This window comes from Sapajus apella, unplaced genomic scaffold, assembly GCF_009761245.1.
Source record: "Sapajus apella isolate SASKATOON/1434 unplaced genomic scaffold, GSC_monkey_1.0 scaffold228, whole genome shotgun sequence".
Classification (NCBI taxonomy): domain Eukaryota; kingdom Metazoa; phylum Chordata; class Mammalia; order Primates; family Cebidae; genus Sapajus; species Sapajus apella.
In genome coordinates, this window is record NW_022437168.1 from 425019 (window position 1) to 497107 (window position 72089).

At 39.8% G+C, this 72089-nt stretch overlaps 1 protein-coding gene, 1 long non-coding RNA gene and 2 pseudogenes across 3 annotated transcripts; 2 read left to right on the plus strand and 2 right to left on the minus strand.

Annotated features, from left to right (window-relative positions):
- Nucleotides 1-8567: 8567 nt before the first annotated feature.
- Nucleotides 8568-49043, minus strand: LOC116544718 (butyrophilin-like protein 8). Its single transcript, XM_032271307.1, has 8 exons — nucleotides 48770-49043; nucleotides 44867-45214; nucleotides 36715-36990; nucleotides 12010-12123; nucleotides 11261-11281; nucleotides 10673-10699; nucleotides 10355-10381; nucleotides 8568-9717 (listed from the first exon to the last, which is right to left on the minus strand). The coding sequence occupies exons 1-8, from the start codon at nucleotides 48816-48818 to the stop codon at nucleotides 9062-9064; spliced, it is 1518 nt and encodes a 505-aa protein (XP_032127198.1). The 5' UTR covers nucleotides 48819-49043; the 3' UTR covers nucleotides 8568-9061.
- On the minus strand, nucleotides 13904-14364 carry LOC116544716 (annotated as a pseudogene).
- Nucleotides 31129-50014, plus strand: LOC116544719. The gene is made up of 3 exons (XR_004266007.1): nucleotides 31129-31139; nucleotides 34824-34827; nucleotides 49875-50014. It is a non-coding gene; the product is annotated as an uncharacterized LOC116544719 (long non-coding RNA).
- A 2968-nt stretch (nucleotides 50015-52982) lies between these two features.
- LOC116544715 lies at nucleotides 52983-54279 on the plus strand (annotated as a pseudogene). The gene has a single exon (XR_004266006.1). The product of XR_004266006.1 is annotated as a 26S proteasome regulatory subunit 8 pseudogene (transcript).
- The last annotated feature ends 17810 nt before the right edge of the window (nucleotides 54280-72089 follow it).

Below are 72089 nucleotides of genomic sequence, written 5' to 3' on the forward strand. Positions count from 1 at the left end.
CTGCAACACTCTGAGGCATGAAAGCTTGAGGTGGCAGCATAGAGAGGGAAGCAAGGCATCCAGTCAGATTAGCTCAGAGCCAGGAGGAACTTCCACTGAAGGAAAAGGCAAGTAAGAGATCCTCAGCGGTCCACATGTCCAGAGTCCTGTACTACTTGCTACAGGAAAGCTCCTCAGCCCTCATAGACCCTGAGTACTATAGGAATTTGCCTGGGGTCCTTATGACTACACTGTTCCACAGAAGGAGTTCACGCAATGTTACATCCCCAAAACCCAATCAACTGCAGCATGACATCATTTTGACAACACGTCTCCAAAAGTGCTGGGATTACAGACATCAGCCAGGCATGGTAGTGCCTGTCTGTAATCTCAGCTACTCAAGAGGCTGAGGCAGGAGAATCACTTGAACCCGAGAGGTGAAGTTTGCAGTGAACCGAGATCACACCATTGCACTCTAGCCTGGGTGACAAGAGTGAAACTCTGTCTCAAAAAAAAAAAAAAGAAAGAAAAGGAAAAAGAAAGTGTTGTATATATACATAAACATTTCTCTAAAGAAAGTATTCAACATTCTTTGTGTGTATGTGTGTGTGTGTGGGGGGGTAGACACTATGTATATATATAGATACACAATGAAGTACTATTAACCTTTAAAAAGAAAAAAATCCTTTCATTTGTGACAACATAAATAAACCTGGAGGACATTATATTAAGAGAAATAAGCCAGGCCCAGAAAAAGAAATATTGTATGATCTTACGTATATGTAGAGTCTAGAAAAGCTGAAGTCTAGAAGTAAAAAATAGTATGGTGGTCAGCAGGGGCTGAGTGTATGGGAAGTTTGGGGAAGTGTTGGTCAAAGGTAAAAAATTTGAGTTAAACAAGAGGAATTCATTAGAGATATCTATTGTACAACTTGGTGACTGTAGTTAATAATAATGTATGGTATTCTTGAAAACTACTGAAAGAATAGATTTCATGTGTTCTCGCCACAAAAAATGGTAAGCATGTGATGTAATACATATGTTGATTAGCTGGATATAGTCATTCCTCACTGTGTACCTATTTCAAAACAACATGTTATACACAATAGATATATACAATTTTTATTTGTCAATTAAGAATAAAACAAAATAGTCAAGCGCAGTAGCTCATGCCTGTAATCCCAGCACTTTGGGAGGGCAAGGCAGTCAGATCACCTGAGGTCAAGAGTTAGAGACCAGCCTGGCCAACATGGTGAAAATCCATCTGTACTAAAAATACAAAAATTAGCCTAGATGGGCATGGTGGCTACTCAGTCCCAACTACTCAGGAGACTACTTGAGTAGCCTACTACTCGAGTAGTCTCTGCTAAATTTCTAACTACTGAGGAAGAATCACTTGAACCCAGGTGGCGAAAGTTGCAGTGAGCCGAGATTGTGCCACCACACTTCAGCTTAGGGAACAGAGTGAGATTCTGCCTCAAAAAAAAATATATATATTATATATAAAATATATAATATATTATAATAAGTATATATAGTTTATATATATATATATAATTTTTATATATATATATATATATATATATATATATAAATACAATGCCCAAAGAAGAAACAAGTAACTTAGCCATTAGGAAAACAACCAAAAAGAGAAGCCATAAAGTTTTCCCTGTGGGGACAACACTGGGGTGTGTTGGAAAGAGATGCAGTAGTAAGGCATTGGGGACTATTGCTTTTTATTACAATGCTTTTAAAAAATCATTATGGTTTTGGTTTTTTTGTTGCGGGAGTTTCTGTTTGTTTTGAGACAGGGTCTCTATCACTCAGGCTGGAGTGCAGTGGCACAATCTCAGCTCACTGCAGCCTCAGCCTCCTGGGCTCAAACAATCCTCCCGTTAGCCTCCCGAGTAGCTGGGACCACAGGCGCGCACCATCCACCTGGCTAATATTTTTGTATTTTTTGTAGAGACAGGGTTTTGCCATGTTTCCCAGGCTGGTCTTGAACCCCTAGGCTTAAGCAATCCACCCTCCTGGTTTCCCAAAGTTCTAGGATTATAGACTTGAGCCACCACACCCGGCCTAAAAACTCCTTTAAATATTAGTTTGCATCACTTTGATAAAAATACATTTTTAACAATCAAATGGGCTTCTACATCCCAGCTTCAACATCCAACCAGATCGGAGTTGTGAAGTCAGGTTTCATGTTTGAGTGACATTGCTCTCCTTTCTGTGTGTGAATTTTTTTGTTTTTTCTTTAGTTTTATTTTCTTTTTCTTCCTATTTTGGCCATATAAGAGAGTGAAAAAAAAAAAACACAGAATAGCTCAAAAATTTTACTTTTACCCACCTTCTTTCCTCCTTTCTCCTTACATCACACACACACACACACACACACACACACACACACACACACACACACCCCTGTATATGGCTTGGCTGCCCAAGGCCTTCCTGGCCCCTTTCCTTTCCTTTCAGAAGTTAATTTTCTGACATCTCCTTCCACAATGTCCTCTGAGCTATTTTGTTCCTAGACAGTCCGCCGCAGCCCAGCCTCATGTCTCTAATTCCTGTCTTCTGGTGGTTTCTGGGCTTGTATTTATTACTCCCTGAAGAACACACGGAACCCACCAGCATCTCTGGCATTCACCATGTGCTCCTAGACCCTCGGCTCCCTCTGGCCCCTGGACTCAACTCATTGATTACAGCCTGCTCTGCTTCCCCTCCCTGAGGTGCCTCAGGAGCCATGCATCCTTCCCCAGGCACAGGAGGGGGACTTGGATCCTGATTTGGGCACCACCATCCTCCATCCCACTGCTGTCCTAATGTGGGAAGCATAGACGGCTGCCCTTGGAGGCAGGCTCCCCAGAGCTTCCAAAAGCACATGTTGTGAAGATTTGACCCCTGACATCAGCCTGGGCCTGAGAAGCAGCCACTAGGCCCGGCGTTCCTGTCTTTGGCTGCTTTAGTTTGTTTTAATCATCTTTATGATGAATACTAACTTTGTGTTTGGAATGTTTTGAAGGGAATTCATTATATTGGCACTTACTGTTTCTAGTCTGACTATCATGTTACATTAATGTTAACTTTATCACCTATTATTCCAAGATTTCTTATTCATGATTTTAGTCCTTATTTACTTTGGATGGCACAGCAAATGGTATCATTCAATTTTTATTTGTTGAAGATAATTGTTCTGATATTTAAAGCTGCAGAAATTTTTTTAAGTCTTCTGTTTCATTGTCATTTGATGTGGGCTGATACCAGTTGAATCTCTGAAACTCTTGTTTCATACACATTTACCTATTTCAACAACCCAACTTCATTTTGAAATAAAAGTTGTTTTTTTATAGTTGCTTTACAAATTTTTGTTTTATTTTGAAACAGTCATATAAACTTCCAGGAAATTGCAAAAATTGTTGAGTCTTGAGTACTCTTCACTAAACTTTCTCCAATGGTAATATTTTTTTTTAAATTAAGGCAATGGTAATTTCTTATGTAGCTTTGTTATAATATCGAAACCAGGAGATTGATATTGATATAAATATGTTAATTAGACTCCAGGCCTAATTTATGTTACCAGTTTTTACATGCACTGATTTGTGTGTGTGTGTGTGTGTGTGTGTGTGTGTGTGTGCACATGTAGTTCTGTGCAATTTTATTAGATATATAGATTCAAATAACCACCATCGCAAACAAGGTACTGTTTCAGACCAGGCATAGTGGCTTATACCTCCAATTCCAGCACTTTGGGAGGCTGAGGCAAGAGGGCAAGAGGATCACTTGAGCCCAGGCATTTGAGACCAGCCTGGGAAACAGAGAGAAACCTCATCTCTACTAAAAATGAAAGTTAAAAAATTAGAAATTAGTAGGGTGTGGTGGCACATGCCTTTGGTCCCAGCTACTCAGGAGGATGAGGTGAGAGGGTCATTCAAGCCTGGGAATTTGAGGCTGCAGTGAGCTGTGATTGAACCACTGCACTGCAGCTTGGGAGATAGAGCGAGACCCTGTCTCAAGAAAAAATAAATACTGTTCCATCACTATTGAAGGCCCCACTCAATGTGCATCTATAAATCATACTGATATGGTGTGGCTCTGTGTCCCCACCCACATCACATGCCAAATTGTAATCCCCATGTGTCAAAAGAGAGACTTGGTAGAAGGTGATTGGGTCATGGGTGTGGTTCCCTCATGCTGTTCTCATGATGGTGAGTGATTTCCATGAGATCTGATGGTTTAAAAGCATGTGGCAGGTTACCCCTTGCTCTGTTTCTCTCCTGCCGCCATGTAAGATGTGCCTTGCTTCCCCTTTGCCTTTTGCCATGATTGTAAGTTTCCTGGGGTCTCCCTAGCCATGCAGAACTAAGTTAATTAAACCTCTTTTCTTTATAAATTACGGAGTCTCAGGTAGTTCTTTACAGCAGTGTGAAAACAGACTAAAACACACAACTTTCCCCTCTTTCCTAATTCCTGAAAACCACTTATTTTTCTCCCTCTCTATAATTTGTGATTTTGAGAATGTTGTATAAATGGGGTTATATACTATGTAACCTTGTGAGATGGACTTTTTTTCACTGAATATATTGCCTCAAGATACATCCAAAATGTTGCATATATCAATAGTTTGTTCTTTCTTTTTAACCAAATAGTATTCCATCTACAACTGCTTTAAAACACACTATTACAGCACTGGGGAGAAGGGATTGTGGAAGACCCCGTGTATTTTCACTTCAATCACCCTCAAGTTCCCTGGGATAAGGCCAGAAGAGATTGAAGACTGGCAGCTTCTGGGGTGGTCACCTCTTCTCACTCAGCAGATGCTGCATTAAGAATCACATCCCTCTTCCCCCCTTGACACTGTCTGCACTCAGGTACCCAACTACCCACAGGCTTGGACATTACATAAAATCAATAAACAAATAGAAGTGTATCAGGCATATCACTGTGGTTTAAAAAATGTGAATGTTAATATTATAAAGTGAAAGAAAACAATTTAAAAAGACCACGTTGTATGATTCCAACTATATGACATTTCAGAAAATGCAAAACTCTGGATATAGTAAAAAGACCAGTGGTTGCCAGAGGTTAGTGATGAAGGAAGTATGAATAGGAGAGCATAAGGATTTTTAGGGCAAAGAAAGCATTCTGTATGATGCAGTGATGATAGATCCATGCATTGTCCATTTGCCAAAACACATAGAATGTACAACACCGAGAGTGAACGCTAATGTCAACTGCAGACTTTGGGTGATAATGAGCTGTTAACATAGGTTTATTGCTAGTTACGTTGTTCCACTCTCGGTGGGATGTAGACAGTACTCAGAGCTATATACATGTGTTGGAAGAGGGTATATGGGGACTCTTTATACTCTCCTTGTGACTTTTCTATGAACCCAGAACTGCTTTTTAAAATAAAGTATGTATTTATAAACGTGGGCATAGGTTTGAGGCCAGGAGCCTTCGCCTTTCTGGTCTTTCATCTTGGCCACGCCTTGGCTGGGCCTCAAGTCTGCTCACCTGGGTCTTCTAAATATTCTCTCTGCCAGCCTTGTGGTCCCTGTATAGTGAGAAAAATTGGTACTGTGGAGGGCCCTGGCTTGTTACAAGGGAGATCCCTGCTGTCAGGACAAGGACTGGCCAAATGAAACACAAGGTCTAAAACACTCTCCTGTAGTATCTCTGAGCCAGTAGCTGTTGGCTATTGTTGGTGTCATTGTTTAATATTTTTAAAAGCAGCTTTATTCAGGTATAATTGACATTAAATAAACTGTACATATATAAAGTATTTAATTTGATTATATTTGATTTATGAATATATCCATAATCCATCACCACCAAAGTGACAAGATAGTGAATATACCTTCACTACCAAAAGCATCCTTTCTCCCACCACCCCCTCCAAGCAACTGCTGATGTGCTTTCTGTTACTGTAGATTAGTTTGTATTCTCTAGAGTTTCATACACATGGAATCACACAGATTGTATTCTTTTTTTGTCTACCTTGTTTCACTGGTTGTAATTATTTTTGAGCTCCATCAATATTCTGCACATGAATAGTTCCATTTGTTGGGGGTGGGGAGCAAATTAGATTTCATTTAGTTTTAAAACCAAACCACTAGGAAAATATATCACAGCCTGGAAACAGCAAACAGACAGGCTATATTATCATTTCAAGTAATAAGCTGGTAAAAATATAATGAGTCTGCTATCAAAACAGTAAGATGCCATGGCTGGGGCAGGAACACTGCACGTAGCAAAGCTCCAGGCGAAAATGGTATTTGGTAATAGGGGGCTGCCCCTCCTTTTCTCTAAGGGAGTCACAGCTCATCCTAGCCCAAGTTGCTTATTTTTCTCCCTCCCTTACTTCCTGTTTTCAGGGGTTTGTCTCAATTGTTAATTCAGGGAGCTAAGTAAGCAATGCTGGGTTTAGGCTTTCCTTGTGTTCTGTTCTATGAAAACCAGGTTTTCCCAAATTCAGTGCATTACACTCTCTTATAAGCAAGTAGCCAATAGCTCCTCTTTTACTGTTCAGTCCTGGATACTAGCATATATCACAATCAAAACCCTCTTCTCTTTGAGGGGAAAGTGCTATTGTAAGATTGTCTTGTCATTTTGCTCCAGGCAGCTTCAGGGCCTATTAGCCAGTAAGAGGAAAGCCCTGGTTCCCATAATTAGTGTGACATTGCCTCTTGTGTTTTTTGCATGGTCTCCAGGCTGAAAGATGCAGTGTATAATAATTTGCAGTGGATAATAATCTACAAAAGAAATACACATTCACATCTTGATGGGCAGAAAATGTATCCACAAGGAACCTTTCAAAGTTCATATTCAAACTACTCTCCCTCCCAATTCCACATCTTAAAATCAACTTTTATTCCATGTATACATTTCACAAAACCAAGAAAACGAAGACCCAGAAAACTTTTTTCCCAAGTTGGTGACCTCACGGATTTCGTTTCACAACTTATGGAAAATGGTGTGGCGACACTTCTGGGAACAGGCTGTTGGCAACAAACAGAAACACCTCTCCTCAAACACAATCAGATCTAACCTGCCAGCCTGGTGGTTCCTGTGTAGCAAGAATAATTTGGTAGCGTGGAGGGCTCTGGCTTGTTACAAGGAAGATCCCTGCTGCCAGAACAAGCACTGGCCACATGAGACACAAGGTCTAAAACACTCTCCTGGAATATCACTGACCCAATTTATAAAGCACCAGTTTTTTCATTTCACTTTTCAGGACTGAAACATAAAAGACCCAGTATCCAGAGGCGGGTGACATATGCCTTACACGTATTGCCATCCTTAATTTCATTTATAATCTTTGCTTAAAAGACTAAAATTCTCATTCTTTTTAAAAAATATATTTTTGCTCTCGGCCCTGATGGCCACTGGCAAAGACTTTTATTTCTCGGTGGATAAGAGAGACTCTTTCATTTCCTTATTCATAGTCGGGATTAGGTGTATGTGGTTATCCACACAGTTGGTGCCTCAGCCATCCAGTGGTTCCTTCACCTGAAGCTCCTTACTCCTTTGTTGAATCTTTGGCTTTGTCGTGGCAATGCATAGCGTACCAGTCCAGGCGGTCTTGGAACTTCTTCAACTTGCTGGTCACCAAGGCCTAGGTTTGAACTGGCGGCGCATGGTAATGCTCAATGCACTGCTGCCCCTGCTGTGTGGATGCTTGGCTGTCCTCACAACAGCAGACACTGCACTGGAGCATGAGGCCATCAGGGAGGCCAGGAACCTTCGCCTTTCTGGTCTTTCGCCTTGGCCATGCTTTGGCAGGGCCTCGGGCTGCTCATCTGGGTCATCTGGATATTCTCTCTGTCCAGACTCTTCACCACGGAGTCCACAACCTCCTGTGCCCACAGCTGATATATGATGACCCTTCACTGTCTGCCTGAATAGTTTGTTTTTGACTGTGGAGGAGCATCTGATGCATGGATGTGCCACGATTTGTTTATCTGCTCATCTGTTGTAAGTATCTGGGCCATCTCCACCTTTCAACTATTATGAATGAGGCTTCTATGAATATTGATGTTCAAAGCTTTGTCAAGACATGCAGTTCCTTTCCTCTTGGCAAATACTGTTTACTTTAAAGAAACTGCCAAGCAGTTTTGCAAAACAGTTTTTACATTACACCCTTTCACATTCCTATCAGCGTGGTGGGAATTTCAGTTTCTGGAGATTCTGGCCAACATTGGGTATGATCATTCTTTGCAACTTTATTACCACTCCAATAAGTAGGAATAGTATCTCATTGTTGTTAACTTGAATTTTCTTAATTACTATGATGTTGAGTATCTTTTCTTGTGCCTGTCACCTGTATAGCTTCTTTGTTCACAGATGTAATTTTTTCCTGCATTTGTTGAAACGATCATATAGTTTTCTTTTTCATTTTGTTAATGTGGCTAATTATACTGGTTGATTTTTGAATATTAAGCCACATATGAAAAAACCACATTTAGTAGTGATACATTATACTTTGAATGTATTGTTGGATTCAGTTTGCTAAAATTTTAATTAGAAAATTTGTGTTTAAGTTCATGGGGGATATGGACATGTAGTATTCTTTCTTTTCTTGTAGTGTCCTTGTCTGTTTTTGGTATCAAAGTGATGCTGGCTCTACAGAATGCACCAGAAGTGCCTCCTTCCCTGCAATTACTTGGCTCTGGCACAAAGTAGATGCCTGTTTCATGGGTGATTTTAAATAGGGAACAATAAATTCATGTGAAATAAGCAAGCAAAGACCATATTGAATGTGTAATATAATGAACAAACCATTAGGATACACTCTGTCATCAACAAGATCTAAGCATGATTCACATTCATTGTCTACTTAATCTACACCATGGCCTGTGAGGGGAATTCCTGACTGTTCCTCGCCTGAGAGGTAGTGACTATTTCAAGATCACTTAGCAGGATGGAGTGAGAGCAAACTAAATCTAATGTTAGCCTTCTTCCCTCCCCACTCTGGGCAGCCATGAGTCCTGACACCCATATGGACAGGCCAATCCCCCTTCATCTGGAAGCCACCACAGCTGGCCGCTGCAGGACTTTGGATCTGGGAGAGAAACCTTAGTATTCAAAAGAAGAATGTGAGGTGTGATTCATCCTGCTCATCACTCCTGGGCAGGAAGGGCGTGGCTAACTGCGAGAAGGACTCACTGTTGTATGCCTCTAGGGTTGTAAAGGCACTTTGTGAAGAGGCCTCTCTCTCTGATTCCTGGGACAATGGGCAGATGACTATAAGAGTCCCATTATTGCGCTTATGCTCAACGTAGGGCCTCAATAAGCCTTCAAACCGACATGTCAGGGTATAAATGAGGGTCTGGTCGTTTATGTTGAAGAAGGAGATGGTCCCACCCTCATAGTCCAGGAAGATCCCTATTCGTGTAGGAGGGATCCTGGGGAAGAGGTTGATAAGATGGGGATTGAATGTGAAATGTAGTTTCTTCAGTCCGAGGACCCAGTATCCATTGTTGGGAGACAAAGTCACATACTTCTGCTTCCTGTCCACATCATCCCTGCACACTCCGACGTACCACCATGTACTGTAACCCACGTCCACCTCCCAGTAATGTTTCTCTGCCTGGAAACTCTGAGAAGCCACCACACTCTTCCTTGTAAATCTCTTCTCAGAGTAAGGCACCTCCTGAAGAGCCGTTCTGTGGGTTACAGTTTTCAGATAAGAAACACAGAGCTGTGGGTGAGCCGTCTCTGGGTCCAGAGTCACCTCCACTGTGGTGCAGTGTGGGAGAGAGGAAGCATGAGTTACTGAAGAGGAAATCTCAGCTAGAACAAGAGGTCAACCCTCCCACTGTAGACTGGCTCCAGGTGGGATAGGTGAGGCCCCGGACCTGAGCCTCCCTCAGACACTGCCCTTCAGGTCCTTCCATTACCAGTGCAGCCCAGAGGGCCTATTGATGTCTAAAAATGTGCCAATATGAGGTCCCAATCTTGGCATATCACTCAACCCTGCCACTGTCCCTTTACATAGGAAACTATTTGATTCATGAAAGCTGGAGGGACCCCACTATCTAACTTACACCCACTCAGAATTTTCTCCCTGACTTCACTTCCTTCCCCTCAGCCCAACACCTGACTAGCCACTAGTGCCCTCAATTTCCTGAAACTGTGCCAAAGACACCCTATCTCCCATTTACTGAGCCCCTGTCCTCTCCCCTCCCAGACCCAGGGGAAGACGTGTGTTTGGGGGCACTGCATCCTTGGGGGCTATAAAGCATCCAAGTTTCTCCATCTGCAGGCAGGATGGGTCTCAGCATCACTCTGTGTTCCCATATCTGTCCTTGTTCAGCTCACTCTCTCATGGGCACCTAAAATTCCATCCCACCATCAGCCACTCAGGCATTGGTACCTGCATGTTTCCGGGCCTCTCTCAATTCTGAAAGCATGCAGACAGAGCAGGCAGTTCAGTGCTCCCGTGGGGAACCAGACACAGGGAGAGAGGAGAGACCAAGGATTAGGACCCTTTTTGAGTGTCATGGGCCCTCCAGAGATTGGAAGAAGATTATAAGGCTTCTCTGCAAAAATGCGCCTCCCCAAAATCTACAATTTCAGAGTCCCATCACAAGCTTGGCTCTGCCATGACCCATGGGCCTATGGATATAAAAATCCATAAAAGAGAGATTTGGAAAGGAGTCATAAATGGGTGAAGAGGAATATTTTCTTTTACCTGCCTGTCTGCACTTTCTTCTCCGGTCTGAAAAGCAAAAACAAAAATCACAGAAGTGGCTGACATCACAGAGTGGGGGCCCAGGGAGGGCGTGGGAGGGAAGCCCTGCATGTGACAACACTCTCACCCAGTTTATCCTGGTGTTTCCATGAAAGAAAAAGCAGACTATTTGGTGGTTGATACAGGACTGAATAAAGTCTCAAAGTGTCAGGCCAGGGGAGGTCGAGGCTCACCTACAAATTTTTCTCAGGTTCCTCACTGTGGTCCACACACCCTCAGAGCTCATGATCAATGCCTCCCTCCCACCCCCGACTCCCCCACCACCACCACACACAGAGCAGACCAACAGGCAACAGGCACAGACAATTTGTGGGGACTTCCAGGCCCTGATGCCTATCCTAAGCCCTCTAGATACCTGAGGGACAACTCATTAGCAGTGGATGGAGAGATCAAGGCAGCTGCTGTCCTTCACTTGTGGGTGCTTCCTGTCCAGCCTGGAGCCAGGGTCCTCTAGAGGCTCAAACTGTGGATCAGGAAGGGACCCAGGAGGATCATGCGTGGGAGGCTCAGGACGTGACACATACTTACCCAGTTCTGCCTGGATTTTCCCTGAAACAGAAACAGTATGTTCAGTGGTGGACACAGGAGTGTGCAAGGTACAAACACTACCCTGGCTCCTTGCACAGGTGGGATGAGCTGCAGGTGTGAAGGGCAGGGCCTCTCCTAGAACACTTATATGTGCTTGTCTACCCAGTCTCTGCATGGAGTGTAGCTGTCTGGGGTGGAGCAAGAGATCAGGAAGGTTCATGCTAAGGAGAGGGACAACAGCTGGGATGCTGTGGAGGTGGGGATGGAGATGGAAGAAGGTGGCTGGGAGGGCAGATGGAGGTGGCCTCATCCTCAAGGGGAAGTGTCCCACCCAAGGAGGAGGAAATTGGTTTTGGTGGTGAAAAGTCTTATTGAGACTGAATATAACTTTATCTTATTGTCAGTCACTTTTATTTCCTCCTTTATGAATTTGTTCACCCCATTAAAACTTTTAAAAAGTGTCTTGGTGTTGTTCATAGAAAATCATCCAAGCTCTATAGGTTCTGAAAATCATTTACTCCCTTATTATTTAACCTAAATGAAGTAGCAAGAGCCTGTCATGGTTGGTATTTCCAGAGGGAGAAATATTAGTATACCATAGAGAAGGATGATAACTTTTTGGGCCTAGCTGGACCTCTGGAGGCGGGGACTAGAGGAAGAGAACCAGCTGGGATGTGGGAGCATCTCTGATCTTGTCCCTGCTGGAACCATGAATAAGGTACCAGCCCATGCTTCTCTCTCTCACTTACCCTGGAATTTGGAGAAGAAAATCTTCAGTCCAACAATACCAAAAAATAGGCCAGAGCAGAGTATTCCCAGTACTTTGACAGCCAGGGCCCATGATACAGGCTGGAAAAAGGTATCTGGAAAACAATCCCACAGACATTTTAGTTACTGGTGAACAGAGGACACAATTCAATTCTTCTTTAAGGACGCAACTTGTTCTCCAAGATAAAAGAAACAGGTTTCTATAAATTCTCCTATAGGTTTAACACTTTGATTTTATTTTTGTTATAAAATGAGATAGTGGTTCTATTTATTTTTCTTCTCAACAGATAACGACTGTGCCAACATCATTTATTGAACGGACCTTCTTTTACACACTGATACATGCAATGTCACCTCTGACCCAATAAACTTTCTGTTTAGGTTTGGATTTGTTTCTGGGCTTTCTGCTCTGTGCCATTTATCTACTTGTTCACTTTTGTGCTAGTAATTTTGAATGGTTTAATCACCACAGTTCTGGGATATGTCTTGGTATAAACTAGACTAAGTCTCCTAACTTCTTATTCAGTTGTGCCTTGGCAATCATGGCCATTTGCTCTGTGACATAATTTTTTTTTTATGAGATGTAGTCTCACTCTGTCACCCAGGCTGGAGTGCAGTGGCACAATCTTGGCTCACTGCAACCTCCACTTTCCAGGTTAAAGTCATTCTCCTGCCTCAGCCTCCTGAGTAGCTGGAACTACAGGTGTGCGCCACCACACCCAGCTAATTTTTGTATTTTTTAGTAGAAATGGAGTTTCACCACATTGGATAGGCTGGTCTCAAACTCCTGACCTCGTGATCCACCTGCCTCGGTCTCCCAAGTGCTGGGATTACAAGCATACGCCACTGCGCCCGGCCTGTGACATAAATTTTTATATTGACTTGTCAAGTTCTAAGAAAATTCTGCTGAGATTTTGAATGGAATTGTATCGAATCTATAGATCAATTCAGAGAGAACTGCTATCTTAAAATATTTTCATCTTCTTGTCTGAAAAAATATCTCTTCCCTTCTTTTATTACTATTATTTAAATTGACAAATCACATACATATTAATGGGGTACAATGTGACTCTTTGATACATTCCTACAATGTGGAATGATTAAATCAAGCCAATTAACACATCCATCACCTCCTTTATTTATCATTTTTATGATGAGATATTTATGTATTTTTCTTTTCGTTATTCTGAAATATGCAATATGTTATTATTGACTACAGTTAACCTGTTGTTTAATAGGCTTAAAAATATATTCCTGTTGTCTATTTCAATCTTTGCACCCTTTGACCAACAACTCCCCAGTCTCCCGTGCCCTCTGCCCCAGCCTCTGGTTATATTCTACACTCTATTGTTATGAGTTCAACTTTTTTAGCATTGACATATGTCAGATCATGAGATTCATCTTTCTGAGCTTGGCTTATTCACTTAGCATGATGTCCTTTAGGTTTATCTTTGGAGTTACAAACTACCAAATTTCCATTTTTTTAAAGGCTAAATATTGTTTTCCATTGTATAAATAAATCACATTTTCTTTATTCATTCATCTGATTGGACACTTAGATTGAACTTAGCAATTATGAGTAATACAACTATCCCTTCAACATATTGATTTCAATTCATTTGCATATATTCCCATAAGTAGGATTGCTGAATCATAGAGTAGTTCTATTTTCAGTTTTTTGAGAAAACTCCATACTGTTTTATGTAATGGCCATACTAATTTACATTCCCACCAATAATGTACAAGAGCTCCTTTTCTCAGCATCTTTGCAAACACTTATCTTTAATCTTTTTGATAATAGCTATTCAAAGAGATGTAAGGTGATATCTTATTGTGGTTTCATTTGCATTTCTGCAATGATTAGAGATGCTGAGCATTTCTTCATGTACTTGGTATCCATTTATTTATTTATGTTTATTTTATCTACAAAGAGCTATCATGGTTTTCATTGGGTAGATGCCTTGGATAATCCATTCAAGGAAGATCACTTAGTTCAACTTAATGAAACCTATATCCTTTGCGTACTGACGGAAACATTGCCGGCACATTTTGAGGCCATATTTCCAGATCAGACCATGCCAGTTTGAGCAGACTCAACAAGAGCAAGAACCGTGACTGAATTTTCACGGGTGGCTCCAGTATAGCTGCTGGTGACACATCTTTCTCTCAGGAGTGCAACTAGGTGAAAGGAAAGAGTTAGTGCCAGCATGCACTCTCCCTGTTTTCCACTTAAATATAATTTTGAGAAATGTTTGTTTAGGTCCTTTGCCCATTTTTAAGATCAGATTTTTTTTTCTTGCTATTGAGCTGTTTGAATTTCTTATATATTTTAGTTATTAACCCCCATCAGCTGTTTGGCTTGCAAATATTTTCTCTCACTCTATGGGTTGTCCTTTGCCTTGTTAACTGTTTTCTTTGCTGTACAGAAGCTTTTTAGTTTGACATAATCCCATTTGTCTATTTTTGCTTCTGTTGCTTATGCTTTTTATGTCATATTCAAAAAAATTATTGCCAAGATCAAAGTCATGGAGATTTGCCCATATGTTTTCTTCTAGTAGTTTTATAATTGCAGGCCTTACATTTAAGTTTTTAATCTAATTTGAGTTCATTTTTGTACATGGTGTGAGATAAGTGTTCAATTTCATACGTGTGCATGTGGATATCCACTTGCTTCAACATCATTTATTGAAGAGACTGTCCTTTCTTCATCTTGTATTCTTGACAACTTTGTCAAAAATCTATTGTTCATAAACACATGAGTGTATTTCTGAACTTTCCATCTTGTTCCATTGAATGATGTGTCTGTTTTTGTGCCAGCCCCAGGATGTTGTAATTATAATCACTTTATATTTTGAAATCAGAGAATAGTGACTCCAACTTAATTATTTTTGCTCAAGATTGCTTTAGCTATTTGAGATCTTTCATGGTTCCATATGGAAAATGTAAAATGCAATAAAATAAATAAATGGGAAAAAAAAATAAAGATTGCTTTTTTCTATATCTGTGAAAAATGACATCAGAACCTTGAGAGAAACTGTGTTGAGTCTGTAGATAGCTTTGGGTAATATGGACATTTTAACAATGCAAATTATTTTAATTCATAAACATGGAATACATTTTATTTTTGTGTTCAATTTTTAAAGTTTTATTTTACTTAGTATTGACATAATTGTTCATATTTGCAGGGTAGAAAATGGTGTTTTGATATATGTATACAATATGTAATGATAAAATTAAGGTAATGAATATATCCATCACCTCAAACATTAATCATTTCTTTAAGGTGAGAACACTCAAAATCCTCTTTTCTAGCTATTTTGAAATATGTAATATGTTGTTGTTAATTAGAATTATCCTACTGTGGAATGGAAGGCTGGAACTCATTGCCAATATTTAAATGTAATGTACCTGATCAACCTCTCCTCATCCCCTACAATCCCTCTACACTTACCAGCCGGTAGTAACCACTATTCCATTTTCTACTTCTATGAGATCAGCTTTTTTTTTTTTTTTTTTTGAGACGGAGTTTCGCTCTTGTTATCCAGGCTGGAGTGCAATAGCTCGATCTTGGCTCACCGCAACCTCCGTCTCCTGGGTTCAAGCAATTCTCCCGCCTCAGCCTCCCGAGTAGCTGGGACTACAGGTGTGTGCCACCATGCCAAGCTAATTTTTGTATTTTTAGTAGAGACGGGGTTTCACCATGTTGACCAAGATGGTCTTGGAGATCAGCTTTTTATTTATGTGATACAATGTAAAGTTGTGATACATGTATAAATTGTGTAATGACCATTTCCATCACCCTAAACACTTGTCATGTCTTTGTGGTGAGAGCATTCACAATTCTCACTTCTAGCTATTCTGAAATATGTAATACATTCTTGTTAACTCTAGTCACTCTGCTAATAGGACACCAGAGCATTTTCCTCCTATCTAATTGTAACTTTGTATGCACTGGTCAATATTTCTCCATTCCTCCCACTACCCTATTCTCCAGCTCTACCAGTCTCTGGTAACCCTTACTTTTTTACTTCTATGAGATAAACTTTTTGGATTTCATATATGGGTGAGATCATATGGTATTGTCTTTCTGTGTCTGGCTTAATTTACTTAACATAATGTCTTCTAGGTTCTCTACCTCTATGAGATACATTTACTGGATTCTACATTTGGGTGAGATCATGTATGGTTTAATTTACTTAGCATAGTGTCTTCTAAGTTCATCCATGTTGTTGCAAATAATAGGATTTCACTCTTTTATGGCTGAATAATTTTCCATTTTGTATATACATTATATTTGTTTTTCATTAATTTGTTAATAAATGCTTTGGTTGATTCCATATCTTAGCTATTGTGAATAGTGCTGAAGTAAACATAGGAGTGCAGATCTCTTTGATATTTCTTTCTTTTGGTTATATAACCAGCAGTTTGATTGCTGGATCTATAGTAGTTTTATTTTGAATTTTTTGAGAAATCATACTGTTTTCCATAATGAACATACTAATTTAAAATCCCACCAATGGAGTGTAAGTGTTCCTCTTCTCTACATCCTTAATAATTATCTTTTGTTGTTTCGATAATAGCAATTCTAACTTGAGTAATGTTTTATCTCATTGTGGTTTTGATTTGCATTTCCCTGATGACTAGCTATATTGAACAGTTTTTAATATATCTGTTGCTCATTTGTATGTTTTCTTTTGAGAAATATTATAAGGTCTAACATCCCTTTTGTGATTGGATTATTTGGGTTTTTTCACTCTTGCATTGAATCCTGGATATGAATACCTAGTCAGATATATAGTTTGCAAATATTGTCTCCAATTCTGTAAGTTACCTCTTCACTATGTTAATTATTTCCTTTGCTGTGCAAAAGCTTTTCAGTTTGATGTAATCGCATTTGTCTGTTTCTGCTTTTGTTGTCTGTGGTTTTGGAATAATATAAAAAAATTCTTGCCCAGTCCAATGTCCTAAAGCATTTTTCCTATGTTTGCTTCTAGTAGCTTTATAGTTTTAGGTTTTACATTTTAACATTTAATTCATTCAGTTTATTTTTTGTGTATGGTGAGAGAAAGAAGTTTAGTTCATTCTTCTGAATATGGATACTAGCAAATGCAGCACTATTTTTTGAAGAGCTTGTCTAATATATATTCTTGGCACCTTTCTCAAAAGTGAGTTGACTGTAAATATGTGGATTTATATCTGGGTTTTGTATTCTGTCTCATTCTTCTATGTGTCTGTTTTTATGCCAGTACCATGCTATCTTGGCTACTACGTTTTTGTAATGTATTGAAGCTTCATAGTATGATGCCTCTAGCTTTGTTCTTTTATTCAGGAATGCTTTGGCTGTTTGGAGTCTTTTGCAGCTCCATATGAATTTTAGGATTTAGGTTTTTATTTATTTGAATTATGTCACTGGTATTTTGATAAGGATTGTATTGACTCTGTAGATCACTTTAGGTAGCATGGTCATTTTACCAATCTTAATTCTTTCAGGAACATGGGGTATCTTTTCATTTGTTTGTGTTCCCTTCAGTTCCCGTCATCAACGTTTTGTAGTTTTTATTGTGAAGACCTTCACCTCCTTGGTTAAACTTATTCCTTGGTATTTTATTTTGTTGTAGCTATTGTAAATAATATTGCTTTCTTGATTCTTTTTTAACTAGTTTGTTATTGATGTGTAGAAACACTACTGAATTTACATGTTGATTTTGTATCCCGCAACATTACTGAATTTGCTTATCAGTTCTAAGAGGTTTATTTTGCCCAGGAATCTCTAGGGGATTTTATATGTTGATTTTGTATCCTGCAACATTACTGAATTTGCTTATCAGTTCTAAGAGGGTTTTTTTGCCCAGGAATCTTTAGGGAATTTTTTTTATATAAAGATCATGTTGTCTGCAAACAGGAACAATTTGACTTTCTCCTTTCCAATTTAGATGCCCTTTATTTTTTTTCTTGCCTAATTGCTCTGGTTAGGACTTCAGTACTTTGTTGAATAAGAGTGATAAAAGTGGGAATCCTTGTCTTGCTCCAGTTCTTACTGAAAAGCTTTCCACTTTTCCCCATTCTGTAAGATGTTAGCTGTGAGTTTGTCATATGCAACCTTGATTGTGTTGAGGTACATTTCTGCTACATCTAACCTGTTGAGAGTTTAGATCATGTAGAAATGTTGAATTTCATCAAATATTTTTTATGTCTATTGAGATGATCATAAGTTTTTTGGTCTTCACTCTGTGGATGTGATATATCACATTTATTGATTTCCATATGTTGAACCATCTTTGCCTCCCTGTAATTAATCCCACTTAATCATGGTGTATATTCTTCTTGATGTGCCATTGGATTTAGATTGCTAGTATTTTGTTGAAGATTCTTGCATGTATGTTCACAAAGGATATTATTGTCCTGTAGTATTCTCCTTTTTGTTGTATTCTTTTCTGATTTTGGCATCTGGGTAATACTGTCCTCAAGGAATGAGTTTGAAAGAATTCCCACCCCTTCAACTTTTTGTAATGCTTTAAGAAGAGATGGTGTTAGTTCTTTAAATGTTTAGTAGAATCCAGCAGTGAAGTCATCTTGTTTTGATCTTTTGTTTGTTTGGAGACTTTCTACTGCTGATTCACTCTTGTTATTTATGATTAGTCTGATTAGGTTTTCTATTTTTTTCCTGACTCAGTTTTGGTATGTTCCATGTGTTTAGGAGTTTATCTGCTTCTTTTAAGCTTTCCAGTTTGTTGGCATATAGTAATTTTCTTTCTTTCTTTCCTTTCCTTTTTTTTTTTTTTTTTTTTTTGAGATAGAATCTTGCTGTGTCTCCCAGGCTGGAGTTCAGTGTCACAATCTTGGCTCCCTGCAGCCTCTTCCTCCTGGGTTCCAGCGATTCTCATGCTTCAGCCTCCCGAGTAGCTGGGGCTACAGGCATGTGCCACCAAGCCTGGCTAATTTTTGTGTTTTTTGTTTTTTAGTACAGATGGGGTTTCACCATGTTGGCCAGGTTGTGCTCGAACTCCTGACTTCAAGTGATTTACCAGCCTTGGCTTCCCAAAGTGCTGGGATTACAGGCATGAGCCACTGTGCCCCATGGCGTATAGTAGTTCTTAATAGTCTCCAATGATCCCTTGTATTTTCTCTGGTATCAGTTGTAATGCTCCTTTTGGTTTCTGATTTTCTTTATTTGGGTCTTCTCTTTTTTTTTTTCATAGTTAGTCTAGCTAAGGGTTTGTCTTTTCAAAACACAAACTCTTAGTTTTGTTGATCTTTTGTATTATAATTTTGGTCTCTGTTTCATAATTTCTCCTCTGATATTTATTATTTCTTTCCTTATACTATATTTGGGCCTAGTTTTTTCTTGCTCTTCTAGTTTCTTAAGGCTAAATGTTAGGGGTTTTTTACTTGAAATATTTATACTTTTTATGATGTAGGCATTTATTGCTATAAACTTACCTATAAATTTTTACCATATCCCATATATTTTGGTATGTTGTGTTTATTTTGTTTGTTTGGTTTTTTTCCTCTGAGACAAAGTCTTGCTCTGTTGTCCAGGCTGGAGTGCAGCAGCATGATCTCGGCCCACTGCAACCTCCACCTCCCGGTTCAAGAGATTCTCCTGCCTCAGCCTCCTGAGTAGCTGGGTTAGAGGAATGCACCACCACACCCAGCTAATTTTTGTATTTTTAGTAGAGACAGTGTTTCACCATGTTGACCAGGCTGGTCTTGTAGTCCTGACCTCATGATCCGCTCACCTCAGTCTCCCAAAGTGCTGGGATTACAGGTGTGAGCCACTGTACCCAGCCAGTATGTTGTGTTTCTATTTTCATTTATTTTAAGAAGTTTTTTAACTTTCTTTTTAATTTCTGCATGAGCCAATGGTGGTAGAAAAGCATGCTGTTTAATTTCCATGTATTTATACAATTTCCAGTGTTCTTGTTATTGATTTCTTGTCTTATTCTATTGTGCTCTGAAAATATACATGATATAGTTTTGATTTTAAAGAAATTTTTGAGGTTGTTTTGTGGCCTAACATAAAATGTATCCTGGAGAATGTTCCATGTGCTGATGAGAAGAATGTGTATTCTGCAGTTTATGGATAAAATGTTATGTAAATATCTGCTGTGTTCATTTGGTGTATAGTGTACAATAAATCCAATGTTACTTTGTTGATTTTCTGTCTAGATGATCTGTCCAATATTGAAGCCCCCAGCTTCAACAGCTAGAGAGTCCAGCTAGACATTATGTTAATTAATGTATTGGGATCTACCTTTCCCTTTAGATCTAGCAATATTTGCTTTATGAATCTTAATGCTCCTTTATTGGGTTCATATATATTTACAACTGCTATATTGGCCCCTTTAACATTAAATAATAGTCTTCTTTGCCCCTTTTTACAATTTTTGACTAAAAATCTATTTTAGCTGATATAAGTATAGCTATTCTTGCTTGTTTTTTGTTTCCTTTTGTGTGGAATATCATTCTTCATCCCTCAATTTCAGTCTATGCGTGTCTTTACAGGTGAAGTGAGTTTCTTGTAGGTGGCGTATAATGAGATCTTTTTTTCATTCTTTCATTCAGCCAATCTATATATTTTAATTAGGGAATTTAAACTATTTACATTCAAGAGTATTGTTGATGAGTGAGGACTTACTGCTGTCATTTTGTTAACTTTTTATTCATTATTTTGTATATCCCAGTTTGATTCTTCCTCTCTTATCATTTATCTTTGTCATTTGATGGATTACTATAGTGATAAAATTTGATTTCTTTCTCTTTTTCATATCTGTTCTTCCAGTGAGTTTTCTACTTTCAGGTGTTTTCATATGGTAGTTATTGACCTTTCCCTTCCAGATGTAGGATTCCTTTGAGCATTTCTTGTAAGGCTGATCTAGTGGTCATAAATTTCCCCAGTTTTGCTTATCTAAGAAAATATCTTTTCCTTCTTTATTTCTGAAGGATAGCTTTGCTGGATATCATATCTTAGTTGCCTTTTTTTTTCTTTCCAGCACTTTGAACATAGTATCCCATTATTTCTTGGCCTGTAAGATTTCTGTTAAGAAGTCTGCTGTTAGTCTGATGGGAATTCTCTTATATACAGCCTGACACTTTTTTCTGGCTCTTTTTAGAATTCTCTTTTTGTTCTTAACTTTTGACAATCTGACTATAATGTCCCATGGAGAGGATCTTTTTGTGTTGAATATATTTGGAAACTTTTAAGCTTCCTGGAACTAGATGTCTACATCTCTTCCAGGACTTGGGAAGTTTTCAGATATTATTTTGTTAAATAGGTTATTTATACCATCTATCATCTCTTCTTCTGAAACTCACACAATATGAAATTTTTTTCACTTAATGGTATTCCATAAGTCCTGTATACTTTTTTCATTTTTTTCTCTTTTTTTTTCATCTGACAGAGTTATTTCAAAATATCTGTCTTCGAGTTCAGAAATTTTTTATTCCAATTGATCTCTTGTATTGTTGAAGCTCTTGATTATGTTTTTTATTTCATTCATTGAATTCCTTAGCTCTAAGATTTCTGTTAAACTCTTTTGTAATATCTGTCTCTCTGTTGAACATTTCTTTTTTTTTTAATGGGGAAGGGGCTTTTAAAAAATATTTCATTTAGATCATGAATTGTTTCCTGATTTTGTTAGATTTTCTATTTCTAGTCTCTCATATCTCACTAAGTGTTCTTAAAAAATCATTATTTTTATTTTGAACTCCATTTCAGGCATTCATAGATTTTATTTTCCTTGGGGTCTTTTACTGAAGAATTATTGTGCTCCTTTGGAAGTGTCATATTTCTTTGGATTTTCATGTTTCTTGTGTTCCTACACTGATATCTGAAAATTTGGTGGAACAGTCACCTCTTCCAATTTTATGGAATAACATTATATATATACCAACTGTTAGCTTTGTTGATTTTTTCTTTTGTTTTTCTACTATTTCTGTTCTAATTTTTGTTATTTTAAACATTTTGAATTTGGGGCTTAATTTTTTTTCTTTTTCTAGTTCCCTGAAGTGGAAACTTTTATAGGCAGAGATGTTTTCCCGTAGATGAGTCCTATGGTGTTGGTTGGATAGGTTCTAGGTGGGCACTGTATTATATTAATACTTTCCATGTAATCAACATTGGCAGTGACTTCAAGTGTGTCAATAATGTAGGCTGTGTGTGTTTTTGGAGGCAATGGCACAGCTTTGCTGGAGGCTGGGGCGACCAGGTGGGCTGGTTTTTAGGCAAGGGCAGTGCACATCAAACATGACGACTTCACTGGTCACTTGTTCCAGTTGAGGAGGCAAAGTTACTAGTGTTGCCAAGTGCTAAGTGGGCCAGTAACTGGAGTCCTAGGGGATGTACATAGCATGCAGCAGCTCTGCAAGTAAAGGAGATGTGGCTACCATCAGTGATGGACACCAAATAGACTGTTCCTGAGACTCCTGGGGGGCTGCGTGCAGCATGCAGTCACTCTGCCAATCGAGGGGGTGAAGTCACTGGCAGCAGATGCTGAGTGTACCAGTCCTTGGAATCCTGGGGGATGCAGGCAGTGTGGTGCCTCTACTGTTCCATGGGGTGGTATTTCTGGTGTTAGTAGATGCTGGGCAGGCTAACTCCCAATTTCTGGGGAACATGTGTGGTGTACACCAGCTCTGCCAGTTGAAAGTTTTGGGTCACCAGTGGTCTGGTCACATGTGACTCCACCAGTCCTTAGATCACTGGAGTCACATATGGCATGCAGCAGATCCACCAATCAAGTGGTCAGGGTCACTGGTTGAGGAGATGGAGTGGCCAGTAGCAAGCTTCAACTGTGCTTGTCCAAAATTCCTGCAGAGCACACTAGGGCACATGGCAGCTCTGCTAGTCAAGGACATTTAAACAATATTAATTCTTCTAATTATGAACACAAGATAGTTTTCCATTTGCTTGTGTTTTCTTCAATTTCTTTAATTAGTATTTTATAATTTTCTACAATTTTAACCAGATCTTTCATCTCTGATTAAATTTAGGTCTAAATACATTTTTGTTGCTATACTAAATGGAATTATTTTCTTAATCTTTTTCAGATAGTTTTTCATTAGTAGATAGAAATGACACTGGAGTCAATCCAAGATGGCCGTTTAGGAACAGCTCGGGATTGCAGCTCCCAGTGAAAACGCAGAGGGTGAGTGGACGCCACATTTTTATTGCCCACAGACTAGGATATTCCCAAGCGGAGGAACTCCACAGGTCACCAGCGTGGCTGTTTCGGCCAGCGCGGCTGTGCTGCCTGGTGCCACTGCTTTGCCCCGCATGGCTGCTTTGGCAGTGCCCCGGAGCAGCTGTTCTCTGTACAAAATACTCCGTACAAAATTCCCTTTTGGCTGCCGATTGGAGCCACAGGAAGTCGCCCATTAGTCTGTTTAAAAAGGGGGCTGAGCAGGGAACCAGGACAGTAGATTCCAGGGCAAAAAAAAAAAAAAAAAAAAAAAAGTGCCACAAACCTCAGTGCCATGTTTAAGCCAGCGCAGTGAGTGGCTGCAGGGGAAAACAAACAGACCCTGGCGCCTCTTCAACAGGCGACTGGAACACAAACTTAAAAAAGGCTCTGAGGCAGGGAGACAGGCAATCAGGTTCGGCTGGTCCCACCCCCACAGACAACAGCAATCAGAAACTCTGGATTGAGAGTTTCACAGCAAGCACAGCTGAACCCGGGATGGTCCAGCTCTGTGGAGGAGGGGCGTCCGCCATTACCAAGGCAGCCGGACTCGACGGAGGTAGTCGGCCAATGCTGAGGCAGCCCGCAGTTGCCAAGGCAACCCGCCATTGCTGAGTCAGCCCGCCGTTGCCAAGGCAACCCGCCATTGTGGCAGCATAACGGGAACTCATAAATAAAGCCCTAAATCCCTGGGACAGAGCACCTGGGAACAAAAAGCAGTTTATGAGTTCTGCTGCAGCAGACCTAAAAGTACCTGCCGAGCAGCTCTGAATGAACAACAACAGAGCTCACAGCTCACCATTTGAGCTCCTAAAAGAAGAGACCGTCTCCTCAAGCAGCTCCCTGACTGCTATATATCCAAAATGACACCTCATAAAAGATTAGATTGACACTAGGCGGGTATGCGTCTGGGAAAAAGATAGCAGAAGAAGAAAACTGGTAACAACCTTTGCTGTTCAGCAGCTGCTGCAGGTGAACCCCAGGCAAGCAGGGCCTGGAGTGAACTTCAGCAGACCTACAGCAGAGGGGCCAGACTGTCAGAAGGAAAAACAAGAAACAGAAATAACCTCATCATCAACAAACAGAACGTCAATCTGAAAGATTTGAGACCCAATCTGAAAGCCAGGTGGATAAATCCTTAAAGATGGGAAGAAACCAGCGAAAAAAGGATGAAAATACCCAAAACCAGAACACCTCTCCTCCTAAAAGGGATCACAACTCCTCACCAGCAAGGGAACAAGATTGGATGGAGAACGAGTGTGTTGAAATGACAGAATCAGAATTCAGAAGGTGGGTAGTAAGAAACTTCTGTGAACTTAAACAACATGTTCTAACCAAATGCAAAGAAACTAAGAACCTTGAAAAAAGATTTGATGAAATGCTAACGAGAACGGACAAAATAGAAAGGAATATAAGTGAATTGATGGAGCTGAAAAACGCAACACAAGAACTTCGTGAAGCATGCACAAGTATCAACAGCCGAACTGACCAAGCAGAAGAAAGGATATCAGAGGTGGAAGATCAACTCAATGAAATAAAACGGGAAGGCAAGACTGGAGAAAAAAGGGTAAAAAGGAATGAACAAAGTCTCCAAGAAATGTGGGACTATGTGAAAAGACCTAATCTACGTTTGATAGGCGTACCCGAATGCGACGAAGAGAATGAATCCAAGCTGGAAAATACTCTTCAGGATATTATCCAGGAAAACTTCCCCATCCTAGCAAGGCAGGCAAACATTCAACTCCAGGAAATACAGAGAACACCACAAAGATATTCATCAAGAAGAGAAACCCCAAGGCACATAATCGTCAGATTCACCAGGGTCGAAATGAAGGAGAAAATACTAAGGGCAGCCAGAGAAAAAGGTCGGGTTACCCATAAAGGGAAGCCCATCAGACTCACAGCAGATCTCTCAGCAGAAACCCTACAAGCCAGAAGAGAATGGGGGCCAATATTCAACATCCTTAAAGAAAAGAACTTTCAACCCAGAATCTCCTATCCAGCCAAACTAAGCTTCATAAGTGAAGGAAAAATAAAATCCTCTGGGAACATGCAAGTACTCAGAGATTTCGTAACCACCAGGCCAGCTCCACAAGAGCTCCTGAAAGAGGCTCTACACATATAAAGGAACAACAAGTACCAGCTCAACTAAAGGGCAAAACACCCAGCTAGCACCAAAATGGCAGTATCAAATTCACACATAACAATATTAACCCTAAATGTAAATGGACTAAATGCCCCAATCAAAAGACACAAACTGGCAAATTGGATAAAAAGACAAAACCCATCAGTGTGCTGTATCCAGGAAACCCATCTCAAATGCAAGGATACACAAAGCCTCAAAATAAAGGGATGGAGGAAGATTTACCAAGCAAATGGAGAGCAAAAAAAAGCAGGAGTTGCATTTCTCATCTCTGATAAATTAGACTTTAAAGCAACAAAGATCATAAGAGACAAAGAGGGACATTACATAATGGTAAAAGGATCAATGCAACAAGAAGAGCTAACGATCCTAAATATATACGCACCCAATACAGGAGCACCCAGATATATAAAGCAAGTTCTTAATGACTTACAAAGAGACTTAGACTCCCACACAATAATAGTGGGAGACTTTAACACCCCATTGTCAACATTAGACAGATCAACCAGACAAAAAATTAACAAGGATATCCAGGACTTGAACTCAGACCTGGACCAAGCAAACCTAAAAGACATTTACGGAACTCTCCACCGCAAATTCGCAGAATATACATTCTTCTCAGCACCACATCACACCTACTCTAAAATTGACCACATAATTGGGAGTAAATCACTCCTCAGCAAATGCAAAAGAACGGAAATCTTAACAAACAGTCTCTCAGACCACAGTGCAATCAAGTTAGAACTCAGAATTCAAAAACTAACCCAGAACCGCACAGCTTCATGGAAACTGAACGACTTGTTCTTGAATGTTGACTGGATAAACAATGAAATGAAGACAGAAATAAAGATGTTCTTCGAAAGCAACGAGAATGAAGACACGACATACCAGAATCTCTGGGACACATTTAAAGCAGTCTCTAGAGGAAAATATATAGCAATAAGTGCCCACATGAGAAGCAAGGAGAGATCAAAAATTGACACCCTCTCATCAAAACTGAAAGAGCTAGAGGAGCAAGATCAAAAAACCTCAAAGTCTAGCAGAAGACAAGAAATAGCTAAGATCAGAGCAGAACTGAAGGAGATAGAGGCACAAAAAACCCTTCAAAAAATCAATAAATCCAGGAGCTGGTTTTTTGAAAAGATCAACAAAATAGACAGACCACTAGCCAGATTAATAAAAAAGAAAAGAGAGAATAACCAAATTGATGCAATAAAAAACGATAAAGGGGATATCACCACAGATTCCACAGAAATTCAAACCATCATCAGAGATTATTACAAACAACTCTACGCACACAAACTAATAAACCTGGAAGAAATGGATAAATTCCTGGACACTTGCCTCTTCCCAAGCCTAAACCAGGAAGAAGCCAAAACCCTGAACAGACCCATAACAAGGTCTGAAGTTGAGGCAGCAATTAAGAGCTTACCACCCAAAAAAAGTCCAGGTCCAGATGGGTTCACAGCTGAATTCTACCAGACATACAAAGAGGAGCTGGTACCATTTCTTCTGAAACGATTCCAAACAATACAAAAAGAGGGAATTCTCCCCAAATCACTTTATGAGACCAACATCATCCTGATTCCAAAACCCGGCAGAGACTCAACAAGAAAAGAAAACTTCAGGCCAATATCCATGATGAACATGGATGCAAAAATCTTCAATAAAATACTGACAAGCCGATTGCAACAGCACATCAAAAAGCTTATCCACCATGATCAAGTAGGCTTCATCCCGGGGATGCAAGGCTGGTTCAACATACGCAAGTCTATAAACGTAATTCACCACATAAACAAAACCAAAGACAAAAACCACATGATTATCTCAATAGATGCAGAGGAGGCATTTGACAAAATTCAACAGCCCTTTATGCTAAAAACCCTCAATAAGCTAGGTATCGATCGTATCTCAATATAATAAAAGCTATTTATGACAAACCAACAGCCAATATCATACTGAATGGGCAAAAACTGGAAGCATTCCCCTTGAAATGTGGCACCAGACAGGGATGCTCTCTCTCACCACTGCTATTCAATATAGTATTAGAAGTTCTAGCCAGAGCAATCAGGCAAGAAAAAGAAATAAAGGGCATTCAAATAGGAAAGGAGGAAGTCAAATTGTCTCTATTTGCAGACGACATGATTGTATATCTAGAAGACCCCATCGTCTCAGCCCGAAACCTCCTGAAACTGATAAGCAAGTTCAGCAAAGTCTCAGGATACAAAATCAATGTGCAAAAATCACATGCATTCCTATACACCAATAACAGACTTAAAGAGAGCCAAATCAAGAACAAACTTCCATTCACAATTGCCACAAAGAGAATAAAATACCTAGGAATACAACTAACAAGGAACGTAAAGGACCTCTTCAAGGAGAACTACAAGCCACTGCTCAACGAAATAAGAGAGGACACAAACAGATGAAGAAACATTCCATGTTCATGGTTAGGAAGAATCAATATCTTGAAAATGGCCATACTGCCCAAAGCAATCTACAGATTCAATGCTATCCCCATCAAGCTACCAATGACCTTCTTCGCAGAGCTGGAAGAAACCACCTTAAACTTCATATGGAACCAAAAGAGAGGTCACATAGCCAAGTCAATTCTAAGCAAAAAGAACAAAGCGGGGGGCATCACACTACCGGACTTCAAACTATACTACAAGGCTACAGTAATCAAAACAGCATGGTACTGGTACCAAAACAGAGATATAGACCAATGGAACAGAACAGAGGTCTCGGAGGCAACACAACATATCTACAACCATCTGATCTTTGACAAACCAGACAAAAGTAAGCAATTGGGAAAGGCTTCCCTGTTCAATAAATGGTGTTGGGAAAGCTGGCTAGCCATGTGCAGAAAGCAGAAACTGGACCCCTTCCTGACACCTTACACTAAAATTAACTCCAGATGGATTAAAGACTTAAACATAAGACCTAACACCATAAAAACCCTAGAAGAAAATCTAGGCAAAACCATTCAGGACATAGGGGTAGGCAAGGACTTCATGACCAAAACACCAAAAGCATTGACAACAAAAGCCAAAATAGACAAATGGGACCTAATCAAACTCCACAGCTTCTGCACAGCAAAAGAAACAGTCATTAGAATGAATCGGCAACCAACAGATTGGGAAAAAATTTTTGCAGTTTACCCATCTGACAAAGGGCTGATATCCAGAATTTACAAAGAACAAAAACAGATTTACAAGAAAAAAACTAACAAGCCCATTCAAAAGTGGGCAAAGGATATGAACAGACACTTTACAAAAGAAGACATACGTGAGGCCAACAAACATATGAAAAAATACTCATCATCACTGGTCATCAGAGAGATGCAAATCAAAACTACATTGAGATACCATCTCACGCCAGTTAGAATGGCGATCATTAAAAAATCTGGAGACAACAGATGCTGGAGAGGATGTGGAGAAATAGGAACACTTTTGCACTGTTGGTGGGAGTGTAAATTAGTTCAACCATTGTGGAAGACAGTGTGGCGATTCCTCAAGGACCTAGAAATAGAAATTCCATTTGACCCAGCAATCCCATTACTGGGTATATATCCAAAGGATTACAAATTGTTGTACTATAAGGACACGTGCACACGAATGTTCATTGCAGCACTGTTTACAATAGCAAAGACCTGGAACCAACCCAAATGCCCATCGACGATAGACTGGATAGGGAAAATGTGGCACATATACACTATGGAATATTATGCAGCCATCAAAAAGGATGAGTTTGGGTCCTTTGTAGGGACATGGATGAACCTGGAAACCATCATTCTCAGCAAACTGACAGAAGAGCAGAAGATCAAACACCGCATGTTCTCACTCATAGGCAGGTGTTGAACAATGAGAACACATGGACACAGGGAGGGGAGCACTACACACTGGGGTCAGTTGGGGGGAAAGAGGGGGGGGAGGGGGGGGGTGGGAAGGTGGGGAGAGATAGCAAGGGGAGAAATGCCAGATGTAGGTGATGGGGAGGAAGGCAGCAAATCACACTGCCACGTGTGTTCCTATGCAACAATTTTGCATGTTCTTCACATGTACCCCAAAACCTAAAATGCAATAAAATAAATAAATGGGAAAAAAAAAGACTAGTCCAGGCCATGATGGAAAGGTGAGGTTGGACATACCTCATAATATCCTCCTCCCTTTGGAGTTCAGGCACAACTGAGTATCATTAACATTACAACGGAGATCTTAAGAGGAAAAACAGACTCTTTGTGGCAAATAAGATACCAAATTCCAACCTGCCTATTGTATAGCATCACATGACAGATAGCAGGCCCTGAAAGGAATTAAAATATTTTACCCCAAAACATACTTCTTTAACATATTTTGAAACAACCTGGTAAAGCTGCCTCTTGTGGGGGAAATGTGCATTCTGTAGAGAATCCCCGTCCCTTTCCAGGTCTTTTTTTTATTCTGAAGAGATTAGCTGAGAGTCTAGCAATTTTTAAAGATCTCAATATGAAATATTTGCCATCTATTTGCCTCTAAGAGTGGCCACCTATGAGACTTCATCTGCATATGAGAACCTCGGTCTCCACAACCCCCTATCCTAACCCAGACACTCTTTTCTATGGATTTCAGGTCTTTTAAATAATAACTTAACTCACAACCATTGCCAACCAGAAAATCTTCGAATCACCTATGACTTAGAAGCCCTCACTTCAAGTTGTCCTGCCTTTCTAGACCAAACCAATATACACCTTACATATTTGATTGATGTCTGTCGTAACTTCTGTCCCCTTAAAACATAAAATCAAGCTGTAACTCAACCACCTTGGGCACATATTCTCAGGACCTGTTAAGACTATGTCTTGGGCCTTGGTCACTCATATTTGGCCCAGAATAAACCTATTTTAATGTTTTATAGAGTTTGACTCTTTTTGTAGACACATATATGACCTTTATTATGTTGAAGTACATTCTTTTGTTACCTAATCTGTTGATGGAATATTGCTGAATATTGTCAAATGCCTTCTCTGCGTTTATTAACCTAATTACAAATTAGTTGTTCTTCATTCTGTTAATGTCATATATTATATTTATTTGCATGTGTTGAAACATTCTTGCATCCCAGAGATAAATCCCACTTGATTATGGGGATTCCTTTAATCTTTCTTTCTTTTTTTTTTTTTTTTTTTTAATGGAGTCTTGCTCTGTCACCAGGCTGGAGTGTAGTAGCCCAAACTTGGCTCACTGCAACCTCTGCCTCCTGGGTTCAAGCAATTCTCCTGCCTCAGCTCCAGAGTAGTTAGGACTACAGGCACGGGGCACCACCATACCCAGCTAATTTTTACTTTTAGTAGAGACGGGGTTTCGCCATGTTGGACAGGATAGTCTCAATCTCTTGACCTTGTGATCCACCTGCCTGGGACTCCCAAAGTGTTGGAATTACAGGCATGAGCCACTGCACCTGGCCTAATGTTTCTTTTAATGTATTTTGTAATGATTCTTTTTATGATAAATTTGCTTGGCTAATATTTGTTGGAAATGTTTGCATCTATGTTTATAAGGGACATTGGCTTGTAATTCTCTTCTTTTTTGTGGTGTTCTTATGTGGTTTTTGTATCAGGGTAATTGTGGCCTCATAACATGAGTTTGGAATTAGTCCCACCTCTTTAATTTCTTGCATGAGTTTGAAAAGTCTTGGCATTAATTTTTCTTTAAATATTTTGTGGAATTCATCAGCAGAGCCATCTGGTCATGGAACTTTCTTTGTTGGGAAGATTTTGATTATCAATTTTATTCCTAATTCATTACTGGTCTGGAATTTTTTTAAAAATTATTCTGATTCAGTTTTTATAGGTTGTAAGTTTCTAGGAATGTATCCATTTCTGCTAGGTTATCCAATTTGTTGGCCTATAATTTTTCATAGTGCTGTAGTCCAACATTATCTTTGGTTTCACTTTTCATAATTTCAGTTACTTGTGATCAATTTTGGCCCAAAAATATTGAATGAAAAGTTTCAGAAATAAACAATTTGTAAGTTTTGAATTGCACACCATTCTGAGCAGCATGATGAAATCTCTATTATCCTGCTCTGTTCCATTTGAGACATGAAAAATAGCAATTATAGGGTTTGGTACTATCCGTGGTTTCTGGCATTCACTGGGGATCTTGGAATGTAACCCCCGTGGATAGGGGAAACTGAGATAGTCTCATGACATTTTAAATTTCTGTGGTACCAGTTGTAATGTATCATCTTTTATTTATAATTTATTTGAGTCAGCTCTTTTTTTTTTTGGTTAATCTAAGTAAAGGTTTGTCAGTTGTGTTTGTCTTTTCAATTAAACAACATTCAGTTTTATTGATCTTTTTATTGTTTTTCTATTTCATTTATTTCTGCTCTAATTATTATTTTTTCCTTCCTTCTGCTAAGTTTTGGCTTTTTTTTCTAATTTCTTGTGGTATAAACAGGTTGTTCATTTAAGATCTTTCTTTTTTCTTAATATAGACATTTATAGCTGTAAACTTTTAGAACTGCTTTTGCTACATTCCATAGATTATGCTGCTGTTTAAAAATTTTTCATCATCACTATGATTTCAATGTATTCCCCAAGTTTATGTGTTGAAAACTTAATCCCCAATGCAATAGTGTTGACAGGTGGGACTTTTAAGAGGTAACAAGGCCATGAGGAGCCTGCCTTCATGAGTGAATTAATGCCATTATTGCAGAAGCAGTTTTCTTCCTCTCTCTCGCTCTCTTGCCCTTCCACCTTTCTCCATGGAACTACACAGCTAGAAGGCCCTCACCAGATGTGACCCTGTGATCTTAGACTTCCCAGCCTCCAGGACCATGAGCCAAATAAACCCCTGTTCATTATCAATTATCCAATCTCAGGTATTCTGCTACGGTAGCATAAAATGGACTAAGACCACCACTGGGTATATACTCTGTGTGCATGTTACATATGGCCTTTATTGTATTGAGCTATATTTCTTCTATATCTAATTTGTTGAAAGTTGGTTTTGTCATGAAAGGGTGTTGAATGTTGTCAAATGCTTTTTCTGCATCTATTAAGGTGATCATATGGTTTTTGTTGTTCCTTCTGATAGTGTATCACATTTATCGATTTGCATACATTGAACCATCCTTGTGTTCCAAGGATAAAGCTCACTTAATCATGATAAATGAATCTTTTAATGTGCTGTTTAATTCTGTTTGACAGTATTTTTTGTCTTTCTGTTACTCCTCCTCCAGTCTGTACTGGAAGACTTTGGTGGAGAAAGATCTTGACCAGTCAGCCTGGCTAGATACTCTGGAAATCTCTCAGATCTTTTTTATGGATGTACCTGCTTTATTCTTCTTGTTTCTTCTTGGTGAGGGGAAGTCTTAGTAGTTTCTTTTCTCAATCCTGCAAAGCAGGCTAGCTGCGGAGAGCCTTTCATTTATTTATCCCTAGAGCAATTCCCTAAAGTATTCAAGATTGTGCACCTTCTCTCAATCCAGCAGAGTCAAGCTGATTACTACCTGTGTTCTGACTGCATAAGTTTGTATGAACACCTGCTGAGGCTCAGGACTACCCTGCCCAGTCTTCAGGGAAGCACATGCCTGCCTGTGATGAAGTAAGGGGTTCTGGCCACAGAGGGTGGTGTGTGGAGGGCTGGGGGCACATATCAGCTGGTTGAGGACTCAGCAGGTTGTGAGTTGGGCTCCTAGTAGAATGCAGGAGCTGGCCAGTAGGTTCTGCTGCTTGTTGTTGAGGTCCATGCACTGGCTGCCATAAGCCCCCTCCTCTTTCCCTGCTCCTAGCTGCCCCTAGATGATTCAGCCACACTGGTCCCCTCACTGCTCTGCATTAAGTGAGACAGGAAAGGGTTTCCTGGGCAGCATCCCATGAGCCTGGGGAATCTGGACACTCACTTTGCTCTCGCTTTCCCCATGGCAAAAACTGTGGTCTGAGGGAGTCTCTCTTGGCACTGAGTTACCCTGGAAGAGTAGTGATGCAGGTAGAATGAAACGGTTCTTATACTTCCATGCATCTGAACTTGGCTTTTTTGCCTGAGCAGCCAGTTGGAACCACTCAGCTGGCTACCTAGACTCCTACAAAAGTATCATTGTTCATGGTAGTTGTTAAAATTAGTGTTTCTGTGGGAGTTTGAGAACTGAAAACTCCTATTTTACCATCCTAATAATGTCACTTCTTAAAGGTATAGTTGTATGATAGTTTGTATGTATAGTTTCATTATCATTGAGTCATATAGCACTTTTAATTATTATGACTTTTTCAATGAACTTAGTTATTTTTGAAGTATGTTTTTAAAGTTTGAAACATATATGAATATTAAATTTTCTTTTTCTTATTTAATTTAATTATATTGTGATTAGAAATTATTGTTTGAATCATACCAGTCTTTGTCCATTTGTACTTCTATGACAAAATACCACAGACTGGCTCATTTATAAACAATAGAAATATATTTCTCATAGTCTGGAGGCTGGGAAGTCCAAGATCAAGTATCAACAGGTTTGGCATCTGATGAGGACTTCCATCTGTTTCAAGATGGCACCTTGTTGCTGTGTCTGCTGAAGGGGATGAATTCTGTGCCCTCACATGGCAGAAGGAGGGGAAGTGGTAAGTTTACCCCCTCAAACCCTTTTATAAAGCACTAACACATTTATATGGGCATAGTCCTCAGGACTTAATCACCTCCTAAAAAGCCCACCTCTTAATAGTGATGCATTAGGGATTTAGTTTCAACATGGATTTTGGAGAAGACACAACACTAAAACCAAATCACAATACCATTTTCTTAAAACTTTTTGTCAACCATTTTATGTGCTTGAGACTGATGAGAGTTAATTTATGTTCTACATGTGCTTCCAATGCTTTGTTGTGGGTGCAACCTTCTAAGAATATCAATTAAATCGAGTCTGTTAATTTGTTGTTCAAATATTCTATATTCTTACTGTTTCAAGTCACATTGCAACTTGGTGGCCCATGACTAAGTGTTCAGTATCTCCTAAGGTCTAGCCCAAGATGTGTTTTTCAAAAGAACAGTAATTATTCATAGAGAATGGCAGGGCTCTGCTCCTAAATCTTGAGGGCCTGTGCCATGATTCACCTATAGGGGCCGGGCAAAGGCTCCTAACAGCATACCTATCTGTTACTCTCTGTGAGCCACGTTTTGATCCATGTTTCAGCCAATCAAACTATAGAGGCCTTTCTAACATTCTGAGCTGCAACATTAAATAAAGAATCTCTGATTAGTGAGGCCATTAAATTTGGTCTGATCCAGCAATATGTCCTTGTACCACCACCTTACACTCTAAATATCATTTGACATGGATTCTCTGGATTTCTGGTCTGTATAGATTAGAAAAATCAACTAGTTCTTTTGGAGTGTGGTACACTTTCTAATGAGTCATGCATTGTTTCCAACTTTAGGTTCCTGCTGAAACTTGAGCCTAGGTACAGGTCTAGAAGCAAAGAGGGATGGTAGAGGTGGGTCCTGAGCAGAATCAGCTTGTTTTGCATGGCAACTGCCTCAGGAGAGAGGCCATTACAGTTTTCTGGGCAATGTAGGATTAATTCCTTGAGATGAAAATGGAGAGGCTATTTTCAGTTGACACAGAGAGACTGAGACTACTTTTACCGGCAAAGATTCATCAGCATTTAGGGACTCAATGTTCCCAGTTTCATGAGTCTTCCCATACATCCCCATTTCAACTTTATGAATCTTATTTCTTCCTAATCAATGCCCCCTCACATTAACAGATATCCTGAGAAACAGGTTTGGATTTCCATTGTCATTCAGCCAGTCACAGGATGAGTTCTGAATCTGGTTTCCAGCAATCTTAGCCCTGTGGCTACAGAAAAAAAGGGTCTCTTTCAGGGTACTCTTGGAAGCTTTAAGGTTATGTAACACCAAGAAACTCAGAATTCAAATTTCTCTGCACATATTTTCTTTCCTCCGTTTCCTCACTTTTTCTAGCAAGAATAGGACCAACCAGCCAACTTCATCTTACTCACTCGGTTAACAAACATGTTTAAAAATATCATATAACAGTCAACCAGTGGTTAATTATGGGTAGCAAATGGTGATATTTTGCATATCTATATTGCTAGATCACAAATGAACTTTCAGTGCTCTTTCTGTTTTGTTTGTTTGAAGGTGGGGTCTTGCTATGTTGCCTATGCTGGTCTCAAACTTGTGGACTGAAGTCATCCTCTCACCTCAGCCTCCTGAGTAGCTGGGACTACAGGTGTGCACAGTAATCCCAGCTCAGAGAATTTTAGGGAATTCTAGAATTTTAGGGATGACTTTTCAATCATCCCTAAAATTCTTTTTTCCTAGAAATACTCTTGGTACCAAATCAATATTAGTGAGAGTTCTCCAGAGTAACAAAACCATTAGGTTGTATATATACATACATATATATATACAAATATCATTTGACATGGATTGTCTGAATTTCTGGTCCGTATAGATCAGAAAAATCAACTAGTTCTTTTGGAGTATGGTACACTTTCTAACAGAAAGTGTATATACATTCTGTTTCTTTTACGTATTTGAAGGAGAAAGATGGAGATAAACGGAGAGAGGAAGAGAAGAGACAGAAAGAGAGGTTTAGTATAAAGAATTGGCTTGCATATATCATAGAGGCTCTTTTAGGTCCCAACTCATGAGTGAGTCCACAATCTGGAGACCCAAGAGAGCCAATGATTAGATTCAGTTTAAGTTAGAAGACCTGAGAACCAGAAGAGCCAATGGTGTCACTCCTGTCCCAGAGTTCACAGGCTCAAGACATAAAAAGAGCCGGTGGTTCAGTTTGAGTCTGAAGGCCAGCAGCCTGCTCTGTGGCCAGGAAGAGCCAGTGTCCCAGTTTCAAGGCTATCATGCAAGATGATGCTGTCACTCAGGGGAGGGTCAACCTTTTGTTCTATTCAGGTCTTCAACTGATTGGATAAACCCATCCATATTATGGAGGGCAACCCTCTTTACACAGTTTACCAATTTAAATGTGAATCTTATGTGTAAACACCTTCACAGAAACAGCCTGAATAATATTTAACCAAATCTGAGCAAATAATGACCCAGTCAAGTGGACACAAAAATTAATCATCACAGTGATACATCATAATCATAGGTGATGGAAATACTTAATTCTACTCCTCTGGAATTGTAAACAATTCTATTTCCACCTAACCAAGTGTTTATAACTTTATTTTTACATCTCATTGATTTTAAACGTTTAAAATAAATCATTAAACTAAGAAAGATAAAACAACAATCCCAAGATGGAGGCTCTTGTCCTTGCTCTGAGTTACTGAAGCATTCACCCCTCCTCCTCCTCTTCTCCTCCCTCTCCCTATTTACCCTCTCCGTACTCACCTCCTATCTGTACCCTGGATTCCACCTCTTGGCTCAGATGAGCAGGCCGCATGGAACAGGATATGGTCCCAGCGTTCTCTTGGACGGTTAGGGAGATCTCCACATCAAACAGGCCATGCATGTCCATGTTTGTCCTGGAGTCTGTGGACAATTCCTGTCCTTGTGGACCTTTCCACTTCGCTGTGGGCCGGGGGAACCAGCCCGAGGACCGACAGAGTAGCTGGATGCCTCTGTCAACATATGCCATGATGGAAATGAGAGGAACTGAGCCCAGTGCTAGGGAGAAAACAGGGAAGGTTGAAAGCAAAGATCACATCACAAAGCCACAGCAATTCTGAGTCAGGTGCATTCAGCACAGCCCCACACATTCTCTCTCTTACAGAGACTCAAACACTAAAACCACTACCTTTGGCAAAAGCCTTCCCATGGCCTATGTTTGTTTGCCATTTTTTAGCAACTACTATGTATGCTTGGCTATTTCTAAGCACTAATCATGATGAAATGAGAAAGACATAACTGCTTCTGATGAAACGCTTCTCAGGAGCTCAGCTAATGTAGAGAGACAGCTGAGCTGCCAGGTGTAGGAGTAACAGATTAAAGGAACAATGATCCAAATTAAAGTAATAGTGAAGCCTCTAATCAGTTGATATAAAAGTACAAGCAAGAGCTAAACCAAGGAAGATGCCAACTCCTCCCTGTTTCATCCTCCCCCATGGAATGGAATTCCAGTTGAGGGGCAGATGGATCATCACACAGGTGGGGCTGACTGACTATTGATGGAGTTCTGAGCAAAGGGCTTCACAGCTTTATGAAGCCTGAACTCAGGAGGAGGTCTAGGGAGGAGGAACTGGAATGTAAGATACTGGATACTAAGACAGTGTAGAGAAAAGTGTTTTAGAGTTTGCCTTTTCTGTCATGGGGGAACAACGGCCAGTGGTGTGGGGGTAAAAGAATTTACCAAGGCAGTTGTAGGTAGAGAAAGGCAGATTTATTAGAGAAAGTGGGAAAATTCTTTCCATGGAAGGCAATTAGCAAGTTAGCATGAGAGAAGCTAACTGCAAGAAAACAACGGCTTGCTGGGGATTTTATAGAATGAAACTTGAGCTCATTGATAAGGCCGAGGTAGCAGGGAGCCTAACATATTATTTTGTCAGCTGGGATGTTTGATAAATTGAGGTGCTTGATGGTAAGCAGGAAGTTTGTAAGTTCTGGGTCGTATATCCTGGGCTGTATGTCCAGGATGATAAAGAAAGGTAGATCTGTAAATTATCTGCTTTGTCTTTTGTTTAAATTTTCTAGACATGAAAAAAGGCATGTTTATAGTTTATTTCCTTTTTTTTACTTTTTGTTTTTACCTGGTCCTGCCAGCCTGACTCCTTTTCCCTAATTAGGACTCCACATTCTCCTCCTTGATATAAGGCACTTGAAAATTCTGCCCAAGGCCTGAGATAAAGACCTGAGAATGAAAATGCCTGGGCTAGAAATGAAAATGTGTAAAGACCAGAAGAGCTTAGAGGGGACTGAGGGCTCACCTGAAACTCTCGTCAGAGATTGCAAAGCATTGATTATATTCCAGGTCTTCTATGAAGAGGAGGCTTTCCAGGAAACGCTTTTGAAAATTGCTTATGGTCAGGCCTGAAATATCACTCATGGTGGTTTCTTTAAAATTATTTTAAGTTAGTCAAATTTAGCAGTGGGGAGTTATATACCAATTTTAGTGACGCTACTGTTAATAAGTTCTGATAATCCACTATCGTTAGAGCAGCCCCACTCACAGGTGTTTAATCAGGAGACAGGCTCTTCACAACTCACTGACCGCACAGGGCAACAACTGTAAACAATAAATCTCTTTTTTTTTCTTTTTTTCTTTCTTCTTCTCTATTTTTTTTTTTTTTTTGAATAAAGATGAGGTCTTCCCATATGCCCAGGCTGGCCTTGAACTCTTGGACTCAAGCAGTCCTCCTGCCTCAGTGTCTCAAAGTGTTGGAATTACACCCAGCCCCGTCAAATAAATTTCACTGTGAAGGGTGGTGCGACTATGGAAGTACAGTCAAGTTAACAGAGCATTGAGTGATTCATTGTCAGGGGAATTCACAGCATCCTGGAGCTTACATTTGCTCCCTGCTATGTCAGATAAACAAAAAAAATTGTAGGACAAGTGAGCCATAATTTTTATTTGTTATTTAAAAATAAATTTTCATAAGGAAAACTACTATTTGACAGTGTGGAAAAAAGAAATAAAGTATTAATACAGTCAATATTTTGGACAGATCTCAAGAGGATTATGCTGAATTTGAAAAGTCAATCTCGGGGGTGGATCCAAGATGGCCATTTAGGAACAGCACAGGATTGCAGCTCCCAGTGAAAGCACAGAGGCTGCTGCAGATGATCCCAGGCAAGCAGGGCCTGGAGTGGACCTCAGCAGACCTACAGCAGAGGGGCCAGACTGTTAGAAGGAAAACCAAGAAACAGAAATAACCTCATCATCAACAAACAGAACGTCCACTCAGAGACCCAATCTGAAAGCCAGCAACTACAAAGACGACAGGTGGATAAATCCATAAAGATGGGAAGAAACCAGCACAAAAAGGATGAAAACACCCGAAACCAGAACACCTCCCCTCCTGCAAGGGATCACAACTCCTCACCAGCAAGGGAACAAGGTTGGATGGAGAACGAGTATGATGAAATGACAGAATCAGACTTCAGAAGGTGGGTAGTAAGAAACTTCTGTGAACTACAAGAACATGTCCTAACCCAATGCAAAGAAACTAAGAACCTTGAAAAAAGATTTGACGAAATGCTAACGAGAATGGACAAAATAGAAAGGAATATAAGTGAATTGATGGAGCTGAAAAACACAACACGAGAACTTCGCGAAGCATGCACAAGTGTCAACAGTCAAATTGACCAAGCAGAAGAAAGGATATCAGAGGTCGAAGATCAACTCAATGAAATAAAACAGGAAGGCAAGAATAGAGAAAAAAGGGTAAAAAGGAATGAACAAAGTCTCCAAGAAATGTGGGACTATGTGAAAAGACCTAATCTACGTTTGATAGGTGTACCAGGATATGGCAAAGAGAATGAATCCAAGCTGGAAAATACTCTTCAGGATATTATCCAGGAAAACTTCCCCAGCCTAGCAAGGCAGGTCAATATTCAAGTCCAGGAAATACAGAGAACACCACAAAGATATTCCTCAAGAAGAGGAACCCCAAGGCACATAATCGTCAGATTCACCAGGGTTGAAATGAAGGAGAAAATACTAAGGGCAGCCAGAGAGAAAGGTCAAGTTACCCACAAAGGGAAGCCCATCAGACTCACAGCAGATCTCTTGGCAGAAACCCTACAAGCCAGAAGAGAGTGAGGGCCAATATTCAACATCCTTAAAGAAAAGAACTTTCAACCCAGACTTACACATCCAGCCAAACTAAACTTCATAAGTGAAGGAAAAATAAAATCCTTTGTGAACAAGCAAGTACTCAGAGATTTTGTCACCACCAGGCCTGCTTTACAAGAGATCCTGAAAGAGGCTCTACACGTATAAAGGAACAACCAGGACTAACCACTCCAAAAACATGCCAAATGGTAAAGAGAATCAACACAATGAAGAATCTCCATCAACTAATGGGCAAAACAGCCAGCTAGCACCAAAATGGCAGTATCAAATTCACACATAATAATATTAACCCTAAATGTAAATGGACTAAATGCCCCAATCAAAAGACACAGACTGCCAAATTGGATAAAAAACCGAAACCCATCGGTGTTCTGTGTCCAGTAAACCCATCTCACATGCAAGGATACACAAAGGCTCAAAATAAAGGGGTGGAGGAAGATTTACCAAGCAAATGGAGAGCAAAAAAAAAAGGAGGAGTTGCAATTCTCATCTCTGATAAATTAGACTTTCAAGCAACAAAGATCAAAAGAGAAAAAGAAGGACATTACAAAATGGTAAGAGGATCAATGCAACAAGAAGAGCTAACGATCCTAAATATATACACACCAAATGCAGGAGCACCCAGATACATAAGGCAAGTTCTTAATGACTTACAAAGAGACTTAGACTCCCACACAGTTATAGTGGGAGACTTCAACACCCCATTGTCAATATTAGACACATCAACCAGACAGAAAATCCACAAGCACATCGAGGACTTGAACTCAGACCTGGACCAAGCAAACCTAATAGACATTTACAGAACTCTCCACCCCAAATACACAGAATATACGTTCTTCTCAGCACCACATCACACCTACTCTAAAATTGACCACACAATTGGGAGTAAATCACTCCTCAGCAAATGCAAAAGAACGGAAATCTTAACAAACAGTCTCTCAGACCACAGTGCAATCAAGTTTGAACTCAGAATTCAAAAACTAACCCAGAACCGCACAGCTTCATGGAAACTGAACAACTTGCTCTTGAATGTTGACTGGATAAACAATGAAATGAAGGCAGAAATAAAGATGTTTTTCTAACCAATGAGAATGAAGACACAACATACTAGAATCTCTGGGACACATTTAAAGCAGTCTCTAGAGGAAAATATATAGCAATAAGTGCCCACATGAGAAGCAAGGAGAGATCAAAAATTCACACCCTGTCGTCAAAACTGAAAGAGCTAGAGGAGCAAGATCAAAAAACCTCAAAGTCTAGCAGAAGACAAGAAATAGCTAAGATCAGAGCAGAACTGAAGGAGATAGAGACACAAAAAACCTTTCAAAAAATCAATAAATCCAGGAGCTGGTTTTTTGAAAAGATCAACAAAATAGATAGACCACTAGCCAGATTAATAAAAAAGAAAAGAGAGAATAACCAAATTGATGCAATAAAAAATGATAAAGGGGATATCACCACAGATTCCACAGAAATTCAAACCATCACCAGAGATTATTACAAACAACTCTATGCACATAAACTAGTAAACCTGGAAGAAATGGATAAATTCCTGGACACTTGCCTCCTCCCAAGCCTAAACCAGGAAGAAGCCAAAACCCTGAACAGACCCATAACAAGGTCTGAAGTTGAGGCAGCAATTAAGAGCTTACCACCCAAAAAAACCTGGGTCCAGAAGGGTTCACAGCTGAATTCTACCAGACATACAAAGAGTAGCTGGTACCATTCCTTCTGAAACGATTCCAAACAATACAAAAAGAAGGAATTCTTCCCAAATCATTTTATGAGACCAACATCATCCTGATACCAAAACCTGGCAGAGACTCAACAAGAAAAGAAAACTTCAGGCCAATATGCATGATGAACATAGACGCAAAAATCTTCAAAAAATACTGACAAGCTGATTGCAACAGCACATCAAAAAGCTTATCCGCCATGATCAAGTAGGCTTCATCCCGAGGTGGCAGGGCTGGTTCAACATACACAAGTCTATAAACGTAATTCACCACATAAACAGAACCAAAGACAAAAACCACATGATTATCTCAATTGATGCAGAGAAGGCCTTTGGCAAAATTCAACAGCCCTTTATGCTAAAAACCCTCAATAAACTAGGTATTGATGGAACGTATCTCAAAATAATAAACGCTATTTATGACAAAACAACAGCCAATATCATACTGACTGGGCAAAAACTGGAAGCATTCCCCTTGAAGTCTGGCATTAGACAAGCATTCCCTCTCTCACCACTCCTATTCAATATAGTACTAGAAGTTCTAGCCAGAGCAATCAGGCAAGAAAAATAAATAAAGGGTATTCAAATAGGAAAGGCGGAAGTCAAATTGTTTCTATTTGCAGACGACATGATTGTATATCTAGAAGACTCCATCCTTTGTCTCAGCCCAAAAGCTCCTGAAACTGATAAGCAACTTCAGCAAAGTCTCAGGATACAAAATCAATGTGCAAAAATCACATGCATTCCTGTACACAAATAACAGACTTAAAGAGAGCCAAGTCAAGAACGAACAGAGAGCCAAGTAAAGAACGAACAGTCATTCACAATTGCCACAAAAAGAATAAAATACCTAGGAATACAACTAGCAAGGAACATAAAGGACCTCTTCAAGGAGAACTACAAGCCACTGCTCAACGAAATAAGAGAGGAAACAAACAGATGGAGAAACATCCCATGTTCATGGTTAGGAAGAATCAATGTCGTGAAAATGGCCATACTGCCCAAAGCAATCTACAGATTCAACGCTATCCCCATCAAGCTACCAATGACCTTCTTCACAGAACTGGAAAAAACCACCTTAAACTTCATATGGAACCAAAAGAGAGCCTGCATAGCCAAGTCAATTCTAAGCAAAAAGAACAAAGCGGGGGGCATCACACTACCGGACTTCAAACTATACTACAAGGCTACAGTAATCAAAACAGCATGGTACTGGTACCAAAACAGAGATATAGACCAATGGAACAGAACAGAGGTCTTGGAGGCAACACAACATATCTACAACCATCTGATCTTTGACAAACCAGACAAAAACAAGCAATGGGGAAAGGATCCCCTGTTTAACAAATGGTGTTGGGAAAACTGGCTAGCCATGTGCAGAAAGCAGAAACTGGACCCCTTCCTGACACCTTACACTAAAATTAACTCCAGATGGATTAAAGACTTAAACATAAGACCTAACACCATAAAAACCCTAGAAGAAAATCTAGGCAAAACCATTCAGGACATAGGTGTAGGCAAGGACTTCATGACCAAAACACCAAAAGCATTGACAACAAAAGCCAAAATAGACAATGGGACCTAATCGAACTCCACAGCTTCTGCACAGCAAAAGAAACAGTCATTAGAGTGAATTGGCAACCAACAGAATGGGAAAAAAATTTGCAGTTTACCCATTTGACAAAGGGCTGATATCCAGAATTTACAAAGAACTAAAACAGATTTACAAGAAAAAAACAAACAAGCCCATTCAAAAGTGGGCAAAGAATATGAACAGATACTTTATAAAAGAAGACATACGTGAGGCCAACAAACATATGAAAAAATGCTCATCATCACTGGTCATCAGAGAAATGCAAATCAAAACTACATTGAGATACCATCTCACACCAGTTAGAATGGCGATCATTAAAAAATCTGGAGACAACAGATGCTGGAGAGGATGTGGAGAAATAGGAACACTTTTACACTGTTGGTGGGAGTGTAAATTAGTTCAACCATTGTGGAAGACAGTGTGGCGATTCCTCAAGGACCTATAAATAGAAATTCCATTTGACCCAGCAATCCCATTACTGGGTATGTATCCAAAGGATTATAAATTGTTCTACTATAAGGACACGTGCACACGAATGTTCATTGCAGCACTGTTTACAATAGCAAAGACCTGGAACCAACCCAAATGCCCATCGACGATAGACTGGATAGGGAAAATGTGGCACATATACACCATGGAATATTATGCAGCCATCAAAAAGGATGAGTTTGGGTCCTTTGTAGCGACATGGATGAACCTGGAAACCATCATTCTCAGCAAACTGACAGAAGAGCAGAAGATCAAACACCGCATGTTCTCACTCATAGGCGGGTGTTGAACAATGAGAACACATGGACACAGGGAGGGGAGCACTACACACTGGGGTCAGTTGGGGGGAAATAAGGGAGGGATGGTGGGGGGTGAGGAGAGATAGCAAGGGGAGAGATGCCAGATGTAGGTGATGGGGAGGAAGGCAGCAAATCACACTGTCACGTGTCTACCTATGCAACAATCTTGCATGTTCTTCACATGTACCGCGAAACGTAAAATGCAATAAAATAAATGGAAAAAAACATAAAATAAAATAAAAATAAATAAATAAATAAAAATAAATAAAAAGTCAATCTCAAAATGTCACCTGTGGTGTGACTCTGTGTAGGTAACATTCTTGAAATTACAACATCAGGGAGATGGAGAACCCCAGCTGGGTGTTGAGAAGGGGTGGGCGTGACCATAAAGGGGTAGCAGAGGGACATCTTTGTGATGATGGGGTAGTTCTATACCTTGATGTGATGGTGGTTACATGAATTTAAACGTGATAAAATACATAGAAATATACACACAACACAGAAGGAACTTACAGTGTAGAATACTGCCTTCTAACTAAATGACCTAAAATTTTAAAATTTCCTTATTTAACAAACCACTTATAAAGTCTAGGATGGTTCTTTGGGATAACTAGGTTACAAAATATGAAACTGACCTGACACCTGCAGCTCCCAGACAGCCTCCTGGTGATAAGACTGGGAACCAATCCAGCATCCATAAAGGCCAGCATCCAAGACAGTAATGTTTTCCAGCCTCAGAGAGACGCGTCCCTCTGCAATAGAATCCTTCACCAATTTTGTCCTGGCTTGATACTGTGGCATCTGCATAGATGGCTGGTCCTTCCCTTTCCTGTAGAGGTAGACCACACTAGAGATCTGGCCCCTGAAGAACCGCACTTCCGTGGCCTCTGCATTGGTCTCAGGAGAGAGGAAACAGGAAAACACTGCGTCCTCCCCCACCAAGGCCTGGACAGGCTTGCCTGGCCCAAACACCTGCCACTGCCCTATGGGAAGAAATAAAAAGAAAAATAATCAAAAACCTTTACAGTGTGACCTACTCAGGGCTCCAGTGGGCTGGGCTGGAGAAGTACATCAGGGAGAAACATTCATCATAATCCTTTTTTTTTTTTCTTTTTTTGAGATGGAGTCTCGCTCTGTCACCCAGGCTGCAGTGCAGTGGCACGATCTCAGCTCACTGCAACCTCTGCCTCCCAGGTTCAAGTTATTCTCCAGCTTCAGCCTCCTGAGTAGCTGGGATTACAGGCACCCACCACCATGCCCAGATAATTTTTGCATTTTTAGTAGAGACGGGGTTTCACCATGTTGGTCAGGCTGGTCTCGAACTCCTGATCTCATGATCCGCCTGCCTTGACCTCCCAAAGTGCTGGGATTACAGGTGTAAGCCACTGCCTAGCCCACAACCCACAATCCTATTGCTAAATCCAGTGACTTGCATTTGTACATCTTACATTTGACAAACCATGTCCACATCAATTACTTCATTCGGTCTTCAGTAGCACCTGCATTATTATTAATGTCTTTATTTTCAAGATGAGAAAGACATTTAAAAAAGTCTTTATTTTCAAGATGTGTATTATTAATGTCTTTATTTTCAAGATGAGAAAACCATGTTATCCACAGGAAAGAAAGTCCCTTTCTAAATGCAGACCCTTTGATTCAAGGAGATTACATTGCTATATTCTCTCCCCTCTGTCCATTGGCTTCAATTTTAAAAAAGCCCCCTTTCCATCTTCCTTGCTAAAATCCAAAGTCGACGTCTTTCTAACTCAGAGAAGAAGATGAGCCCTAAAGCCTACAGTTTGGGACAATTTGTTAAGATTTCCTTCAAACACAATGTTATATAATTGTTTTATGACTACTATAGAGGAATATTTTATTTCCACCCATGGTGCACACGTTTATTTGTACTTCCTTAGTTAATTCGAAAATCTACTAGTTCTTCAAAGTTCTGAAAGATATGCTATGACACAGAAACAAGATTTTACAGTTTATTTTCCACACATTTATTCTTTAGCACATTCATGTGTGACTTATACTTTCCCAAGCATGTACTTTTTACACTTGTGTAGTACGTTTTTACACTTTATTTTAGCACTCAATGGTGCTTCATCTGGTGCTTTGTCAACATGTCTTGCCTGCTTTAAAAAAAAAAAAAATCTTGGTACACCTATGTCCTCACCTTGCTTTGAAACTTTCTTCATAGTCTTGCTTCAAGGGTGACAATTACACATTTTCTGTGAGCCTCCCCTGCACAGCTCTTGGCTCTGTGGGGACAGGGCCTGATTCTCTTGCTCAGCATGGTACTCCCTTGTTCAGCACAGAGCCCATCACAGAGAACAGGCTCCACAAACAAGTTACTCATATGAACGGTGAGTACAATTTCCTTTCTTACTTGCTCATCTGTTTAACAATCATTTGAGTAATTTTCCTGGTGTAAATCACTCTTCCTACCCTGTAAGGATTACAGTGCTTCTTAGATGTAAAACTATGGAGGCCCACTCCCTTCATCTTCTAAGTAGCCACCCACTTTGTTTGAAATGTCTCTTGATTAATTCACATGCATCCATTTATGGTATATAGATCTGCCTGTGTGTGGTGTGTGCATGTGCATCAGAGGCAAAGTGAATCACATGTGTGAATTTCTAGATAAGTGGATTTTTTAAATTTTAGCACCAATTATTTTTTAGTTTAATTAAATTTTTATCAATCTTGCTAAAATGTATTTCACTCATGCATCTTCAAGACTACTATTAAATGAGACATGACTTTGCAGCCTGATGTCTGATCAGCTGCTGACCTGGTATAGCAGATGTTAAGGCCCTGCTCCTACCACCCAACCCTGAGTCCCCTGCAGTGGAATGGACACTTCCCTACAGTTCCGCCCCTGGAGCCTGGCCTCTGCCTTTCTGCTGAGGGCTTCCTTCCTGGAACCTTTGGAACCTACTTAGCCCTGGCACAGGGCAGCTCAGAGATTTGAGATTTTAATAGTTCTGGGGCACATCTCGCCCAGCAGGGAAAGGAGACAGTAGATGCTGGGATGACTCTGAGCCACCATCTATACAGTTCCTCCAATGATCCCAGTGGGACTGGGTCCCAGTTGCCACTGCAGCAACCTGCTCATTAGCACCCCTTCTATGGCTTTCCTCCCACACACCTTCTATGGCTTCACTCTCTGCACTCCTTCACTTTGTTTTCCAGAATCACCTGCTGAACAAATCACTGGCAGGAAGGCCCTTATCTTAGGTGAGATTTTGGGACCCAGCCTATACAAGCTGGGCTGCTATGGATGCTGCCTTCAGGGCTGTGTGGGGCTCTCGAGGCAAGGTAACATTTTCCAGGGTACCTCTGTTTCACCAGCCAGCTCTTGCTGCTGTCATCTCTCTTGCCTATGACATCTCCTTTCACTCTTTCTACTTCCTTCCCTTGAAGATGAGAAAGGAACAAGACTGCCTGTTGCTGCAACATGGCATGCACCAGTGCAGCTCTGTGCATTCTACATGCACAAGCTCATGCAGTCCTCGCCACAACCCCATCAGGAATGTGATCGTAACTTCATGTAATCATCAGCAAACCAACACTGAAGGAAGCTATGAACCATAAAGTCACAAACAGTTGAAATAAGAGTTTTAAAAAACAAAATGTTTTTATCGCCAAGATCATTTCCATGATTCCCTGCTGCCTCACCCAGAAACAGAAAGGAGACAAAGAAGCTCATCAGAAAATAAATGAAAACAAGCTGAAATGAGAGATTCTCCTATTAATAACACATATGGGTTTTTTGTTTTAAGGAAACATGCTATATGTTTTGATTGCCCTTATTTCTGTTCTTTTAGCTTTATTTAGCAAAAAAAGATATAGGTGGACAGGTGGTAGGATGAATCTTTACAGACAGAAAGTGAACACAGTTAATCGAATCTTCCATGGCTGGGTACTGACCACCTAGCAACCGACATTCTGCTCCAACCTCAAGCTTCCTCTGTGAATTTTATTCAATTACTTAACAACTTATATACTAGGTTCTGTGTTAACAGTAACTGGAGGGAGAAAGAAGAGTGGATTTCTTCCCAGAATATGCTAGGTTTCAGCTAATTTATCACCTCAAGACCTGTACACCTTCCTCCACCTCATGTCTCATACCACAGACATTTCTAACTCACCGTGTCAGCTGGACAAACTGTCTTTTCCCCAAAAATTCTAATAGTGTCTCTTCCCAGCTGGGCATCCATGTCAGCAACCTGGGTGCTCTAATAACCCTGCCTATACCGCTTAGCCCATCTGGGACAAACACCGAATCTATTCACTTTAACACATTTGGTGTGTCCACATCTACGATCATGGTGCCTCTCCAACACCTGTGTGTCCAGTATTTAGAAGCTACTATAATTGTTTCCACAGTGCCTGATCCTTCCCCAGGCTGAGGCTAGGAGAAGCCAAAGGAACAGAAACAATAAAAATGCCCCCATTCCATTCTGCTGCAATCATCGTAGCTAAAGAACTCAAACTTTAGTCAATGAGAAGGAAACAAACATCAGTCTTACCTGATCCCAACTTGAGGAGACTCAGAACCAAACTGAGCATGAGAGCCATGGAGGTGTTCTGCGGATGGACCTCACAGCATGGAAACAGATGACAGGAGAGGTGACAGATGGATTAGAGAGAAGAGATCTGGCCTAATGCTCGAGGTACAGAAGCCATGGAGAGGCTCTGCATGGGCTGAGGGCAAACTGCACTGTTCTCCTTAGAGTCTTCTGCACCTAGACATGGCTGTAATGTGCTAGAAGCATAGGGACTCTGGACTTTGAACCACTGCATTTATAGGCAGGACATAAATGTTTATCCCTTATCAGGAAAGCAAAGAGAAATAGTGTGGATAAGATTGGAGGCGAACTTTGTCCTGGGTCAAAACCATGCCTTTTGTAGGTGAAACAGGAATGTCATATGCAGAAATATTTTTCAGGTCCAGTCTGGCAAGAAGGGCCATATGGCTAAGGGATCTAGACCTGAAGGAGACATCATTTTGGCACTGGATAATTTGGTGTCCAGGTAAATAGGCAGTGCTCCATTAGTAGTAACCTACAGCAGGTGACTTGAAATTTCCTGGCTCAGTCTGAGGTCATTTTGCTTACCCCTCCATTGTCTGGACTTCAGAGCAGGACTGTAATGAGGACAGATAAAAATAACTTTCTAGAACAAAACAGATCCTTAGTGTTAAACATCTAATATATTGCGAAAGGTACCAGGCAGGTTCAGGGATGAGGAAACTTATTTATTATATAAACTAACCTGCAGGGCAGCCACAATGAGAGGTTTGCACTCTTTTTAAGCACACGGAAACTCACAAAGTCACCACTTAACTAGATCAGAATGAAAATTTCCACAGATAACCACCAAAATAAACACACTCTAACCATAATGGAATTAAAATTAAAAAGCAATTTGAAAACATAGGAAACTCTATACACTAAGAAATTCTTGTATAACACAATTTAAAACAACTCATGGGACCAAATCACAATAAAAGTTAGACAGCATCTAGAAGAGGAAAAAATGAAATCACTACATTCAGTCTAAAATCCAGAACACTGATGACAACAAATGCTGGTGAGGATGTGGAGCAACAGGAATTCTCTTGATTGCTGACAGGAATGCAAAATGGTACAGTCACTCTGGAAGACAGTTCAGCAATTTCCTGCAAAATTAAACTTACTTTTATCATGTAATCCAGCAACTGCACTGCTTGTTATCTCCCTAAATGACTTGAAAACTTATATTCACATGAAAAATTGCACATGAATGTTTATAGCAGCTTTATTCATAATTGCCAGAACTGCATGCAATTAAGTATCATTTAATAATGAATATATACACAAACTATGGTATGGTACATCTACACAATGGAATATTACTCTGTGACAAAAAAAGAGGAAATAAGCTGTTGAATTTTGTAAGCAAGATAGTAGAATAGAAAGTTCTTGATCTCATGCTGTCTCAGAAATACAGATTTACCAAGGATATATAGATCAAAATACCTTTATAAGAAGCTGCCTAGAAGGCACTCTATCCTCTCCATTCCAGTGGCAGCTATGCCCCACACATGGCCATTTGAAGCTTAGGCTTAGGCCCATTGGAACAGTCATGACCCAGGCTTCTGAACCTACAGGATGCTCAGGCCCCCATGGACCAAACAGTCCAACCCAGCAAGGAAGCCAAGCCTGGTCTGGTGGAGCAGTTGTGCGCTCTCAAGCATGAACCAAACACCCTGCCCCCAGAGAAGCCATGCTCAAAAGAATGGCACCAATACCCCCTTGCATGCAAACTAGCTGGGGGCCCCAGCCTCAGCCCCAGGAAAGCCATGTCTGAGATGGTAGAGCAGTTGTGACCCCTTGGCACATAAAGCAGCCTGCTGCCCCACCTCTAGAAAAGCTATGCCCAAGCCAGCACACTGGCTTTATTCCCTCAGCACATAAACCAGCCCAGCATCCCACCCAAGGGAAGCTATACCTGAGTTGGTGGAGTAGTTGTGCTCTCTTAGTGTTTGAGCCAGCCCAGTGTAATCTACTTTGCTACCACCACTGGCACAAATTACTGCAGTACAGGCCGCTGAGGCAGGCACTTGTCATTGACACTGATTATAGATGAAAAGCTTCACAGACTACGCTACTGTGTCCAGCCAGAAGCACAGCCAAACACCCTAGGACCTATCGACGGGAAAGTTTTTTTTCTTACAAAAGCTACTTTATAAAGTTAGGAGAGGCAAATGTTCCACTAGATGCACATATATCAACACAGGGACACAAGAAACATGAAAAAGCAAAGAAACATGACTCTCCCCAAAGAGGCTGAGGCAGGAGAATCACCTGAATCCAGGAGGCAGAGGTTGCAGTGAGCTGAGATGGTGCCAGTGCACTCCAGCCTGGTCCACAGAATGAGACTCCATCTCAAAGAAAATAATAATAATAATAATAATGACATTAGAAAACTCAGCAAGATTTAAGAGAATACAGATGGATAATTGAAAGAAATCAGGAAAAAAATTCATGGTCTAAATGAAAAATTCAGCAAAGAAATAGATATCCAGAAAAATAAAACAGACATCTTGCTACTAGATTATTCAAAGAAGAAAATAAAAAATACAATAGAGAGTTTCAAAGGAAGACCAGATCAAGCTTAAGGACACAAATAAACTAAAAGTGAAAAGAAGGAAGATTTTCTTTTATGCAAATAGTAACCAAAAGAAAGCAGGGGTGTCTATATTTATGTCAGGTAAAGTAGGCCTCAAGTCAAAAACTGTTGCAAGAGACTAAGATGGTCTTTAAGTAATGATAGGAAAATAAGTTAATCAGACCATAACAATTATAAATATGCAACCAACATCAAGATGCCTAAATGTATCAAGCAAATATTAATGAGGATGAAAATAAGTAGATAGCAATACAATAATATTAAGGAACTTCAATAACACTTTTTAACAATAGATACATGAACCAGACAGAAAATTAAGAAGAAAATACTGGATTTGACCTGTACACTAAACCAAATGGACTTAAACAAACATGTATAGAATTCTTCACCCAACAGCAGCAGATTATATATTTTTTCTAGTGTACATGGAACATTATCCAGGATAAACTATATAAGAAGACATAAAACAAGTCTTAATAAGAAGATTAAAATCATAATAGTATTGTTTTCAGCCATGACAGTATAAAATTAGAAATCAATAACAGGAGAAATTTTGGAAAAGTCACAGAAATTAAACAACATGTTTCTGGAAAATCAGTGAATCAAATCAGAATCAAAGGTAAATTACAAGTGCTCACTTTAGTAGCACATATACAGGAGGAAAATTTTTTTAAATTTTGATATAAATGACAAAAAATACAATATATCAAAACCTATGGGGTGCAGCAAAAGTAGTTCTAAAGGGAAACTTTACAGTAATAAACACCTACATTAAAAAAGAAGAAATATCCCAAATAAATAACTTAATGTTATGTCCTAAGGAGCTAGAAAAAGAAAACAGCCTAAACCCAAAGTTAACAGAAGAAAGGGAACAATAGTATCAGAGTAGAAATAAATCACATAGAGAATAGAAAAACCATTAGAAAAAAATCAATAAAACCAACACTTGATTCTTTGAAAAACAAGATTTTTTTTTTTTTTTTTGAGACAGAGTCTCACTCTGTCACCCAGGCTGGAGCACAGTGGCGCAGTCTCAGCTCACTGCAACCTCCGCCTCCTGGGTTCAAGCAATTCTCCTGTCTCAGCTTACCAAATAGCTGGGACTATAGGCTTGCACCACTACACCTGGCAAATTTTTTGTATTGTTAGTAGTGATGGGGTTTCACTATGTTGTCCAGGCTGATCTGGAACTCCTGACCTCTCAAGTGATCTGCCCACCTCAGCCTCCCAAAGTGCAGGGATTACATGCATGAGCCACTGTGCCCGGCCTTGAAAAATAAATAATAACAACAAATTCCAAGACAGATTAAGAAAAAAAAATGATTGGAATAAATAAATTCAGAAATCTAAGTGGAGAGCATACAATACATGTCTCAAAAATTTAAAAGTATAATAAACAATTATGAAAAAGTATCTGCCAACAAATTGCATAACTTATAAAAGTTAATAAACTCCTATAAAACTGTAACCTTTCAAGAATAAATTAGAAAGTAACAGAAAGCTTGAACAAACTATTATAATAACAAATAGAGAGACTGAAGAAGTAATTAGAAACCATCCAACAGGAGAGAAGATGGCGCTTGAAGGGCCAGAGCAGATGGAGCTGGAGGAGGGGAAGGCAGGCAGCGGACTCCGCCAATATTATCTGTCCAAGATTGAAGAACTCCAGCTGATTGTGAGTGATAAGAGCCAAAACCTCCGGAGGCTGCAGGCACAGAGGAATGAACTAAATGCTAAAGTTCGCCTATTGCGGGAGGAGCCACAGCTGCTGCAGGAGCAGGGCTCCTATGTGGGGGAAGTAGTCCGGGCCATGGATAAGAAGAAAGTGTTAGTCAAGGTACATCCTGAGGGCAAATTTGTTGTAGACGTGGACAAAAACATCAACATCAATGACGTGACACCCAATTGCCGGGTGGCTCTAAGAAATGGCAGCTACACTCTACACAAGATCCTGCCCAATAAGGTGGACCCATTGGTATCATTGATGATGGTAGAAAAAGTGCCAGATTCGACTTATGAGATGATTGGTGGACTGGACAAACAGATCAAGCAGATCAAAGAAGTGATCGAGCTGCCTGTTAAGCATCCCGAGCTCTTCGAAGCACTGGGCGTTGCTCAGCCCAAGGGAGTGCTGCTGTATGGACCTCCAGGCACTGGGAAGACACTGTTGGCCCAAGCTGTGGCTCATCATACAGACTGTACCTTTATTCATGTCTCTGGCTCTGAATTGGTACAGAAATTCATTGGAGAAGGGGCAAGAATGGTGAGGAAGCTGTTTGTCATTGCACGGGAACATGCTCTGTCTATCATCTTCATGGATGAAATCGACTCCATCGGCTCCTCACGGCTGGAGGGGGGTTCTGGAGGGGACAGTGAAGTGCAGCGCACAATGCTGGAGTTGCTCAACCAGCTGGATGGCTTTGAAGCCACCAAAAACATCAAGGTTATCATGGCTACTAATAGGATTGATATCCTGGACTCTGCCCTGCTTCGCCCAGGGCACATTGACAGAAAAATTGAATTTCCACCCCCCAATGAAGAGGCTTGGCTGGATATTCTGAAGATTCATTCTCGGAAAATGAACCTGACTCGGGGGATCAGCCTGAGAAAAATTGCTTAGCTCATGCCAGGAGCATCAGGAGCTGAAGTGAAGGGTGTGTGCACAGAAGCTGGCATGTATGCCCTGCGAGAACGGCGAGTCCATGTTACTCAGGAGGACTTCGAGATGGCAGTAGCCAAGGTCATGCAGAAAGACAGTGAGAAAAACATGTCCATCAAGAAATTATGGAAGTGAGGGAACAGCCTTTGTGTGGATCTTCCAATAAAGCTCTGTAGGCCCAGTCAAAAAAAAAAAAAAGAAAAAAAAGAAACCATCCAACAAAAACAAAGCTTGGGAACAGATGGCTTTATGGCTGAATTTTACCAAACATTCAAAGAAGAATTATTACCAATACTTCTTAACTCTCCCAGAAAATAGAGCTAGGGGAATACTTACAAACATACTTTACAAGGCCAGCATCACTTTGATATCCAAGCAAGAAAAAGACACCACAAGAAAACAAACAAAAAAACAAACTACAGGCCAATAACTCTTATATAATACAAAACTCCTCAATCGAATATTAGCAAACCAAATTCAACACACATCCAAAAGAGTATGCATTATGACCAAGTGGGATTTACCCCTGGCATGAAAGGCTGGTTTAACATAATCAATGTAATACATCACATTAACAGCAGGAAAAATAGAAAACCACATGATTATCTCAATCAATACAGAAAAGTATTTGACAAAATTCCATGTCCATTCTTGATTAAAAAAAACCTCTTAACGGCTGGGTGCAGTGGCTCACACCTGTAATCCCAGCATTTTGGGAGGCCAAGGTGGGCAGATCACTTGAGATCAGGAGTTCAAGACCAGTCTGGCCAATGTGGTGAAATCCCGTCTCTACTAAAAATACAAAAATTAGCCAGGGGTGATGGCGTGTGCCTGTAGTCCCAGCTACTCAGGAGGCTGAGGCAGGAGAGTTGCTTGAACACGGGAGGCAGAGGCTGCACTGAGCCAAGATTGCACCACTGCATTGCAGCCTCGGTAACAGAGCAAGACTCCCTCTCAAAAAAACAAAAACAAACAAAAACCTCTTAACAATTAATGTATAAAAGTAAAATTCCTCAACATATAAATGTCATTTATAGAAAAGCCCACAGCTAACACTGTAATCAATGAGGTAAAACTAAAAGCTTTTCCTCTGTGATCCAGAATGACACATAAATGTCCACTCTCACCACTTTTATTCAGAATAGCACCAGAAATATTAACAAGAACAAATGAGAAAAAAGAAATAAAAGGCATCCAAATAAAAAAGATGTAAAATGATCTCTATTTGCAGATGACATGATCTTATGTGTAGAAAATCACAAAGATTACACAAACACACACAAATTAGAGCTAATAAATGAATTCAGTAAAGTTTCCGGATACAAAATCAACATATAAAAGTCAGTAGCAATTATATAGACTATTTGAAAAAGAAATTCAGAAAAAATCCTAGCTGGGGCGGTGGCTCATGCCTGTAATCCCCTCACTTTGGGAGGCCAAGGCAGGGCAGATCACCTGAGGTCAGAACTTTGAGACCAGCCTGGCCAACATGGTGAAACTCCATCGCTACTAAAAATACAAAGTTAGCTGGATGTGGTGGCATGTGCCTGTAATCCCAGCTACTTGGGAGGCTGAGGCACGAGAATCGCTTAAACCCGGGAGGCAGAGGGTGCAAGTGAGCCATTGCACTGCAGCCTAGGTGACAGAGTGAGATCCCATCTAAATAAATAAATAAAGCTTCCCAGAAAATTAAAAACTGAAATGCCGTATAATATGGTTTGGCTGTGTCCCCACCCAAATCTCATCTTGAATTGTAATTCCCATAATCCTCACATGTTATTGGAGGGTCCCACTAGGGTGGTAATTGAATCACAGAGGTGGTTACCCCCATGCTGCTGTTTTCCTAATAGTGAGTAAATTCTCACAAAATTTGATGGTTTTATACGGGGCTTTTGCCCCTTTTCTTTGGCATTTCTCCTTGTTGCTGCCATGTAAAGAAGGATGTGTTTGCTTCCCCTTCTGCCATAATTGTAAGTTTTCTGAGGCCTCCCCAGCCCTGTGGAACTATTAGTCAATAAAACCTCTTTCTTTGTAAATTACTCACTCTTGGGTATGTCTTTATTAGCAGCTTGATAGTGGATTAATACACCATATGACCCAGCAGTCCCTCTTCTGGGAATATACTCAAAGAAGATGAAATCACCACCTTATAAAGATATCTGCACTTTTATGTTTATTGCAGCATTATTCACAATAGCCAAAATATTGAAACAATGTAAATGGCATATAAAAACAAATATGTAAATATGATATATGTATAGAATGGAATATTTTTCAGTCTTAAAAAAGAAGACCCTTCCACTTGTTACAACATGTATGGACCTGGAGGACATTATGCTAACTGAAATAATTGAAACACAGAAAGAAAAATGTGGGTGCAGTGGCTCAGGCCTGCAGTCTCAGGACTTTGGGAGGTTGATGCAAGAAAATTGCTTGAGGCCAGGAGTTCAAGACCAGCCTGGGCAACATAGCAAAACTCAGTCTCTAGAAAAAAAATTTTTTTAATTAGCCAGGTGTGGTGACACATGCCTGTAGTCCCATAACGTCATGTAGCCATAGCTACTCAGGAATCTGAGGTAGGAGGATTGTTTGAATCCAGTTTGTAACAATGAGCTCTATCATGCTACCACACTCCAGCCTGGGCAACAGAGTGTGACTCTATTCAAAAAAGGAGACCATTTCCAGCATTCATCATACCAATTAACAAGTCACTAGAGTTACCAATAAAATCCATTAAAATTTAAAAAAGGAAAGCATTACATGATCTCATTTGTATGTGGAATATTAAAAAACTCAAAAACACAAAAAAAGAGAATCAAACAGTGGTTATCATAGCTGAGGAAGGGGGAGGAAATGGGGAGATGTAGATCAAAGGACAAAAAATAGATGCTATGTAGAATGAATTTCTAGAGATCTAATGTATAATTAAGAACTAAATATATATAAAAGAAGTAAAGTAGTAAAATTGTATTGTATTAGGTATTCTTGTTAAATAAGTGTATTTTAGCTGCTCTTATTACAAAAATACAAAGTAACTATGTGAAATGATAGATATATTAATCTATTTCACTAGTGTAACCACTTTACTATCTATATGCATCCCATAATATCATGTTGTAAACCTCAAATACACATAATATAAGTTATCTTTGAAGAAATATTGAATAGGATGAAGAACAGAGCAAGATGGCAGAATAGAACTCTTTAGCTGTTTCACTGCAGAAACATCAGTCAGAAGGACTATCAACATACATAAATACCTTCATGAGACCTAGGGAAACAAGGTGAGAGATTAGAGTGTATGGTTGTAACATAAGAGCAAAAGATGCATTAAAGAGGGTAGAAAGGACAGTTTTACATTACCTGAATCACTCCTCCCCCAACTCCAGTTAGCACAGCACAGAGAGAGACACCATCAACTTGAAGGAAAGTTGGAAGTGAACATAGGATCCTGCCTCATTCCCTAAAATTTGGCCCCCACCAATAAAACCAAGCATCAGGCAGACCTCCACAGCCTCTTAATCCAGTTCAGTACCCATAGTTTGAGCCTTCTGGCCTGCCCCAGTGGCAGGCAGGATCCCATAGCCCCTTCAAAATTTATTGAATGTTTGGCCTTCATCACTGCCAGCTGACTATAGTGGTATTTGTTCCAGAAAAACCTCAGAGGCAGAGAGGCAGGCATCAGCAAATACTTTTGGTACACCTAACACTGTATCAGCCAGTAGCCACAGGATTCCAGCCCAGTACTGCATCAACCACGGCAGTCCAGGGCTTAGGGAACCCCCTAATGCTAAAATGACTGCAGTGGTCATGAATTTAGAGATCACACCAGATGACCTGCCCTGAATCTCTGGACAGGCTTACTGTTGAAAGGTATTCTCAGACAAATTCAGACTGCAAAGACTGGAATAGGTACCTACTACTTCAATGTGCAGACATTGTTGCACAACCACAAGTATCAAGAGCAATCAGGAAAATACATTACGACCAAGCAGAAAAAATGAAGTGTCAGGAACTGACCCTAAAGAGGTCAAGATATATGAACGACCTGACAAATAATTCAAAATAGGGTGAGTGCAATGGCTCCTTCCTGTAATCTCAGCACCTTAAAAGACCAAAGTGGGAGAATTGCTTAAGACCAGGAGTTTGAGACCAGCCTGGGCAACATAACAAGAACTTGTCTCTACGAAAAAAGGTTTTAAAGGTTACCTGGGCATGGTGGTACCTGCCTAGAGTCCCAGCTACTTGGGAGGCTGAGGCAGGAGGACTGCTTGTGCCTACAAGGTCGAGGCTGAAGTGAACCATGATCACACCACTGCACTCCCAGCTGGGTGATAAAGCAAGGCCTTGGGTTAAAAAATAATAATAATTCAAATTAATAGCTTTAAGGAAGCTTAGTAAAATTTTTTAAAATACAGAAAAGCAATTCAACAAAATAGAACAATGAGTGGCCAGAATCAGGAATTTTAGAGATATTGAAATAATTTAAAATCCTGGAGTTGAAACATACAATGAAAAAAATGAAAAATACAATAGAGAATATCAAAAGCAGAACTGATTAAGCAGAACAAATAATCTGAAAACTGGAAGAAAGATTATTCTAAAATATACTGGCAGAGGTGCAAAATGAAAAATTAAGCATACTTATGAAATAGTATTTAAATAGCAAATATTGGAGTCATTGGAGTTCAAGAGAGAGTAGATAAGTATGAAGGGAAAGAAAGTTTTAAAAATATAAAACTTTCCAAACCTGGGAAAAGATACAAGTATTCAGGAACAGGAAGATCAAAAATACTAATCAATTCAATCCAAATAAGACTACCCAAAACATATTGTATTCAAACTGTCAAAGATCCAAGAAAAGGAGAGAATTCTGAATCCAGCAAGAGAGAAGCAAATAACATATAAGAAAGTTCTAATATGTTAGCAGAAAACTTACAGGCTAGGAGGAAGTGGGATAATACATTCAAAATGCTGGGGAAAAAAAAAAAAAAAAAACCTCTGTGAATTGATAATGCTGTACCCAGTACAATTATCCCTCAGAAATAAAAGACAGAGAAAACTTTTCCAGAAAAACAAATGCTGAGGAACTTTATCACCACCAGACCTGCCCTACGAGAAATGCTAAAGAGAGTTAATCAAGCTTAAGGAAAAGGATACTAATGAGCAACACGAAAATATCTGAAGTACAGTAATCACCTTTGTCCACAGGGATACATTCTAGGACCTTCAGTGGATGCTTAAAATCACAGCGAGTACCAAACCCAGTTGCCATCAACTGGAACACATTTGTGTTTATGTTTTCTATCCCAAAATTTTATACTATACCTTTTCTATCTTATCTAAGCACTTATGCACTATGGCTATAACGTTTGCAATTGGAGGTACAACAGCAAAACCAGCATACATTTCTTTTTCCTTCACAATTTAACTGGCAGGGATTCATTCTTACTGCAGGTCGTAGCAACCTCAGCATACAATCTTTTTTGTTTTCTTATTAAGTTGAAATTTTTCACCTTTTCACTTAACAAAAACATACTACCCAAAGCAATCTTCAGATTCAATCAATCTCTATCAAAATACCAACGACTTTCTTCACAGAAATAGAAAAAACAATACTAAAATTTATATGGAACCACAAAAGACCTGGAATAGCCAAAGCTATCCTAAGCAAAGAATAAAACCAGAGGAATCACATTTCCTGACTTCAAATTATACTACAAAGCTATCATAACCAAAACAGCATGGTACTGGCATTAAAACGGACACACAGAACAATGGAACAGAACCACATGTACACATTTATAGTAAATTATTTTCTGTAGAGAATCCAGAAACACATGTACACATTTATAGTAAATCATTTTCAACCAAAGTGCCAAGAACATGTGCTGAGGAACAGACAGTCTCTTCAGTAAATAGTGCTGGGTAAACAGGATATTCATATGCAAAAAAGTGAAAATAGACCCCTATGTCTCACCATACACAAAAATAAAATCAAAATGGATAAGTGACTTAAATCTAAGACATCAAACAATGAAACTACTACAAAAAATCACTAGGGAAAATCTCCAGGACACTAATCTGGGCAAAAATTTCTTGAGCAATACCATATAAGCACAAGCAAACAAAGCAAAAATGGACAAATAGGATCACATCAAGTTAAAAAGCTTTTGCACAGCAAAGGAAACAATCAACAAACTAAAGAGACAACCCACAGAATGGAAGAAAATATTTGCAAACTACCCATCTGACAAGCGATTAATAATCAGCATATATAAGATGCTCAGACAACTCGGCAGCAAAAAAATCTAATAATCTGATCAGAAATGGGCAAAAAATTTGAATAGACATTTCTCAAAAGAAGATATATGAATTGCAGACAGGCAAGTGAAAAGCTACTCAACATCACTGATCATCAGAGAAATGCAAATCAAAACTACAATGAGATATCATCTCACCTTAGTTAAAATGGCTTATATACCAAAGACAGGCAACATCAAATGCTGGTGAGGATGTGGAGAAAAGGGAATCCCTCCACACTGCCGGGGGGAATGTAAATGGGTACAACTGCTATGGAGAACAGTTTGGAGGTTTCTGAAAAAACTAAAAATACAGCTACCATATGATCCAATAATCCCGCTCCTGGGTATATGCCCAAAGAAAGGAAAACAGTATGTCAAAGATATGTCTGTACTCTCATGTTTATTGCAGCACTGTTCACAATAGCCAAGATTTGGAAGCAACTTAAGTGTCCATAAATGAATGGATAAAGAAAATGTGGTACACATACACAAAGAAGTACTATTCGAACATAACAAAGAATGAGATCCTGTCATTTTCAACAACATAAATGGATCTAAAGGTTGTTATGTTAAAGTGAAATAAGCCAGGCATAGAAAGACAAGGTTTACATGTTCTTACTTATTTGTGGGATATAAAAATCAAAACCATTGAACTCATGGAGATACAGAGTAGAAGGATGGTTACCAGAGGCTAGGAAGGGTAGTGGTGGTAGGGGAAGTTAGGGGAACATGAGGATGGTTAGTGAGTGAAAAAAATAATAATTAGAAAGAATGTATAAGATCTCGTATTGGATAACACAAGGTGACTGTAGTCAACAATAATTTAATTGTACATTTTAAAATAACTAAAAGAATATAATTAGAATGTTTGTAATACAAAGGATAAATGTTTGAGAGTATGGATACTCCATCTTTCCATGATATGATTATTACACTTTGCATGCTTGTATCAAAACATCTCATGTACCTCATAAATATATATACCTACTATGTACTCCAAAAATTAAAAACTAAAAAAGGGAGAAGACTCAAATGAATGAAATCAGAAATGAAAAGGAAGACATTACAACTGAGGCCACAGAAATACAAAGGCTCACAAAAGACTTTTGTGAATAATTATATGCCAGCAAATTAAGTAATCAAGAAAAGTCGAGAAATTCCTGGATATATACAACAAATCAAGGTTGTATCAAGAAGAAACAGAAATGTCGAACATACCAATAATGAGTTAGGAAACTGAATCAATAATAAAATGGCTTCATCAAAGAAAATCCAAAAGAAAACTTCATTGTTGTCTTATTTTAAGAAATTGCTACACTAATCCCATCCTTCAGCAATCACCACCCTGATCAGTGGGCAGCTATCAACACCAAAGCTAGGTCTTCCACCAGCAAAATGATGACTCACTGAAGACTCAGGTGAGTGCTACCATCTTTAAACAATATTTTTAATTTAAATATGTGTATTGTTGTTGTAGGCATAATGCTATTTTACACTCAATAGACTATAGTGTAATATAAACATAACTTTTACATGCAGTAGAAAACCGAATATTTGCGTGACTCACTTTATTACAATATTCACTTTATCACAGTGATCTGCAACCAAGTGCACAATATCTCCAAAGGATGCCTGTATAATGGAACTGAAAAATGCCTATTGCCTTGTGATGTCAAAGCTGTCCTAGCATCATAGTGCAAGGCATTTCTCATGTGTTTGTGGAAATGCTGGTGTAAACAAACCTACTGTGCTGCCAGTCATATAATAGTATAGTGCATACAATTATGTACAATGTATAATACATGATAATGACAATAAACAACTATGTTACTGGTTTATGTATTTACTATATTATACTTTTTCTCATTGTTTTAGAGTGTACTCCTTCTACTTATTAATGGAAAAGGTTAACTATAAAACAGCCTCAGACAGGTCCTTCAGGAGGTATCCAGAAGGCCCTGATCATAAGAGATGACAGCTCCATGTGGGTTCTGACCCCTGAAGACCTTGCAGTGAGACAAGATGTACAGGAGGAAGATGGTGAGATTGATGATATAGTTAGTCTATGCCCTGTGTAGACCTAGACTAAGTTGTGTGTTTGTGTCTTTGTTTTTCAGAAAAAATATTTAAAGAGTTAAAAAAGTAAGATTTTTAAAAATAGAAAAAGCATATAGAATAAGAATATAAACAAAAAAATCTTTCATACGGCTGTACAAAATGCTGTGGTTTAAGCTAAGTGATATTACAAAAGAGTCAAGAGTTACAAAAAATTAAGTTTATATTGTAAAAATGTTACAAGTAAGCTGTTTATTAAAGAAAAATATATTCTTTTATAAATTTAGTGTAACTTTATAAACCTATAAACAGTGTTTATAAAGTCTACAGTAGTGTACAGGAATGTTCCAGGCCTTCACATTCACTCCCACTCGCCCACTGACTCACCCAGAGCAACTTTCAGTACTGCAAGCTCCATTTATGGTAAATGCCCTATATTGGTGTACCTTTTTTTAATCTTTTATATCATATTTTTACCGTTATCTTTTCTATGTTTGGGTGTGTTTAGATACGTAAATACTTACCATCAAATCATAATTGCCCATTCAGTGCAGTCACATGCTGTACAGGTTTGCGACCCCTGTACAGGTTTGCAGCCCAGGAACAATAGGCTATGCCATATAACCTGGGCATGTAGCAGGCTATGCCATCTAGATTTGTGTAAGCGCACTCTACGATGTTTGCATAATGATGAAATCATCTAACAACACATTTCTCAGAATGTATTCCAGTCATTACATGATGCATTAACTGTATTTAAAATTGTAAGCCTTTGTTAGTAAATTAACTAAGAAAGGGAGTCCAAGGACCTCTCACCAGATGTATGTTAGATAAAATAAATAGCAATTTCCTGGCACATTGAACTTTCTCAGGCAGACCCTTTAAGGGGTGCTGGTTTTATCTGAGGGACATGGCCTTATGCTGTTAGAAGCCATGCTAGAGTTCAGTCAAGTCTCTCAGAGCTTGACCAAAGTTGTCATGTAGCAAGAGTTCTGTCATATTCACCTGCAAGGTCTTCCCCAAATGTTTCTGTCCATTCTCCCAGCACTTTTTATTTCCGTAGTGTTAACATTCCTGTGAACTATACCTGTTTGTCTTTTGTTTTTCACCCCAGTCGGCACCTTTGCTGTTGCGGAGGGGCTCCTGGTCATCACAGTCATATGCGGACTCCCCTGCACTGTACCTCCCAGCCTTTCTTCCAACAGCATTGGCCTCACAGCGTTGTCCTGGGGATTAAGTGAGATGGCTATAAGGTGCTGAGCCCCATACTTAACACAGTAGGTGCTTAACTGAGGCTGGATGCAGTTAGTTAGTGGGGATGTGTTGGTTGTGGGTTCCCGTTTCGGAGTCATGCCAGCCTGCCAAGGGCCTCTGCCACAAGAGGGCAGAAATTCGGTCTGCCTTACCAGACTCAGGTTACCCAGACTCACAGCTGACTGCTCAACAGAAATGCTGGCTCACTCATTCACAGCCGGTAATCCTGTGTATCGTGACTGAAATCTCCACATAGACAGGCATCTGTCTTCTGCTTTCCTTGGTTACTGAGAAGCTGAATTAGTGGTCAGATGACATGGAGGACAGGAAAGGAGGCATAAGAAGAGGGTGTTCTTTTAAAGTCCACATAGGAGTGAGTCACACAGGAGTGAGGAGGGCTTTGTTTATAAAAGTTATAAAAAGCAAACAGACTAAAATATTTAAATCCTACCAACTGGACGCAACGGCCCAACACTTTCATAAGTTTCCTTGCTGGTTTTTTGTCCAAAGGTTCAGAATGGTTTCTGCGTGTCTTTTTAAATAGGTACATTGTTTACAGCATATTCAGCTTTTTATCCTGTTCTTCCTTTCCATGTGAGATTTTTCCACATTACTCTCATGCCTACTGCCTCGCTGTTTTCAGCAATCCCTTGTTTCTCAGAGGCTAACGTAATTCCTTGAGAAGCTTGTGGCAGATATACTCTTAGGTACTGTCAAAAGACAAAATTACACAAATTTGGTTTAAAATCGAATTGGCTTTTAAGAATCAGGGAAACCTCTATTCTCCAAAATAGAAGAAGAACTCCCACTGGGCAATGGCAGAACTGTGAGCTTTGTAAGGTGGGAAGGACGAAACAGAACAATAGAAAAAAATCAGATTAGTTAAAACCGGGTGACTTCAGGTTATTTTCTTGTAGGTTAAGCAGAGGGGACTTCTTCATTATGCTGACTCAGGTAGACTGAGTTCTTTCTGATTGGTTGGTGTGAATTTCCTGTTTTCAGGAAAAAATAATTTGTTTGGGGATCTACCTGCTTCCTTAAAGTTTCAGTCTGTAGTTCCAGCTACTTGGGAGGCTGAGGCTGGTAGATCACTTGAGGCCAGGAGTTCTGGCTGGTCAGGGCTAGTGAACCAGACCATTGGGGTCAGTGGAGACCTAGGCTGACACCATATATTTAGTAGTTAGGATTCTCTGGTGAAAGAGAACCAGGTAAATACAGACATAGAGACTGATTTATTTAAGGAATTGGCTCACACAACTATAGAAGCAGCAAGCCTCAAGATCTACAGCGTGAGTCAGCAAGCTGGAGACCCAGGAGACCCTGCACTTAATTCACCATAGTATAATCCTTTATATGCCTAAAGTCTATGCTACTAGGGAATTTGTCATCTGGCTAAAAGTTTTATGACCTCTGCAAAAATTAAATGTACTTGGACAAGACAATAGCCAGACAGGTCTTAACTAAATAGGTGGCCCATGCAAGCCCTTTTCTAGATAATGATTTAATACAATAAAGCAGTCCAAATCAATGGCAAGGTTAAATAATAAGTAAATGGTAATCAGGCAATCAGTTCTTCATAGGGGAGGGAAACTCATGTTCTAAGATAAATTCTAGGGAGATTGTTGTAATTTTTAAATATGTCCACAGATTCTTTTATATTTCTGCTTCCAAGAGATGAAGGTCCCCTTTCCTTGAATGTGGGCTGGACTTAGTGATTTGCTTCTACTTGAATAACATATGGCAAAAGCGATGGTGTGCAGCTTCAGGGACAAGGGCATAAAAAGCACCATGGCCCTGTGTTGCCCTCTCTCTTGGATCACTTGCCATGCCATAAGGACTACTCAAGCAGGCCGGTGGAGGGGCCTGTGCTATGGGAAACTGAGGCCTCCCACCAGCAGCCATGGGAGTGAGACAATTTGGAGGCAAATCCTCCAACTCTAACTGGGGTATTTCTCAAACGACTGCCACCCCAGCCGACATCTTCACTACAGTCTCATAAAAGACCCTGAGTCAGAGCCGCTCAGTTAATATGCTTTCAAATTCCTAGCCCTCAGAAACTGTCACATAATAAATGTTTGTTATTTTAAGTCACCAAGTTTTGGGGGCAATTTGTTATCCGGTAATAGTTCATTAATTAAAAGATCAAAGGGAAAAATATTTTAAAATTAATTAAAAGAAAACAGAACTAGGCCTTGGAGGAGAAAGGACCTCTAAACTTTAATGAAAGATTCCTTTATAACCTGAATATGGGTTTTGCCACCCCATGCAACAAATGAGGCCACATTGGCCATGTCATTGAATGATGCCAGCTTGTGGGTCAGAGTGGAGTGTGGCCATAGGGCCTCTTTTACCCTTTTTGAAGTTTCCTGACTATGGCAGGACTGCCAGTATTCACCAAATATCCACGAGATCCTCTAAGTCCTGGCCTCCTCTGCAGTTAGAATGGAGATGTGTGACCTGGTTCTGGCTAAAGAGAAGTGGTTGTAGAGGACATAATGCACTTCTGGGCCTAGCCCTTAAAACATCCCATGGGATCATCCCTTCTCTTCTCTATAGTGGCAATTCTGAAGGCCACACATTCCTGATATTATGGCTGCAAGATGGAAGAGGGCAGACTGACTGACTTACATTGACGTTTATGTGAGGAACAAATAAACCTTCTTGTCTTAGGTCACTGGGAGGGAGGGTGTACTTGTTACTGCAACCTAGTTTAACTATCCTGACTAAATCATTGCTGTTTTCTAGCATCTCTGGGTCTTTGAGGTATTCCATGTATTCTCCAGTGCCAGTCCAGATTGTGTGTGTGTCTATGCTGCTCTCCCTTCCAGTTTAGTAACAGTGCTCTGAACAGACAGATTATTGCCAAAGTTCTAGGGACCTAGAACCATATCACATTCTGATATGAACATGAGCCTTTCTTGTAATTTTTCCTTAGCCCAGCCACAACCAGACCATCATGCTTCAGAAGAGTTACTGTTCAGAGAATAAGCTGGCACAGGCTACCTTCAACACCTGCAGACACTGAGCATCTTGTGGGACCCCTACAGGGCACTCTTTGCCAGCTCCTGACCTGTTACCTGAGTGCTTCTCTGGTCTCCAAGAAAGCCAGACCCAGAGAGAGGGAAGAGTCAACCACTGAGCCAGCTCAGGCTGCATTTTCAAGTCCTCAAGTCCCGTCCCAAGATCTTCCTCTTCCCAGGGAGATAGAGAAAGGTGATCCACTCCCCTCAGGAAGACACAATACCTACCAAGTGTGACCACAGCAACACCATTCATGAATACTTAGATAGTGCTTATTATATGGCACTCTAAGATCTGAGCCTCATGACTGCCCAGCTGTGTGTCCTTGGATAATTTTCCTACCCTCTCTGTTCCCCCATCTGTAAAACGGGGATATATACAGTGCTGTCATCAATGGGTTATTGACAAGGTTCAATATGTCAACATATATAAATTCTAAGTGCCTTACAAATGCTAATTTAATCTTCACAACAACTCTGTAAAGTAGGTATTATTATTACCTGTATTCCAGATGAGGAAGCAGAAACCAAAGATTACACAGCTGCCCAGTCCCACAACACAGATTCAAGAAAATACCTTGGAGCAGGTGCCATTTTTCAAGAACTCTCCCTTCAAATTAGGGAAAGACAGCTCCTTTGATTTTCTCATTTCCCAAGGTCTTATGAAAATGTGAGTTAGTCCATGTGTACAAGAGGACATCCAATTCTCTCTCTTTAAAAAAAAAATTCCCTCCTCCTGCCAAGTTGGCAGAGGCCTGCATGGGTGGTGTCCTGGCAGCTTCTGGCTTGGTCTTGGGACTCTGTGGCTTGTGAACAACAACCAGTGATGAATATACCTTCACGAGGAGAACAGGCAGCTGGGCTTGAACCAGCAGGTGCCCAGGGCAGAGCATTTCAAAGATGTCAAAGAGCCCAGCCTCAAAACTACCCAGCTGTGTGTCCTGGGGCAATTTGCTTTTCCGCTCTGTTTCCCCTTCTGTAGAATATGGATATGTATGTGTGTGTGTGTGTGTGTATATATATATATATATATATATATATATATATATATATATGTGCCTTCATCAAAGGGCTGTTGAGAAGATTCTAACTATCTATCTATCTATCTGGAGAGAGAGAGAGAGAGAGAGAGAGCGTGCAAGCATTTAGAAGAATGTTTGGCACAAAATAAGCCCCATAAAATTTCTTGCTATTGTTGTCATTTTAGATGCAAGTGTCAGTCAGGACTTCTGACATAAACATTTCCCTTTGCACAGGACCCAGAATTGAAAACAGGAGGCTGCTTGTTCCTTCTAGACCTTTTCCCAGAGACTGTGAGTTATCCCTTAAGAGCCACTGGTAACAGGTTTCTCCAGGTTCATCCCACTGTCCCTTCCAGCTCAACAGCACCACCTGTTATGCAGATTTTTTTTTTTTTAATATAGAGACGGGGTTTCACCATATTGGCCAGGCTGGTCTCGAACTCCTAACCTCGTGATCCACCTGCCTCGGCCTCCCAAAGTGCTGGGATTACAGGTGTGAGCCACCACACCCAGCCTGTTATGCAGATTTTATACATCCATGTAAAGTTTCCAGGCCTGAAAGGAAATTGTTGGTGTTAAAGGGCAAGCAGGAAAGAGAAGAGCAACACTGATGGCCAATTCAAAAGGTGAATTTCTTTAATAAAGAATGTGTTCCCACCGTGGACACAAACTCTACTAAAGGTGCCAAAAGACTTGATCTAAGGGCAGAACAGGCAATCCCTGGGAGAGAGAACTCAATTGGGTAACACACATGATAGAAGGGCAAGCAAATTAAATGACCAGACACTATTTGCTGCCTGCAAATTTAGAGAAAAAAACAAACCTGATAAAACCAATCCTGGGGAGGTGAGAGTGTAAAGAGTTTTACGTATAGTTGGAAGCTTTATAAATTGAAATAATCCTTCTTGAAGTAGTTAAGTAATCTGATGCAATTTAGGATTCTGTTTAAATTTAATTTTTGAATAAATACTATATTCTTGTGGTTCAAAATGCAAGGAGTATAAAAAGGTTATACACTGAAAATTCTCCTCCCCACCCTTCTCTTCCAGCAACACAGGAATCTCCCCACAGACAGCCCTGGTGAGTGGATTCTGGTGCAAACTTTCAGGAGCATTTTTATGAACACATACAAATATATACACATTCATTTCACGTTTTCTTATGCAAATTATAACATTATAGTTTGGCACATTGACATCTTTACTTAATATACATATTGGAGATTTTCCCATACCATTTTATAAAGAGGCCCCTCTTCCTTTTCTATGGCTAAAAGTAGTACATTGCATGCTGTTATGGGTTGAACTGTGTTCCCCCAAAATTGACATGTTGAAGTTCTAACCTCAGATACCTCCTAATGTGACATTTTTGAAACAAAATCATGGCAGACATATTTAGTTAAGTGGAGGTCATGCTGGAATGAGTAGTTTGGGGTCCTAATCCAGTATGACTGCTCTCCTTAAAAAAAAAAGGGGGGTGGAAATTTCACATGCACGCAGTGAGAATGCTGCGTGAAGATGAAGGCAGAGATCAGATGATGAGTCTACAAGCCAAGGAATGCCAAGGATTTCCAGCAAACCACCAGCAGGTAGTCAGTAAACATGGAACAGATTCTCCTTCACAGCCTTAGAAGGAACCAACCTTGCTGACACCTTGATCTCAGACATCTAGCCTCCAAAACTGCGAGACAGTAACTTTCTCCTATTTAACCCACATTCTGTGGGTATTTTGTTACAGTAGCCCTGGCAAACTAATACATGTGAATGTATAATAATTTATGTAAATCATGTTTTGAGTTTGGACCATCTTTTACTTTAGAAACGCTGTTGTGAGTAACCTTTTCACATACCATTTCATGAATGTGTGACTATACCAACAGGGTAGATTTCTAGAGAACTGCTGTGGCAAAGAGTATGTGGATGTCCTTCCATATTGCCTGGTGCCTTCCCAGGAGGTAGCGTCAGTCAACACTCCACCAGCAAGGCAGAAGAGTGCTTTCCCCGCCATGCCATCACCACCACAGTGTGGCTCAAACTTAGGATCTTTGCCATTCTAATAAGAGAAAAATGGTGTTTCCATGTTGTTTGGGCTTGCCTTTTTTTTTTTTTTTTTTTTAATTGTGAATCATTTGCATAAGCTTTTCTGTAAGTCCATTTTTCCATTGGGTTGTTCATCTTTTCAATTTTGGAGAAACTCTGTGCATCAGGGAAAGTTGCCCTTTGTGATATAAGATGCAAATATTTTTTCCCAGTTAGTCATTTGATTTTTTACTTTTCTTGTAGTGGTTTGCCACATGAAAGTACTTTATTTTTATGTAGTTGAATTTATCCTTCTTTACTTTTACAGTTTCAGATTTTGCATTATAGGAAAGAAAGGAAAAAAAAACCTCCCCAGTCCAATATGAGCATAGAAATCTCCTGCAGTTTTTTTTCTTTTGTAAAATTTTATGGAAGTGGAAGCAGCTGCCATGATGGTTAATGTGTGTGCATTTCACATTTATGTCTTAGATACGCTGGCATCAATCCTGGTGTAAGGCCTGAGGTTTGAATCCAACTTCATTTTTTTCCCCAATGCTTCCCAGCTGTCCCTGCTCTTTCTTTGCCACTAGTTTGAAATGCTAGCTTTACCAGATGTCCGATATCCATGACTGTTTAGGTCTATTTCTAAACTTTACATGTGTGTCTCAGAATTATACCAGCTTAATTATTAATATGCTTTAATAGTGCCTTGCATCATTCATATTTTTATAGGCATTTTCTGGCTATAAACAAGTAAGACCCTGTTAATTTTTCCACATGAACCTTAGAATCAATTGTGGGTTGCCAAAGAAGATTCTATTGCTAGCTTTCATTGGGATCATTACAGTTATAGATTAATTTATAAGAAATGACTATTATGATGTCAAATGTTTCCATTCATGTGAATGGAACATCCAAGTCTTTCCATAAGTTTATTTCATCCTCTATGTCCCCAGGAGCACTGTAAATTTTCTTCATATAGGTCTTGCACATGAGTTGTGAATTCCTGGGCATCTGGTCTTTCATTTATGTCTATTGTAAATGTAGTCTTTTCTTCCATTATTCCAACTGTAGTTTCTATATAAGGAAACTTGATTTCTGTATGTTAACTTTGAAACCACACACCTTACAGAATTCTTTTTTAATCCAGCTGCAATGGGAAATAATAGTAGTGATGGGTAACAACCCTGTCTAGTTCTTTGATTGCTTCCAGTGTCTACCTATCAAGCTTATTAGTGCTTCTAATCCCCTACTGTTCTTATTTTAAGACTCTTAAAAATGTTCTGTCTGTTGAACCAGTGATTCCAAGAAAAATATGATGAAAGCATTAGGCACACTACTATCTATAACAGCACTAATTTATTTTTTTAAAAAGATATACTTAGAAAAAAATCTCAATGAATCACACAGAATAAAGAAACTGTAGTTCAATGGAATATCACAAAGAGTAAAAACATGAAAAATGCTAATGTATAATATGATTTGTAAAAATGCTGGCCGGGCGCGGTGGCTCAAGCCTGTAATCCCAGCACTTTGGGAGGCCGAGGCGGGTGGATCACGAGGTCAAGAGATCGAGACCATCCTGGTCAACATGGTGAAACCCCGTCTCTACTAAAAAAATACAAAAAATTAGCTGGGCATGGTGGTGTGTGTCTGTAATCCCAGCTACTCAGGAGGCTGAGGCAGGAGAATTGCCTGAACCCAGGAGGTGGAGGTTGCGGTGAGCCGAGATCGCGCCATTGCACTCCAACCTGGGTAACATGAGTGAAACTCCGTCTCAAAAAAAAAAAAAAAAAAAAAAAAAAAATGCTATATAAAAATACAAATATAGTATGATTACATTATCTGAAAAACACTTATAAATTGGTGATGAAAAAAAAGTTTACCAAGATAAAGTTTACTAAGTAATTTTACTAAGTAGAAAATTGACTAAATTATGGGCTGGGTGTGGTGGCACATGCCTATAATCCCAACACTTTGAGAGGCTGAGGCAGGGGGATCATATGAGCTAAGGAGTTCAAGACCAGCCTGGGCAACATGGTAAGACCTTGTCTCTATTTTTTTTAAAAAAGAAAGTTTACTAAATTAAGAATAATTTTTCTGTTTTACAGATTTAACATAATGAACTGATATTATGGTACATTGAGAGGAGAGATTTTATTTTAAAATAAATTTGTGGTTGGGCATGGTGGTTCATTCCTGTAATCTCAGCACTTTTGGAGGCCAAGGTGGGAGGATCGACTGGAGGCCAGGAATTTGAGACCAGCCTAGTCAACATAGTGAGACTGTATCACTCAAAAAAAAAAAAAATTAAAAATTAATCTGGGGCTGGGCAGGGTTAAT

Bases quoted from the DNA above. Each gene is read 5' to 3' on its own strand.
- LOC116544718 (XM_032271307.1), bottom strand. From the start codon at position 48,818: ATGGCTCTCATGCTCAGTTTGGTTCTGAGTCTCCTCAAGTTGGGATCA. The intron at 45,215-48,769 runs GTAAGACTGATG...TTCTTCCCATAG, and splicing joins TCTCCTCAAGTTGGGATCAG to GGCAGTGGCAGGTGTTTGGG. The intron at 36,991-44,866 runs GTCAGTTTCATA...TTTTCTCCCTAG, and splicing joins CTGGGAGCTGCAGGTGTCAG to CACTGGGCTCAGTTCCTCTC.